At 45.2% G+C, this 64,326-nt stretch overlaps 4 protein-coding genes and 2 pseudogenes across 4 annotated transcripts; 1 reads left to right on the top strand and 5 right to left on the bottom strand.

Annotated features, from left to right (window-relative positions):
- Positions 1–8,471: 8,471 nt before the first annotated feature.
- Positions 8,472–9,434, bottom strand: LOC146341597 (olfactory receptor 14A16-like). Its single transcript, XM_084807563.1, has one exon. The coding sequence runs from the start codon at positions 9,432–9,434 to the stop codon at positions 8,472–8,474; it is 963 nt and encodes a 320-aa protein (XP_084663689.1).
- Positions 9,435–17,752: 8,318 nt separating this feature from the next.
- Positions 17,753–18,706, bottom strand: LOC146341596 (olfactory receptor 14A16-like). The gene has a single exon (XM_084807562.1). The coding sequence runs from the start codon at positions 18,704–18,706 to the stop codon at positions 17,753–17,755; it is 954 nt and encodes a 317-aa protein (XP_084663688.1).
- Positions 18,707–28,427: 9,721 nt separating this feature from the next.
- LOC146341595 (olfactory receptor 14A16-like) lies at positions 28,428–29,358 on the bottom strand (annotated as a pseudogene).
- An 8,093-nt stretch (positions 29,359–37,451) lies between these two features.
- On the bottom strand, positions 37,452–39,174 carry LOC146341594 (olfactory receptor 14A16-like; annotated as a pseudogene).
- Positions 39,175–50,760: 11,586 nt separating this feature from the next.
- Positions 50,761–51,723, bottom strand: LOC146341593 (olfactory receptor 14C36-like). Its single transcript, XM_084807561.1, has one exon. It carries the CDS (start codon positions 51,721–51,723, stop codon positions 50,761–50,763), a length of 963 nt encoding a protein of 320 aa, XP_084663687.1.
- A 7,511-nt stretch (positions 51,724–59,234) lies between these two features.
- On the top strand, positions 59,235–60,215 carry LOC146341592 (olfactory receptor 14A16-like). The gene has a single exon (XM_084807559.1). It carries the CDS (start codon positions 59,235–59,237, stop codon positions 60,213–60,215), a length of 981 nt encoding a protein of 326 aa, XP_084663685.1.
- The last annotated feature ends 4,111 nt before the right edge of the window (positions 60,216–64,326 follow it).

Below are 64,326 nucleotides of genomic sequence, written 5' to 3'. Positions count from 1 at the left end.
ATTTCTCAAGAGAAACTGTTGCGCTGTTCAATCATATCACTAAACATTTTCGTGATTAAAACCAGTGTGGCAGGTTGTGACATCCACCTATCCTTTACCCAGGCTTTTCCCTATTATCTCTTCACACGTAGGATAATAAGCCTAGGGAGTGGAAGGTCACTGCCAAATCAGCTGTACCGACTGACTTAGCTAACCTTATACCCAGCCACAATTAATGCCAAGTGTGCCTTGGCCGCAAATGTAGGGCAGGAGAAGCACGGAGGGAATGATCCCCTCCATGCTTCTCCTGCCCTGCATTGGATAGCCACCTATCCAATAGGCGGCCGCCTATCTCTATAGGATTGCACCTAAAACAGATAAACATAACAAACAGGTGATTTTGTCACACTATTCCCCCTCCCCCATCTTCAAGTGGAGGATGGTACTTGCCTTGCCTACCAAATCTGCAATTTGTGTATGAAAAATGTAGCCTTTATTGGCTACATGGTGAATCTCTGCCTGGAATTCCTGGGGTTTCCACAACCAAAGTTGAAGATGATGATCGTGATTTTTTATGGTCTGCAGCCACATGCATGCTCATTGATTGGTCAGCACAGTGAATTTCTGGCCCCAGATATATGGCTTAACTTTGTCCAGTGTCCACATGACTTCTAGGCACTCCATTTACACAGATGAGTAGTTCTTTTCATGCTCATTCAGCTTGCAGCTGTAGTAGGCTATACGGTGATTGGTGCCTTCCTTTTCATGCATGAATTCAGTCCCAATTCCTGACTCTGATGTGTCAGTTGCCAGAATGAATGGCTGGTCGAAACTGGGTGCAGTTAATATGGGTGCTTTACAGAGTTTGCTTTAACTCGTCAAAGGCTTTCTGACATGGCTCACTCCAGGTCGCTTTATCAGACTTGTGTTTTTAGGTAAGTTCATGCAATGAAGCAGCAGTCTCTCCAAACTAATCTCTGGTAGTACCCAGCCATCCCTAAAAATGCTCTGACTTGTTTCTTTGTGGTGGGAGTTGGCCAGGTCTTAATTGCTTCAACCTTGTTTTCTAGTGGAGTCAAGGTCCTGCTCTTCACTCAGTGGCCCAGATAAATCACTTCCGACCGGCTGCCACACCGCCATTTTCAGTCTGGAGGTGTGTGTTGTTTTTTTTTACAGGGACGTGATAGGCTACATAAAGATTTACCTCGCCTATCATGGCTGGGTTAAAAAAAAAAAAAAAAAAAACACGTGCACAAATGGTGGTGGCTATGGCCGCCGCCATTTGCGTTCCTTATTTTTGGCTGTCTTAGTCTACGTAAATATTTACGTAAACTATTACGGTGAAAACAAAGAGGAACGCAAATAACGTAGCAGGCACTATTTGTGTTCCTTTTTTATTTGCCTTTTTAACCTACGTAAATATTTATGTAGGCTAAAACGGCAAATCAAAAAGGGACGCAAATAGTGCCCTCTACGCTATTTGTATTCCCTTTATTTTTGCCGTAATAGTCTACTTAAATATTTACGTAGACTAAGACAGCGAAAAATAAGGAACACAAATGGAGGCGGCCATAGCCACCCCCATTTGCGTATGCCTTTTTTTTTGTTTTTACCCAGAGCCCTCCGCAGCCGGAAATCCAGCTGTGGACGACTCTGGCCTGGGCTAGGCCTGGCTGGCTGGCTGCTCCGTGGATCCGCCATGGAGCACAGCCGGCCGTCGAGGATTCCGGGGGGGGAGGGACGGAATGCCTCCCCCACCACCATAAACATAATCCGCGGAAAGGTAAGTGACTTTCGTACATACCTACATTGAAGCATAGAGATGATAGAGCATTAGAGAACTAGAGAGTTAGTAAGATAGTGATGATAAAGGTGATAGAGAGACAGAGAGATAATGATGACAAATAGAAATTTTATAACAGGCTACATTTCTACATTTGGCCGTAGGGATGGATGAAAGTCCCTTACCTGATCCCGAAACTTGCTTCGTGGTGGGGGGGAGGCGCTCCGTCCCTCCCCCCAAAATTCTAGCCAGGGGGGGAGGCACCACGTCCCTCCAGCCGCGAAACCTCATCTCCTGCCGGGATGCAAATGGCGGCGGCCATAGCCGCCGCAGTTTGCGTCCCTGTAGTCAGCCGTGATAGGCTACGTAAATGTTTACATAGCCTATCACGGCTGACTTCGGGGGGAAAAAAAGTGCATAGGCAAATGGCGGCGCCCATGGGCGCCGCCATTTGCGTTCCTTATTTTGGCATGTGTAGTCTATGTAAAGATTTACTTAGACTACAGCAAAAATAAGGGGAACGCTATTTGTGTTCCCCTTATTTTCACCGTAGTCTACGTAAATGTTTAGTAGACTACACGTGCCATAATAAGGAACTCAAATGGCGGCGCCCATGGGCGCTGCCATTTGCATATGTGCTTTTTTAAAAAAAAATTCAAAGTCAGCCGTGACAGGCTACATAAACATTTACGTAGCCCATCATGGTGTTTTTTTTAAATCTAGCCATGATATCACGTTTGTTTGTTTGGTTTTTTTACTTGGAAATGGCGGCGGCGGCAGCCGGTCGGAAGACCGGCCACCACAGCCGCCGCCGCCAAACCGCCGCCGAACCGCCACCGGAGCCGCCACCGCCAGGGACATTCGAACAAGGTAAGTCCTGTCCTGGGCGGGTGGGGGGGCAGACTGTTTCTCCACCAATTTTGGGGGGCCGAATGCGCTGGCATTCGGCCTCCCCAAGATTCGTGGAGAATTTCTCTGACATCCCTACATTTGGGACAATCTTTGAGCATTTACTACTTGTAAAATAAAGTCTTTCTCCTTGTGACATGACTGAGAAATAAAACACAGATAATATTTTTTTTTCTTGGTTCTCCATCTACTTTGGTCACTTAAATAATTTTTTTATTGAATTGCGCTTTGTGACCAGAAATCTTATGTTGTGTATATGTTAAGTGTAATGTGAGTTGAAGAATTAATGTGCATGAAAGGCAGCCATCCTGCATATTCAGTAGACATTGTGCAGCATGTGAATATAATCTGTTCATGAAGGGGAGTTGTGCACATTCTCTGGCCATCATGCATAATATCTAAGAGGCCTTGGAAAATGTGCATAACTTGACTGTATTTCACACATTCTCTGGCCATGCGGAATGTTCGTATCTTGACTATATTTTGCACATTTTCTTGTCAATATGCAGGGTTGAAAGACTAATCGAACCCTCTAGTAACTGCTTCCCCCTGAAGTCTCCTTTAGGATAGCTGGCACTCATAACTCCACACCTGAGAAATCTTGAAAAACAGCCCAGTATGCATAGTCTCCACCTGTCTACGAGTCCTGCATATATCTTGACAGTGTTTTGTACGTACTGTTGGCAATTTACATAGTTTCCAAGAATCGCAAGATTTATGGTGATACAGGCCTGAAACTTTCCAAACCACTCTCTTCTTCCCCCACCATCCTCCACTCTCTCTTGTGGCTTTCTTTTGGAAAATGTTAAGAGTTTAGAAGACATAAAAGATGATATAAAAAGCATCATTATCCTTTGTTTACATACTCGTGTCCTTTGTCCTACTATTGTCTCAGCTCACGCAATTTTACAGGTGAGAACCTGTGCACTCCATGAACAATACTGTTTTTCTCTTATCACTTTTAGCACTTGGGGGGTGGGGATAAAGATTACCTATCTTCAATTCCAGACTGTTGGGGTTAGACAGTGCAAATGTCTTGCAGTGAATGCATTTGGTCTTCATGTCTGTATAGGGATGGCGGAGAATTTCTCCCCGAAACTTCGGGGGGCCGAGCGCCAACGTGTTCGGCCCCCCGAACAAGTTTCAGGGAGAAATCCTCCGCACCCCCCCGGCCCCCCGCACCCCCCCCCCGGGACGGGACTTACCTTCCCTGAATGTCCCTCCCGGCGGCGGGTCCGGCTGGCGGTTCGTCCGGTGTTCGAGCGGGGCGGGAGCGGCAGCCGGGCTTTCGACCGGCTGCCGCCCCCGCCATTGCAATGAAAGGGGAAAAAAAAAACCGTCCCCTGATAGGCTACGTGACGATTCACGTAGCCTATCACGGCTAGATTTGCAAAGTCAGCCGTGATAGGCTACGTCAATCGTCACGTAGCCTATCACGGGTGACTTTAAAAAAAAAAAAAAAGTGTGTACGGATAATGGCGGCCCCCATAGGGAGCCGCCATTCCCCTTCCTTATTTGGTCACTGTAGTCTACGTAAATGTTTACGTAGACTACGGTGAAAATAAGGGCAACGCTATTTGCGTTGTCCTTATTTTCGCCGTAGTCTACGTAAACATTTACATAGACTACAGCAACTAAATAAGGAACGCGAATGGCGGCTCCCTATGGGGGCCGCCATTCGCGTATGCGCTTTTTTTTTTTTAAGTCACCCGTGATAGGCTACGTGACGATTCACGTAGCCTATCACGGCTGACTTTCCAGATCTAGCCGTGATAGGCTACGTGAATCGTCACGTAGCCTATCAGGGGACGTTGTTTTTGTTTTTTTTTTACTTTCGTGTTCGCGGCCGGGCGAGGCGGGAAGCCTCCTCCCCGGCCTGAATTTCGGCCGGGCGAGGCGGGAAGCCTCCCCCCCCGGCCTGAATTTCAGCCGGGCGAGGCAGGAAGCCTCCCCCCCCGGCCTGAACTTCGCGGGGGGAGCAGCGAAGCGCTCCCCCCCACCGCGAACAAGCTGCAAGAAAAGGTAAGTGACTTTCGTCCACCCCTATGTCTGTAGATATGTACTCATAAAATCTCATTTATAATTAAAGTTTACTGAATATGTTTTAGTTTTACAACAAAAAAACCACCATCTCTCCCCCACACACATACACACCCATTCGAATCTCTTGTGCTTTAATATATACAGCACATATCAGTCAACATTCACAAACATATTAGGATACAGCTTTGGCAGACGAGATGTGTCATTTTGCATATGTTATAACCTCCCTTCCCTCCCTCTGGCTGTTTATAGTAATAACACAATAACAAAAGTGTATATCAACCTTCCCTAAACTGGAACCCTCTAAATGTGCTTTGGACTTCAAACGAATGAGAGCTCTGAGTAGATAGGTATAGAATTTCAGTGTAAATCTCATATTTAAAAATGCCATTACTTTTACTTCCTTGGCTCCTCCTCAAGAAGAATTTGGGTTTGTGATATTCATTAATGCACCTTTTAGTAGGGATGTATGAAAGTCACTTACCTTTTCGAAGAGTGACATTCATGGTGGGGGGGAGGCGGTCTGTCCCTCCCCCTGAAATTCTCCGCGGCTGGCTCCGCTCCGCAGCAACTCTGCGGAGCCGCCGGCTGGGGCCGCCCGCAGCTGGACATCCGGCTGCTGGGCTGCACAGGGACACAAATGGCGGCTGCCATAGCCACCGCCATTTGCATCTAGGGATGTCAGAGAATTCCGCGACGGATCTCAGTGAAGCCAAATGCCAGTGTATTTGGCCTCCCGAAATCCATCGCAGAATGAAGCCCCCACCCCCCCAACCCACGAAAGGCACGCAGGACGAAGTCCCCACCGCCCCAAACCCACAAAAGACGTGAGAAACCGAGCACTCACCTGCTTCCGTCTGCGCTGCTTTGCAAATGGCGGCCGTCCTGCAGCCGCCATTCGATTCCTCCTCTTCATAGCCATGATAGGCTACGTAAATACTTAAGTAGCCTATCACGGCTAATGCAGGGATGCCATTTGCGTCCCTGCGGAGGCCATGATCAGCTACTTAAGTATTTACGTAATACTTAAGGGAGACTGGATCGCCTCCCCCCCCATCAAGGATTCCGGGGGGAGGGACGGAATGCCTCCCCCCCACTGTCGATTGCCTGGCATGTAGCCAGGTAGGTGCTTCATACATCCCTATTTGTATCCCTGAATTTTGCCGTGATAGGCCTATTACATAGGGATGGACGAAAGTCCCTTACCTGTTCTCGAAGCTTGCTTCACAGTGGGGGGGAGGTGCTTCGGTTCTCCCCCCAAAGTTCAGGCGAGGGGGGGGAGGTGCCCCGCCTCGCCCGGCCAAAATTCAGGCCAGGGGGGAGGCGCCCCATCCCTCGCCGGCGAAATTCAGGCCGGGTAGAAGCGCCCCGTCTACCTGGCCACGAAAAAAAAAGTAAAAAAACAACAACACACACACACACCTGTGATAGGCTACGTAACAATTTACATAGCCTATCACGGCTAGATTTCCAAAGTCAGCCATGATAGGCCATGTAAATCGTCACGTAGCCTATTACGGGTGACTTTGAAAAAAAAAAGCGCTTACGCAAATGGCGGCTCCCATGGGGACCGCCATTTGCGTTCCTTATTTTGACACGTCTAGTCTACGTAAAGATTTACGTAGACTACGGCGAAAATAAGGGCAACACAAATAGCATTCCCTTATTTTCGCCGTAGTCTACGTAAATCTTTATGTAGACTAGGCGTGCCAAAATAAGGAACGCAAATGGCGACACCCATGGGCTGCCGCCATTTGCGTACGTGCTTTTTTTTTCTTTCAAAGTCATCCGTGATAGGCTACGTGACGATTTACATAGCCTATCACGGCTGACTTTGGAAATCTAGCCATGATAGGCTACGTAAATCGTTACGTAGCCTATCACAGGTGTGTGTGGTTTTTTTTTACTTAACTTTTTTTTTTGCAATGGCGGCTGCGGCAGCTGGTCAGGAGACCGGCCGCCGCCCCCGCCCCCGCCGAACCGCCGCCGAACCACCGCCGAACCGCCGCCGGGACCCGCCACCGAGAGGGACATTCGGCCATGGTAAGTCCCATCCTGGGGTGGGGCGGGGGGCCGGCAGAGAATTTCCCCACCAATTTCGGGGGGGCGAATGCATTGGCATTCGGCCTCCCGAAGATTCAGGGAGAAATTCTCCACCATCCCTACTATTACATAGCCTATCACAGCAAAAAAAAAAAAAAAGAATGCAAATGGCGGCGGCCACGGCAGCCACCATTTGCGTTCTTGTTTTTCTCTGTGATATGCTATGTAAATATTTACGTAGACTATTACGCCCCCCCCAAAAAAGAACTCAAATGGCGGCGGCTATGGCGGCTGCCATTTGTGTTCCTTTTTTTTTGCCGGGATAGGCTACGTAAATATTTATGTAGCCTATCACAGCTAGGGATGTACAAATGTCACTTATTTCGCGGATCTGCTTTGTGGTGGGTGGGGAGGCGCCCCGTCCCTCCCCCCGGAATCCTGCCCGGACGTGGCTGCTCCGCGGGGATTCTGCAGAGCCGCCGCTCAGCTCCACTGGCAGCTGGACATCTGGATGCTGGGCAGCAGGGATGCAAATGGCGGCGGCCATAGCCCCCACCATTTGTGTCCCTGTACTTAACTGTGTTAGGTTACGTAAATATTTATGTGGCCTATCACGGCAAAGTTAAAAAAGATGCATACGCAAATGGTGGCGGCTACGGCGGCCGCCATTTGCGTTCGCTATTTTTTGCCATTCTAGCCTACGTAAATATTTACATAGGTTAGAACAGCTAAAAATAGCGAACACAAATGGCGGCTGCCGTAGCCGCCGCCATTTGTGTACGCTGCGCCCAGCCGTGGCCAGCCAGGAGACCAGCCGCCGCCACCGCCGCTGCTGCAACTGCTGCCCCTGCCGCCCCCTTCCACTGCTCCCGCCACCACACCTGCTCCCTCCCGCAGCTGCACCCGCTGCTGCCCCCACCGCCGCCGCCCCTGCCGCCCCCGCCGCTGCCGCCGCTGCCGCCGCCGGGTTGATGTTCAAACCCTCACTTTGATGCAGAGATTTAACATAGCTTCATGAAGGATGGGGAAAGCGATTATAGACAGGATAAGACTTGTCGGCCTCTACCCACAACATTACACTGTGTACACTACAGATCCCTTGCCTTCACACATCTGCCCACTATATACTTCAAAAATTGGGCCTGACAGATGATCAGCACAGTTGTCCTCTTCCTCCATAAGTTAACATGATATCGTTTCCATAATGCCTAGGCCTTACCAGGTGTGTGGCGCCTGCCTGCTCAGTAGTGTCTGAGGTCATGAAGAGCGAACCATACCCCTGCAGTACCTAATGTGAAGTGAAGCTGGGGGAGAGTATAGACAACAAGAAGAAAAGAAAATGAATAAAATTGGGGAGTAGAGGGTGGGGGGAGCCTGATTTGAATGGTACATTCTGCAGTAGGAATGGAACCCTCCATACCGTGTAGTAAGTCCCACTGAACTTAATGGGTCTGCTTCTTAATCAGCAAGTAGTGCATTTCACTATACATGAATTCAAAAATGCCACTGGCCTTTTGATGGAGGAATTGGAGGTCACTATGCTTTTAGCAGAGTAGAGGATACACCACACTCTTTATATACAACATTTATACTGCCATATGAATCTCTCCCCCCGCCTTTCTATCATTCTCTCTCTCTCTTTCTCTCTCTCTCTCTCTCTCACACACACACACACACACACACACACAGATGAATCAAGCCTATAAGCTTCAGTTTATGTATGTAATTCAGATAATGCATTCTTAGAAGAATCCTTCAGATTCAGCATTTTCCAGAGAGCAACTTTGATCTCTTTGTTTCTCAGACTATAGATCAATGGATTCATCATGGGTGGAACCACAGAATATATAACTGAAAATGCCAAACCTAGATCTGATGGGGAATTAGAGCTAGGTAGGAAATAGGCTAAGGTCCCAGTAAATACAAACGTGGAGACCACAATAAGGTGAGGAAGGCAAGTAGAGAAGGCCTTTTGCCTTCCCTGCACAGAGGGCATTCTCAACACTGTAGTGAAGATTTGCACATAAGTTGCTATAATGAAAATGAAGCAGCCTAGAACTATACTAATACTGAACACAAGAACACCAATTTCAACTAGATACAAGTCAGAGCAGGACAGCTTGAGTAACTGGGGGATTTCACAGAAGTACTGATCAACAACAATGGAGCAGAAGGAGATCACAAATGTGCTCCCAGTGTGTATTATTCCATAGAGAAAACCACTGATCCATGCACTGACAACCATTCGCGAACAGGCAATTTTGTTCATTAATGTCTCATACCGTAGTGGGTTACAAATGGCAACATAACGATCATGCGCCATCAATGTAAGAAGGGCAAAATCAGATGATACGAAGAAGAGCAGGAAGAAAACCTGTGCAACACATCCAGAATAAGAAATCAACCTGGTATTCAACAAGGAATTAATCATAGATTTAGGTATGGTTACAGAAATTGAACCAATGTCCAGCATGGCCAGGTTCATCAGGAAAAAGTACATGGGAGTGTGGAGATGATGGTCAAACACTATTGTAAAGATGATGAGAAGATTCCCAGTCACGGTTGCCATGTACAATGTCAGGAATACGAAGAAGTGGATAATTTGCAGGTCTCGAATCTCAGAGAACTCCAACAGCAGAAAGTGAGACATGGAACTTGTGTTAGCTATATTATCCATCATTATAAGTTACATGCTGCCTGAAGGAGGAAGAAAATACAGATATATTAAAATTCACCAAGATCTACTAAGTTCCTTGATTTCAATTCATATACTAATTTGAACTCAAGGAAATGGGTAAACTGGTCCTATTCAGAGACACTACATCAATGAATGAGAAAAGAAAAAGTTACTGAAGCACAATTAGCTCCCCTCTAAGGACTCACAGTGGACAAAGGGCTGTAGCTTCAGTTTCTGCCATTCTCTTTCCTCTCAAGTCTACATTGCTTTGTGGTATATGGAGCATGAAGAGTAGCCTAACACAGATGCCGGTGTGCAGTATTCATACACCACTGAATCTTTCACCTACATTAACACAGAGATGGATTATACGTTTTTGCATCCTTCCAAAAAGCAACAAACACCTGGTTAGGGAATCTATTGGTCAATGTACCTTAGGAATTCTAGTAAAACTAAAAAATAAAACAAGCCCTGCAACAAGCTTGAAGTCATGCCACACCTACTTTAAGGGGCTGGATAGGAGAAGAGGGGTTGCTGAACAATGAACTGGAGGTGCACCTCCCCAAAGTCTTATTTATTTATATATTTTTATTTACAATATTTATATACCTTTCCATATCTAGAACAGATTTTGGAGTGGTGAACTCAAGAAATAAAACAATAAAATAATAAAAAAAGATTAAAATACCACATTACAATATACTTGTTTAAAAAACACAATGCCAATAAAAACTGTAACTGGTCAATTAAGGAATGCCTCCTGCTGTTTTCAGTAGGCACTGGAAAGAACACAGTGGTGGTTCCAGCCTGACCTATAGGGGCAGGGAATTCCAAAGAAAGGGGGCCACCACACTGAAGGCTCTTCTTCTGGTGGACTCCAATCGGGCCATAGGTCCATGTGGGACCACCAGGAGCAAGCCCTCTGATGACTTCACTGACAGTGCAGCTTGGTAAGGGAGAAGGCACTCTCTCAAGTATCCTGGTACCAAGTTGTTTAGGGCTTTGTACACTAGTACTAAAAACTTAAACCTGGCCCAGGAGCGAATAGGCAGCCAGTGCAGTTCCTTCTACAAAGGAGTTACATGATGGAAAGGGACAGCTGCTGTCAACAGCCAAGCTGCTGTGTTCTGCACTAGCTCCAGCTTCCAGAGCAGACTTAAGGGCAGCCCCACATAGAACACATTGCAGTAATCCAGCCTTGAGGTTACTAGCACCTGTACCACTGTGGCCAAGCTATCCCTGTCTAGGAGAGGCCATACTTGGAGAACCAACTGAAGCTGGTAAAGGGCACTCTGAGCTTCCATGGCCACTTGGGCTTCTAGCAACAACGATGGGTCTAGAAGTACTCCCAAACTATGGACCTGATCTTTCAGAGGGAGTGCAACCCCATCCAGAACAGGCAATGTGCCTGTCTCCAGGACTCTGGAATCACTCACCCACAGAGCTTCCATCTTGCCAAGATTCAGTTTTAGTTTATTGGCCTTCATCCAACCCATTACTGAGTTCAGGCACAGGTCCAGTACTTGCACAGCCTCTCCTGATTCACATGTCACAGGAAGATAGAGCTGCATGTCATCAGTGTACTGATGGCAATTGACAATCCCATAATGACTGCTCCCAGCAGCTTTCTATAGATGTTAAATAGCATTAGAGACAATATGATACCCCGCAGAACCCCATAGCTCAACTGCCAAGGGCTCAATGAATGGTCACCCAATGTTACTCTCTGAAATTGACCCCACAGGTAGGACCAGAACCACTATAACACAGTGCCTCTGATACCCATCCCACAGAGTCAATCCAGGAGGATACCATGGTCAATGATATCAAAAGCCAATAAGAGATCAAGCAGAATTAACAGGGTTGCACTCCCCCTGTCCCTCTCTCAATAAAGGTCCTCCGTCAGGGTGACCAAGGCTGATTCAGTCCTGTAACCAGGCTGAAACCCAGATTGAAATGGGTCTAGATAATCTATATCCTCCAAGAGTGCCTGCAGCTGTACCACAACTATCCTTTCCAGAACCTTCCTTTTAAAGGAGCTATTTGCAACTGGTTGGCAGTTGTCTAGTACCATTGGGTCCAGAGTGGGCTTCTTCAGGAGTGGTCACAGTACTGCCTCCTGATGGACAGCAGGGACTGCCCCTTCCCAAAGGGAAGCAGTCACCACACTAGTCATACCCACTTGGCTAGCTTTATTAGCCAGGAAAGGCAAGGATCAAAAGGGCATGTGGTTGGACGCATTGCTGCAAGAACCTTGTCCACGTCATCTTGAACTTTTGCATGGGAGTCTTCCTCAACCTGGTGCCCTCTGGATGTTTTGTACTATAACTCCTATCAGACCCAGCCAGCATGGACAATGGCATGGGATGATGGGAGATGTAGTCCAAAATATCTGGAAGGCACCCTGTTGAGGAGGGCTGATGTATGAAACTGGAAGGGACAGAAGACTGCCTATTTCTGATTTTAAAGAACAACAAACAAGAGACAAACTCATACCCACATTTTGGATATGAGCTGCCCAATTGTTATGAACCATCCAGAGAGCTTCAGCTATTGGGTGGTATAGAAATGAAATAAAATAAATATTTGTCTTGGTTGTTTCATGCAATATATTCAACAAGACACTTCTTTTTTTAAAAAAATGAAGGTGCTGATAGTGGGAGATGCTTGGTATTGATGCTCATGTTTCCTATATAAATTTATTAATATATCCTTAAATTTTAGAATTATGGAGTTCATCCTGCAACCATACTCTGTCTGGCAGATAGATAATGAGTATGGAATGTCTGTCAGATTACTCCAGAGTCTTGGATCCTAAGATCAGTTAACCTAAATAAGTTCATGGAAGGAAAGTTTTTTGCCCCCTTCTCCCTCCTGTAGCCACCTGTGCTTATTTTAGGATACAAGCCAGGAGGTTTAACTAGAACCACACAAGCATTACAAACATAGTTTTCAACAGATTATAAGTGTCATAAGAGTTCACACGTGCGCGCGTGCACACACACATTTTTTTTTAAAATCTTCTTTGAAAATCTTTAACAACAGCACCACACATATTGAATCAATCATAGGATTCCAAGATGCCTGGATGTTTCAACGTTACTGGATTAAATCCAAGGTTGTGCTATTGGAGGTTCACCAGCACAGCAAGACTTGCTCCCTCTGGCCTCTGTTTTGCAGCCCTCTGCACCTGAAAATCTGCTTTGGAGGGTTTCCCAGCCCTCCATGGCAGGCTTTGAGATTAATTTCATGGAGAAAACTCAGCATGATGAACTTAAATATCTCCCCATCGAAAGAAATAAGTAATGAAATGCTTAACACGGCTGAACTGTGGCCACAGTTGCAAGTGTATGCAGCTCCAAATGGCAGGGCTTCTTTTTGTAAAACATGAAGCCGCCCACACAAAACTATCATGGTAATTCCTACACTTCCAAGTATATAAAGAACTTACTGTTTTTATAGATGTTGGAATCTCCAGCTGCACTTTCTTCTGCAGCTATTTTCAAGCATTGTGTGTCTATCCAGCTATCCAGGAAAATTTGTACTATGTTTCTTCTAGTCTTTTTGTTTTGACACTTGTAGAGGTCTGCTTATATTGGCAATAAGAAATGGTCACCAGGGGGCATAGCTTTGTTAATCACTTTTTGTGTTTCTGGAGTTTTGGTCTCAGGAGCTCTAAGTCATTCATTCGTCATCCGATGAACACAGAGAAAAGTTAACTTTCTGCTCTGCACTTCTGCTGATATTATTACCCAGAGACTGGCTCTGACTGACAGAACACTTCTGAGAGCTCAGTCCTTTTCAATCACTCCTTACTTCTTTCTCAGAATGTCTCTGTTTTTTCACAGTGTAATATCTGTGAAATCCATCCTAAATTAATCCATCCTAAAAAACTTGCTGTACCAACTTATAAGATGATCGGAAGCAGCTCTGGGAACAAACCTTTGCAATTGTTTTAAAATCTGGGTGCCAAATTGCTCTTGGCTCAGGCTCCGGCACTTAAAAAAAAATACTCACTACCCTTGAAGCCTTGAGGGATTCTAATTCAGGAGGCATACCACTACTATGCATGTTCCTATGGGTCTTTCTTGGGATTGGACAATACAATAGGAAAGCTATAATTTCAGTGGCAACTGCAGTGAAAACAACTGCATCATATCAGTAGGATATTTCCATTTAAGAACAAAATATTTAGAGCATGTCTGAGAGGGTTCAGCATGTCTTTTGCAAAAGTGTTTGTGGGATGAGAAGGGCCTTAGGATGTACATACCTAGAACCATAGCTTAGATACAAGGCTCCTTCTATTATGATGGGAGGTTAAGGGCTGGCTGCTCAAGAGACTCCAAAGGTGTCTTACACAAGCACAATCAAGTCTGTCTGTCTCTCTTTCTCTCTTAGTATTTATGTCATATGTGAACATGCAATGAATACACATCTGTATCTGTACAGTGGTGAGAAAAAATTACCCTAATGATAATTACAGCAACACCATAGTTTTACCGTGATAGCCTTTGTGAATCAAAACCAGTCCTTTTCTAAATATACAAGAGGGTGTGTATTAACAAAGTCCATGTCTTCTGAAAGACAACAATTTTTACATTAGGCAAACAATGAGTACTTAAAAGTCAGGGTATGTGTAAAAGTAAGTGAACCCCTGGTTGCATCAGCTCAATTAAAGTAAATAATTAGAATAAGGTGTTTAAATAATTAGGTAGATCTTCAGATGAGAGTTTGGGAGGCCCCATCCTATAAAAGGATCAGAAACTTTGTGGGTTTGGCCTACATCATACAGTTCTGTGGAAACATGTCATGATCATGCCATGATCAAAATACATCTCTGATGACCTCAGAAAAGAAGTTATGGCTGCTCATCAGTCTAGAAAGGGTTACAAAACAATTTCTAAGGATTTGGGGCTCCACCAATCCACTCTCAGACAGATTGTCTGCAAATGGAGAAGGTTCAAGACCACAGTCACACTGCCCAGGAGTGGTCATCCTACCAAAATCTCTTCAAGAACAAACAGGTGCATCATCCAGGAAGACCAAAAGAACCCCAGAATAACTGCTAAGGATCTGCAGGCCATTCTTGCCTTGGGTAATGTGACTGTTCATGATCAGGAATGATCAGGAAAAAGAGTGAACAAGAATGGTATTCATGGGGGGATAGCCAGGAGGAAACCAAAGCTCTTGAAAAAGAACTTCGTTGTTCATCTGAAGTTTGCTAAGACCACATAAATGATCTCCAAGACCTCTGGAACAATGTTCTGTGGACAGGCAAGTCAAAGGTAGAACATTTGGGCCTCAATGAGAAATGTTATGTTTGGCAAAAAACAAACACTGAATTTGAACAGAAGAACCATCCCAACTGCCATGCATGGTGGTGGGAATATGATGGTTTGGGCCTGCTTTAATTGACACAACCATGAATTCTGCAGTGTATCAGACGATTCTAGAGGAGAATGTCAGGCCATCCATCTGTGAGTTGAAGCTGATCCAAAAGTGGGTCATGCAACAAGATAATGATCCTGAACATACAGTAGTTCTAGAAAAGAATGGCTGAGGAGAAGTAATTCTGTGTTTTAGAATGGCCTTGGCAAAGTCCAGGCCTAAACCCCATCCGAATGTTGTGGCAGGACCTGAAGCAAGCTGTTCATGCAAGGAAGCCCTCAAATGTCACTAGGTGAAGCAGTTCTATAAGGAGGAATGGGCCCAAATTCCTCAAAACTGATGTGAGAGACTGACCAACAGTTACAGGAAACACTTAATTGAAGTCATTGCTGCTCAAGGGGGTGCCACCAGGTACTGAATCTAAAAGTTCGGAGACTTTTTCACACATGATTATTGAATGCTGAATCAGTTATGGATAAATACATGGTGAAAAAGAATCATGTTTGTGTGTCATTTATTTGATCAGGTTATCTATTGTTCTATATCTAGGATTATGGTGTTTTATTAAGATCTAATAACATTTTACGTTGGAAATATGTGACAATCCTAAGGGGTTCACAAACTTTTTGTTACCACTATAGCAAAGATGGAAAGGTTTATTTAACTCTCCTTGTCCCCATCCATTGCTAAGTAAAACATAGCACAAACTCATCCTTCACAAGTGCCTGCCATTAAGAACTGTTAGGCTGGCACATACAAAAGACAGGGCCTTCTCAGCCATGGCCCCAATTCTGTGGAACTCTTTTCCTATTGATATATGCCTACCACATTCTGTGCAGGTGTTTAGGTCAGCAGGTAAAGCCTTTCTGTCCTATGCTGCTTTCAGCTGAATTTGTAATCAACTAGTATGTTTACAGCAGCTTTGCAAATTATTTTGTATGCTTGCTTCTGTGGCTATTTTGTCTTCTATCTGACCATGCTTGTGTTTGTAAGAGTGCAGACCCCCCCGAAGCACCAAAGAAATACTTTACAAACATGATAAATAAATGACACATAAATATACATATGATCACATCAAGAATGCATTTATTTTATTTTGCTGTGTTTGATTATTGTGCAGAAAACAAGCGAGATCTGAAAGCTCTGGCCAAATGTATGCTCTACTTCCCAACTTATTTTTTTTTAGAAATTCACCATGTGAAATTGGAATGTAAGAGAAGTGAGACACAAGGCTGAAGAAGCCAAGAGAACAAAAAAGGAATTGTATGGAGAAACTCCTCCCATCCCTATTAGGGTGACCACTTCTGCATTATACATCTCACCATAGTGGGGGAGATTTTGATTAGGTGACTTGCTCAGTCCAGGAGCTAACTGTTGATGGGCCACTTCAGTGCCTCTAATCTCCCTTCTTTTATCTTTAAACTGGACTTGGACTGGACAGCCCTTCAAATAGAGGATGCCTTCCAATAGAGGACTGTGCTCTTTAAAGTAGGACAGATGGCCACCCTAATCCCTACCCCTGTTGACTACATCCTACCCCTGTTTTTGCAGCTCCAGACTCTGAGCATAATCCCAGGAGCTTCTTTAAGTCCCATGAGTCACAATATAAGACTAGTAGGGTTGTTCCCCATCTTGGTAAGGACACATCTTACGGAGGCCTGAAATAGATGCCAACTGAGCATGCTTGAGCAAGAACTCAGCCATCACTTCAGGATTAAGGACATGGAATTCATTGCTTTCAATATGCCATCACTGACAGAAAGTTCTTTCCCCTTTTTCATGAGAAACGATCTGTGTTGTCTTGATGGTGCTGGGTTAATGTGACCCAAGCATGACAGGGAGCTAGATATGGGAAAGGCAACTGAATATGTAAATGTAGACAAGAACACAGCAGCAATGGACAGCAGGCATGTTACCTGCCAAACAAATTGTGAATGGTTCACCTGAGGAGCTGGAGGAATGGAAGGAGGCTGACATTGTGCACAGTAAGAATTTCATGTCTGCATAACAAAATATGCCTCTAATGTTTCTTAATACTATCAAAGCACACAGAGAAGCCCTATTAATGTATTCTCTCCTTCCCTCCCTCATGCAATTAATTCTACATGAGGAGGAGGGTAGTGGGGACATCCATACTAGCTCTGCCCCATCCAGCATCGTTCCCATCATCCTCTACCATTTGGAGGGTGACCGTCTGTTCTATTCGTGTAGCCTCCCCCATATGTTTTAGGCCCCATTCAAGCATTCAATTATACGTAGGGATGTCCGTCACTGGGAAATCCGGTTCCCTTTCGGCTTGATAGAGTTCCGCAGCATGTATGACTCCATTTGCATCTGCAAGTCAAGCTGCGGGCTTTTCCCTGAACTCTGTGTACGTTTTTGTGTATTTGGGGGGAGGGGGAGTTTCTGAATTTGTGCGAATTTCTGAGCAATGTACATAATTTGCACAAATTTGCTGTCATTTGCTCAAATTCAGCCATAAATTGCACAAATTGCTCAGAAATTTGTGCTAATTGCAGAACCTTCTCCCCCATCCCCAAATGCACACAATTCCTGGAAAATCTGTGAACTGCCCGATTTGCTGCAGAATGAGTCAGGCGCCACAGTGGGTACCAAAACATAGTCCAGGGGGACAATTTGTCAAATTCCACCCCCCAAAACTGGATTTCTCTGACATCCCTACATATAAGTGTGAGGGTTTAAACAGGGTACATCCTCATGCGCACTAGCCACTATTTCCCTGGCCTTGTTGTGTTGAGTGGTAAGGTCTGAAGAGGTGATCTACCCATGTCCCCTTGAATGCAACTGATCAGGGACCCTGCTATGCTAAAGGAGGCAGAACTAGCATGCTCATCCCCACACACACTCCCAGTCCTTGCATGATAATAATTGTATGTTCAGAGAATGGATGAATAGGACTAGAATGACACTTACAGAAGAAAACTGGAGATCCTATTCATAGAAGACTGTCTGAAACCCAGCAGCTTTGACAGGGCATTTTTAATCTCCTTGTTTCTCATGCTGTAGATTACTGGATTCAGCATAGGGGGGAGCATGGAATATATCATGGTAAATGCCATATCCAGATATGATGGGGTGTCAGAGGTTGGTCGCAAGTAGGCAAAGCTTCCAGTAAATAAAAATGTGGAGAAGACAAGGAGGTGGGGAAGACAAGTTGAGAAGGCCTTTTGCCTTCCCTGCACAGAAGGGATTCTCAGCACTGCAGTGAAAATATGTACATAAGTTACAATGATGAAGATAAACCAGCCTAATCCAAAGCTAACACTCAACACAACAACTCCAATTTCAATTAGGTATAAGTCAGAGCAGGCAAGTTTAAGTAACTGCGGGATTTCACAGAAGAACTGATTGACAACATTGGAGCAGAAAGGAGTTGCAAATGTCCCACTGGTGTGTAACACTCCATAGAGAAGACCAGCCATCCATACAGTAGCAAACATTTGGATGCAGGCTTGCCTGTTCATCACCAACTCATAATGTAATGGTTTGCAAATGGCAACATACCGATCATATGCCATGACTGTGAGGAGGAAGAAATCAGATGATAAAAAGAAGAAAAACAAAAGGACTTGAGCAACACATCCAGAATAAGAAATATGTCTTGTACTCATGAGGGAATTGATCATGGATTTAGGGATAATGACTGAGACAGAGCCAATGTCCTGCATGGCCAGGTTCATCAGAAAGAAGTACATAGGTGTATGAAGGTGGTGGTCAAAACCTATTGCAGAGATGATTAGAAGATTCCCAGTTACAACTGACATATACAACACCAGGAACACAATGAAATGTAGAATCTGCAGTTCCCGGACCTCTGAGAATTCCAGAAGCAGAAATACAGACACTGAGGTGTTGTTGAACATTTTGCACTCAGTGGACTGTTTTACAGTGCCTGCAGAAGGAAACACAAGGACAACTAAACAAATATGGACTGATTTTTTTCTTCTTCTTTTTCTCTCTCTCTTTTTTTTTTAAGTCAGAGCAATTGAAGGTCATGATAATAGTTCCAGATTAGCTGAAAACTCTGTTCACAAATTTTCTCATGAACACACCAACACACACAACACCAAGTCCAGAATTCCACAAATACTCCCCTGTACTGTTCCTTTCGTGGTGATAACCACTAAGGTGGGGTGAAACTAGGAATTGAGTAATCCTATTCTCAATTACGTGGGATCGAGACCCATTGATCTCAATGGGACTTACTTCTGAGTAGGCATGCATAGGATTGCACTCTAAGTAGAACTCTGATGCTTTTTACAACATTCTTAAAATCAGTCTATTAAATCAGAATAAAATTATCTGAAGACAACATTGAAAGGTGCAAAATGACAGGAAAAGGTTCCAGGAGCTTCCTGGCATAGGGAAAGCACCCATCTCCCTTGCAGAAAATCTACAGTAGTTCGATACAGACCAATACATCATCACGCTAAATTCAAAAACAATAATACAAAAAAAGTTTCTTTTCTCTTTTCTTTTCTTTTGCTAGATTAGTATATATTTCCCTCTTTGAAGGTGGTGACTCAGAAAAGAAAATAACTTCTGGTTAGCAAAGGTACCAGGATTAATTTTATAATTGCTATATTCTGCTTTAAATTAAACCAAAGCACCTAAAGATCTCCCAGGATCTAGGCAAAGAGTTCAAGTACACTAAAAAGCTCATGGCTTCACTGTCATAAAGAGGACCAAAAGAAACAAAACAAGATGTTAGTGACTGCACTTCTCCAGATATGTGTACAAACGTGCCTAATTCCTGAGGCATACATTTGTTAAAGGATATTTTAAACTTTGTCAATAGTGTGTCTTTGGCAAGGCTGAACCCAATAATCAACACATACACAGTCTTCTTCAAACAATGAGGAATGTATTAAACACAAGAATGACTTCAAAATGTACAGTCAGTTGGGGGAGGTTAACTTGGTAGAGCATTTATGAATCAAATAAAAGCAAAATGTATGCATAAACATGAGAGGAACCCTCTACAGGTGAAGAGAGGACAGGACTGTGGGGAAATTAGCTTTGTTCTCTTGGTGGTTGAATCTGAGAGTTTTTGAGCTTATACTAGGCTGCAGACATGCATAAACAGTGTGTTCTACAGTAGGGTGGGCTTACGAGTGTGAGAGGGCAATGAGGTGGGGTTTAAGTACATTAGGGTCCCTAAAATTCTTGAAAAGGAAAAAAAAGAGAGAAAGGTTTGGAGTGAGCTTGAGGGAGTGGGGAAGAAAGAAAGGGGTTGAGGGACATTTGTCCTACCAAGAGGTTTCAATAACAAAAGGGGATGGGAGAAGGAGGTTACCTAGAGCTCAGAACTCATTCATGCCAATTAATAGCACTGCTTCACTTCTGCCTCTGAAATTACCATCATCAGCTTGACCAAATCTTCTGGAGGATTTGGACAAGTGAGTTGGGGCATAAAGAGGAAACAAGAGGGACCAAACAGTGGTCTCAGCTGCAATCCGTTCCACTAGTTGATCAGGGTAGGATGCACCAAGTGGCTAGAGCTCTCACCAAATCTAGTTCCAAAAATACATCTAACTCAGCATGCGTGTGCATGCATGCATGCACACAAGCCATTAAAAGGGGGGTGTAGGGTAGAAGGCCACAATCTGTAGAAGAACCTCCGGAAAATAGAATAGGAATTCAAAGATACCTTTCTTGGCCAGTGTGACCCATTCCTGATGAGGGCCTGTTGAAACTCCTAAGTCTCCATGACTGATGGAGACAAAAATGTGCATATTTAAAAAGGGGCTTTTGCAGACTTTTTGCCTATGGCAAGGTGAGGATCTGAGTGACCAGTCTAAGATTAACAGGGCAGAAAGAAAGAAAGAAAGAAAGAAAGAAAGAAAGAAAGAAAGAAAGAAAGAAAGACTCTGATAAATACTGTGGTTAGGGGTTTGCTTTGTCTCCTGTACTGAAGGTCAGTCTTTGAATCACTGAGAGTTATATTTGAACTGGAAACAATATACAAATGCTGTTAGTGTTTTTTTTCTTTCCCCATTCCCACTTTGGTTGGGGAACTAAGAAAAGCAGAAGAACCCCAGCAACTTCTGTGGTCAAGAGATTTTTGGACAGTTCATGAGTGGTTTGGAAGAGGCACATCTTGAGCCGGGGGGGGGGGGGGGAATCAGCTGCCCTCCATGAGTAAGACATGTTGGCTTCACATAGGGATTTTTGGATTTAAGTTGGTTTTGATGAAGTACTGAAACAGATATAATCCGGAGACCTTGTCAACAAATAATAACAACTGTTCTACCAGCTACAACAATTGTAATTAAACACACTATATTGATATTGTACTATCATAATTATACCCATGTCATAACTACATGGTTCCTTTGTTTATCTTGTGTTTTCAGAGCCTTCTTCTTTGGGTTCTCATGCTATCAGAATTGGTCCAGAGGCACTCTGGGAGCAGAGCAGGATTTGGAGGCGCGAGAGACCTACACACATTAATCTGATCTTAGTAGTGCTTTTGCATGTAGTGAGCAGGTGATATAAATGACAGCAAAAGCTTTCTGTGAGGAAGCTTTATTTTGGTAGGAATTATACCACCGACGCACCATATAAAGAAGAGATCCTGAGCACATCCTCTGTTTATCACTAGTTTTGCCTAAAAAAAATAACTCACCATTTCTGTGCATGAATTTCTTTTCAGTCCAGATGCAATGTCTTCTCTACCACTATAGAGTACTGTGCATGTTACAGTCATCTGTGCAGTTTAATTTGTATGGTATCTTTTCTTTTCTTTTTGAGACAATTGGGGGGGGGGAGTTTCTCCACTGGTAAGAAGTAGCTGTCATCATGAAGCAGTGCTAATTTATACATGTTTTGAGCTGCAGGGAAATTATTCCCAGGAGTCTAACATAGGCAATGTAGCAGTAGGGGGCAGGGAAGAGAGGATAATTAACTGTTTTCTCATGTTGGAATCTTCTTTCACCAGCCACATTAGAAAACTGAGTATCTGTCCAGCCACCAATGAAAGGGTATAATAAAAGCTCTTGTACCCTTTTACGTTGAGATAGTCAAAAGGTCTGTCTACACTGACAGTAAGAAGCTATCATCATTGGATGGAGGTTTATTAATACTTTACAGAGGGACTGAAGGACATGTGGCCAATACTAGCTGAGCATCTCATGCAGCTTTTGGTACAGCTTCAGGCCAAGGGAGTAGCAATAGGACTATGTCAGAGCCAAAGAGAGTATCACTAGAGAGCCAGTGTGGTGTAGTGGTGAGAGTGTTGGACTGGGAGCCAGGAGATCTGGGTTCTAGTCCCCACTCAGCTCACTGGGTGGCCTTGGGCCTGCAACAGACTCTCAGCCCAACCTACCTCACAGGGTTGTTGTTGTGAGGATAAAATGGAGAGGAGGAGGATAATGTAAGCTGCCTTGGGTTCCTTGCAAGAGGAAAAAAGGTGGGATATAAATGCAATAAATAAATAAATAAATGTCAGGTTATTTGCAGAGGCTTTCAAGGCAAAAAAACAAAAACAAAAAAAAACAGTGTGGGCAGGGATTTTAGGGTCAGTCAATACAACACATGGTAGGTCCTTGTTAACATTCAAAATCCATTCTTCCCCCTTTCCCCAAGCTGTGCAGTTCAAAGTAGGGACAGATTTCTTTAAGGCTGCTGAAGTCATGGCCTTCTGTGGAGCACTTACGGACCATCCACTGGTCCCTATCTCAAAGGGTACACTGGTCGTGATCCTTGTTGGAGCAGCAATGGCCAGGGATCACACCAAAAACAGTTCACTAAGGTTAATTTGTCCTTAGAGTAGGGATGTTCAAATCCCTTACCTTGTTCTGGTGTGGATCTTCCGCGGTGGCGGGGAGGCGATCCGTCCCTCCCCCTGGAATCTTCCCCGGCCGGCTCCGCTCTGTGGCGAGTCCATGGAGCTGCCGGCCGGGGCCGCCCCCAGCCAGACCTCCGTCCGTTGCTGGGCTGTGGCTGAAAATGGCAGCTGCCGTAGCGGCTGCCATTTGCATCCCTGCGTTAGCCGTGATAGGCTACATATATATTTACATAGCCTATCACGAAAAGAGCAGCGACACAAATGGCATTGTGGCCGCCATTTGCGTCCTTGCTCTTTGCCATGAAAGGTTACGTAATTACTTACGTAGTCTATCACAGCTAACACAGGGAGGGAAATGGCAGCCGCAGACCTGGGCAGCCATCTGCGGCTGCAAAACAGGGGCAGCGGATGGACCGGACGGCCGTCACAAGGTAAGATCCATCCCAGGCAAGTTTTGTGGACTGGTGTGTGGGGGGGAATTGCTCTGTTCCACCACAGACTCCTGGGGGCCGGATTCTAAAGAATCTTTAAAGTCTGTGGCGGAATTCTCTCCCTACCTTAGAGTGATAGAGCAGTTAGTAGGCACAAGAACAAAGGTCACTCAGGTTCAGAGCTAATTAAGAGCTCTGGATGCCTTGAGTACAAACAGGGGTCATGGGGAGGGGGATGTCATCTTGCAGCCAAGTGGAGCTAAATATGTTTCCCTTTAGCCTGGCGTGCGTGTGTGTGTGTGTGTGTGTGTGAGAGAGAGAGAGAGAGAGAGAGAGAGAGGGAGAGGGAGAGGGAGAGGGAGAGGGAGAGGGAGACTAGCATTTTCAGTATGTTCTGTAGTAGTGGTGGTTTCATTCTGTTAGAAACCTAGCCAGATCTGCTCTGTTGTTTTAGACTTCTGGCTGCTGTTTTTGACTTTGTAAAGGTTGCCTATAGAGATGTCCGAAAGTCACTTAGCTTTCCATGGAATTTTTCACGGTGGGGGGAGGTGCTCCGTCCCTCCCCCTGGAATCCTCAATGGGGGGAGGTGATCTTCCCCCCTAGAATCCTGCCCAGATGGTTCCGCTCCGCGGAGCAGCCAGCCAGGGCCATCCACAGCAGGAGTTCCGGCCGCCATTTGTGTCCAGCCAGGCTGCCGTTATAGGCTACGTAAGTATTTATGTAGCCTATCACGACTGGGGGAGGAAAAAAAAAACAGCGTACAAAATGGCTGCGACTATGGCAGCCACCATTTGCATTCCCTATTTTTCACTGTTTTAGCCTACATAAATATTTACTTAGGCTATTAGGGCAAAAAAAAAGGGGGAATGCAAATAGTGTAGTGGGTGCTATTTGCGTTCCTTTTTTTTTTTTGCCGTAATAGCTATAGCTTACGTAAATATTTACGTAGGCTAAAACAGCAAAAAATAGGGAACGCAAATGGCGGCCGCCATAGCCGCCACCATTTACGTATGCTTTTTTTTTTTTTGCTTGGCTGTCGTGATAGGCTATGTAAATACTTATGTAGCCTATCACGGCAAAGACCAGAATGCAAATGGCAGCCACGGCAGCTGGCTGAAAGACCAGCCGCAGCTGCCAGGGCTGCCGCCGGAACCACCGCCATCCGGAACATCCACCCTAGGTAAGCTTCGTCCCGGGGGGAATCTGCGGGGGGGGCAGGGGGGGGCAGGCTGTTCCTCCAAAGGTTTTGGGGGGCCGAATGCCAGTGCATTCGGCCTCACTGAAATCCGTGGCAGAATTCTACGCCATCCCTAGTTGCCAAGCCCTTCACTTTATGTATTAATTTTGCTTTATTCAGCCACTTCTGCTAACACTGTTTTATAGAGGATTGTCCTCTGTTTGAAGAACAGCCCTTGATTTGAAGGACTCTCCAGTCCAAATTAGGGATGTACGAAAGTCACTTACCTTTTTGCAGGAGTGATTCACGGTGGGGGGGAGGCGCTCTGCACCTCTCTCCAAAATCCTAAAACAGCCAGCTTCACTCCATGGCAACTCCATGGAGGCACTGGCTGGGTGCATTCGCAGGTGTCTTGAGCCTGTGGGCACAAATGGTGCCAGCTATGGCAGCCGCCATGTGTGTTCCCTTTTTTGCTGTGATAGGCTACGTAAATATTTACATAGCCTATCACGGCCTAAATTGGGAAGTGAATGGTGGCCACAGATGCGGCCGCCATTCGCAAAGCAGAGCAAATGGCACCAGGTAAGTGCTCCATTTTGCGTGCCTTTCGTGGGGTGGTGGGCAGGGGGGCTTCGTTCTGCCATGGATTTTGGGGGGCAGAATGCACTGGCATTCAGCTTCACTGAGATCCATGGTGGAATTCTCTGACATCCCTAGTCCAAATTCAGTTCAAAGCTAAAGAACCATCAGAAGGAAGAGCAGAGGCCTTGAACTTGCCTGTCAACTATTAGCACTTGGACAGCGGACTGACAGGTACACAGGTTACCTGGTCACAGTCATCCTCACTCTGGTGAGTAGGGATGTTAGAGAATTCCACCATGGACTCCAATGAATCTGGATTCTAAAGAATCTGGCCCCTTGGATGTCCATGACAGAATGAACCACCCACCTCCACCACCCCACGAAGCTTCCCTGGAACGGATCCTACCTGCCACCGGCCGAGTCCAGTCTGTCTGCTGCCATCTGCTGCCGGTCTGTGGAAGAAAATGGCATCTGGCATAGCGGACAACGTTTACGTCCCTTCTCTTTTCCATGATAGGCTATGTAAAGATTTACGTAGCCTATCATGGCAAAAGACCAGGGATGCAAATGGCATCCGCTACGCTGGACGCCATTTGTGTCTGCAGACTGGCAGCGGATGGAAGTCCAGCTGCGGATGGACCTGGCGGCGGCACTGCGGACTCACCGTGGAGTGGAGCCAGCCGGGTAGGATTCCGGGCGGAGGGACAGATCGCCTCCCCCACCACTGCGGACCCCCCCAGCGGACTGGTGAGTGGGTTTCGTACACCCCTACTGGTGAGATATATTGCATTTCTATTTATATTATAGTAATTATTTCTGAGTTTGCATCTATGCATAAATAAACTTGCATGTTCAAATTCTAGGGATGGTGGAGAATTTCTCCACGAATCTCTGGGATGCCGAATGCCAACGCATTCGGCCCCCCAAAATTAGTGGGGAAATTCTCCGCCGCCCCCCCCCAGGATGGTACTTACCGTGGCCGAATGTCCCTATCGGCGGCGGGTCCCGGCAGTGTGTCGGCGGCATTTCGGCGGGGGCGGCGGCCGGTCTCCCGACCAGTTGCTGCCACCGACATTACAAAATAAAAAAGTAAAGTTAAAAAAAACCCCACACCCGTGATAGGCTATGTAATGATTTACTTAGCCTATCATGGCTAGATTTACAAAGTCAGCCATGATAGGCTACGTAAGTCGTCACGTAGCCTATCATGGGTGACTCTGAAAAAAAAAACGCGTATGCAAATGGCGGCGCCCATGGGCCTTTATTTGGACTCCTTATTTGGACAGGGGTAGTCTACATAAAGATTTACGTAGACTACGGCGAAAATAAGGGAACGCTATTTGTGTTGCCCTTATTTTTGCCGTAGTCTACGTAAATCTTTACGTAGACTAGACGTGCCAAAATAAGGAACGCAAATGGCGGCGCCCATGGGCGCCGCCATTTGCGTACATGCTTTTTTTTTTTTTCAAAGTCACCCGTGATAGGCTATGTAACGATTTACAAAGCCTATCACGGCTGACTTTGGAAATCTAGCCGTGATAGGCTACGTAAATCATCACGTAGCCTATCACGGGTGTTTTTGTTTTTGTTTTTACTTTACTTTTTTTTCGCGGCTGGGGAGACGGGGCGCTCCTCCCCGGCCTGAATTTCGGCGGCGAGGGATGGGGCGCCTCCCCCCCCTCGCCTGAACTTCAGGGGGAGAACCGAAGCGCCTCCCCCCCACCGCGAAGCAAGCTTCGAGGACAGGTAAGGGACTTTCGGCCATCCCTATCAAATTCTAAGCAAATCTGTGTTCTCTTCTGTCCTCTTTTTTGGTGATACATCCCCCCCTTTTTGGTGATATGTAGGTGGCTTCCTTATCAAGGGGTGATGGTTTAGGAAGCCATTCAAAAAGTCAACCTTTCCTTCACAGGAATATGGGTGTCCCTCAAGCAGTGGTGTAGTGGAGGCAGGGCTCACAGGGATGCAGCCACAGCACCTTTTCACTAGCAGAGCCTCTGATGCCATGTGTCATCCCCCTCAGAATTCCCTGTTCCCTGTGAGCTTCACTGTGATCCTCACTGTAGCCATGGGGGGAATGAATTTTCCAAGCAACAGTATATTGTTCCATGTTGGAATGCAAAATATTTGGCATGACTTGGTCTGGAATGGGCATTTAAGACCTATTTAGAGGTGTATGAAACCCCACTTACCTGGATCCTCTGGGTTCCGGGGGGGGGGGAGGATGTGTTCCTGCCTGGCTGGCTCCCCTCCACAGCGAGTCTGTGGAGCCGCCAGCCAGTGCGATCCGCAGCGTGGCCTCCATCCACTGCTGGGCTGCTGCAGATGCAAATGGCATCCTGAGTAGGGGACGCCATTTGCGTCCCTACGCTAGGCCATGATAGGCTATGTATATATTTACATAGCCTATCATGGCTAAAGCAGGGATGCAAATGGTGTCCCCTTCGCCATTTGCGTCCCCGCTTTAGCCGTGATAGGCTACGTAAATATATACGTAGCCTATCACATAGCCTATCATGCCGGTGGGGCTGCCACTGGTGCCGGAGGCAGAGCCACTGCCAGTAGGTCTGTTCTGGGGATTTTGGGGGGTGATGGGGGGTTAGTCCGTTCTGCCATGGACTCCTGGGGGGGGGGATTCTAAAGAATTGGGATACTGGGGAAGCCAGTTTGGCAGGAGTGGGGAACCTGTGGCTCTCCATGTGTTGTTGGACTCCAGGTCCCATAAGCCCAAGCTACATGACTAGTGGGGTGAGCTGATAGACAACTCCCATCCAGCAACATCTGGAGGTCCACAGATACCCAGCCCTGCAATGCATTGCTGTGGCTAGAGTGTTGGGCTATGGCTGAGGTTAGTGAGTCCAAATTCCTACATAGCTGTGAAGCTCACTAGGTGAAATTCAGCCAGTTCTTACTTTTCAACTTCACATAGCTCATGGTGTTGTGAGGATACAACAGATATAGCAAGCATGGTCTGAGCTCCTTGGGAGTTAGGGTAGGTATGTTGCAGGCGCTCAGGGGGGTGATGGAGTCTGATGAATTCCCCCTTGCTTGGCCTCCTGGACTGCTCCCTGCTGAGCTGTGCAAGCCCCCAGCACTTACCAGACACATCTGTGAACGCCCAGCACCATCCACTCCCTCAGCGAGTCGCCATTTTATGAAAAAAAGGTGATTCATCTTTTTCCAGAAATCGAATCTTATACAAACAACATTTGTAAAAGAGCCATTTCCACAACATTACAAGTGCAAATGGACCATTTATCCCTGTAATGTTGCATAGATGGACCCCTTACGGCCGCCATTTGTGTAAGATTAGATTTACTGAAAAGAATGAGTTACATTTTTGTGTGGTAAAATGGTGACTCATTGAGAGAGCAGATGGCTGCTGGACCTGCTCAATGGGTGCACAGCTACTCAGAAAGCAGATCTAGGGGGCAGCGACGGCGGTGATTCAGGGAGCGCTTGGAAAACTGGGACAGAGGTGAGTCCATCCATCCATAGATAAGGGTATGACTAAAATGCTTTTATTATTATTATTATTATTAATTAAAATGTCACTGTGCATCAGTGCTGAAGTGAAGCCTAAACCATCTAGACAAGCACGCAATTATACCAGAACATCAGAAAATGTTCTTTGGCTAAATCCAAAGAGTTTTGACAAGGCAGTCTTGATCTCCTTGTTTCTCATACTATAGATCACTGGATTCAGCATGGGGGGAACCATGGAATATATCACAGTGAGTGAATACCAAATCCAGATGTGATGGGGTGTTGGAAGTGGGCCGTAGGTAGGCAAAGAAACCAGTAGATAATAATGTGGAGATGACAATAAGGTGTGGAAGACAAGTTGAGTAGGCCTTTTGCCTTCCTTGCACAGAAGGGATTCTCAGCACAGCAGTGAAAATATGAACGTAAGTTATAATGATGTAGATAAAGCAGACTAACCCAATGATAACACTCAGCACAACAACTCCAATTTCAATTAGGTACAAGTCAGAGCAAGCGAGCTTAAGTAACTGAGGGATTTCACAGAAGAACTGATTGACGACATTGGAGCAAAAAGGGGTTGCAAAGGTACTGCTGGTATGCAGCACTGCATGGAGAAAACCACTGATCCACACACAAGCAAGCATTTGGGTGCAGGCTTGCTTGTTCATCACTGTCTCATATCGTAACGGGTTGCAAATAGCAATATACCGATCATATGCCATGAGTGTGAGAAGGGAGAAATCAGATGATAAAAAGAAGAAAAAGAAGAGGACTTGAGCAACACATCCAGAATAAGAAATACGTCTGACATTTAAGAGGGAATTGACCATAGACTTGGGGATAATGACTGAAACAGAACCGATGTCTTGCATGGCCATGTTCATCAGGAAGAAGTACATGGGGGTGTGAAGGTGATGGTCAAGAGCTATTGGAGAAATGATGAGAAGATTCCCCAGTATAATTGCCATGTACAAAATCAGAAATCCAATGAAGTGTAGAATCTGTAGTTCCTGAACCTCTGAGAATTCCAGGAGAAGAAACTCAGACATTGGTGTTTTGTTGAACAGGTTCCACTCAATCGTCTGTTGCATAGTGCTGTAGAAGGAAGCATAATGAAAAGTATACAAGAATTACTGTCTAGTAAGAATTTCAGTAATTCTTTCTAGTAAGAATTCTAGTAAGAATTTCAGTTGTTATACTTGAGCAAAATGACAATGATGATGATCATGTTTTCAGACTGCTCACTTTTTTCCTGTTTTGTGATTTCACATTACACCCAAAAGTAGAACCATGTTTTATTCCCCCACCCCAGCATACACACAGTAATTCTTTCATGGATGTAACCATAGGAAAAATTAGCAGGGTGCCTTCCGTATCTGGTATGGTGGATTAATATGAGCACAATACATGCCAGACTATCTTGGCCTGAATGTATCGTACCCACATTTAAATGCTGGGGGAAGAGATGTGTTTTATTTAAAAGCTGGAAAAGGTGAAGGAAAGGGATTAAATGGGAATTGTTGTTGATTGCATGAATTTTTTTATACTGGGAAGGGGTAGAAGAAAGTAAGTGTAAAGAATTAACAGTGAGACATATAGTTGCAATGTATCTTACATTAATTTAGTCCAGACTACTCAAATTTATAACAGGATTTTCTCCATACAGAAACAAACAAACGAACAAACTCTCCTTCTGCTTTAGTTTTCACAGGCTAAGGTATTGCGGGTTATTGGTGTCTTGTGCACTGTGGGTACTGATGGATCCTGTGGAATATAGAAGTGGGCAAGATTAGGGAAGAGGCAGGTGGATGGCATATCTGATGCATATCCTTGGGAATACTGAAATCCCATGTAGACCCCTTATACAGGAAGCCCATGTCTAATTGTACGTAGGATCAGGCAGGACACACAGCTGTCAAATTAAATGCTAACTTATCAGAGATTACATGAATGCTTTAAACTTGATCTCAGCCATTAAATGGCCAAAGTGATTACATAAGTAGTAAAAGCATCGGTACAAGAAGACTGAAATAATCTGTCTCATATTAAGAATATGTACCATCATCATCATAAGTCTTATGGTTTACACAATTATAACTGGACAATAATGACTAGTCTAGCAATTAGTTTAGACATGGGAGTTCTGAGGACCTGCCTTTTCCAAAGGTCAATTTGTTCATTTATAAGGAGAGACCTTATTCACATGTACATGTTCTGGGTGCTTCTGTTGAAATGAGTATAAAAGTACAAGATGTCTTTGTGTGTATGTGAGTTCATATGTGTGTCTGGTGGACCAGATATTATTGTTAAGACATCCGATCAGAAAGTTATAAAGGTAGAGATCATTTCTTAAAGTATGCTTGGGGAAAAAATAAACTATTAAAGGAAAAAAATTATCTGGACATGGCACTGGTAGGTGCAAAAGCACAGCAGTCAACCCAAACATGCTCCCTTCCACATGAATTGTACCCAGCTCTCAAAGAAAATTTACAGTGAATTCACATAAACATAAATTATTACAGTAAGGCCAAAGGCAAGAATATTGAAAACCTGAAATATTCCCTGGTGTCATTGCCCCACTCTGAATGATAACTATTTTAGTTGGATTGGGCAAGAAAATAGCTAGTAACATTACCTGAAATATTGTCACGCCATAGATTGCTTTCTGCTCAGACACCTGGAAATATCCTAGCACTCAGATAGACAGCTGAAATGTACTGAACATCTATCCCAGTATACACTTTTTTATTTCAGTTATAACATAAACAAAAAAGAGGGGGGAAACAACAACAACAACAACAACAACAACCAGTGTGGTGTAGTGGTTAGGGTGTTGGCCTAGGAGCCAGGAGATCCAGGTTCTAGTCCCCACTCGGCCATGGAAGCTCACGGGGTGACTTTGGGCCAGTCACAGACGCTCAGCCCAACCTACCTCACAGGGTTGTTGTTGTAAATGGAGAGAAGGATAATGTAACCCACCTTGGGTTCCTTGCAAAAGGGGGAAAAAGGTGGGATATAAATGCAGTGAACAAACAAACAAATAAAATAAACACCAACATAACAAAAACACATTTCCAGGCAATTTCACAGTAACATTTCACAACAGAATTAATTTGAAAAAAGAAGGATTCAGCAATCCTTACACATATACACATTCATATAAGCAGTCCATATATTTAAATTAGCATCCATACAAAATTGATGACTGTGGGATATACTTGCAAATGCAGCAGGAGCAATAAGTTGTTAAAACCATTGGATGATAGGTAGTGGATGTTTCTCTTCCCAAGCTTGTAGTATGAGTCCCTTTGCAACTGTAAGGAGATTTATCCCAGAATGACTGAATTCACTGACATAAAGAGAGGTGAACAAAATTTATCATTTGAGAGAGGAAAAGAAAAGAAACTCATGGGAGATGCTTTATGTGCAAAAGCACTCACCTGTGCAGAGTTCCACATGGCATGGTTTCCTGTTTCAACAATGTACCCTTTTCATGTGGAATAACATTTTGCCTGGAATGACACTGTGCTACTTTGTAACATCAGAAGAAGTACCATAGCTCAGGCACAGAGGCACACACTTTGCTATGTGGAAGGTTCCACATTGAATCCCTAGCATCTCCCGTGAAATATTCAGGGAAAGGTCTCAGCTGAAGAACCTGAGGAGTTGCTGCTACTCAGACAACACTGGGCTAAATGGCCTGACTCATGATAAGGAAGTTTCATATGTCTACTGCTCACATAGAGACCAGCATTGCTTAAGGATCTTTGAAATATGATGCTTGGACACATGGAACCCTGCACAGGTAGCAGCGTTTTGTATGCCAAACACTTAGAAAAACCTGATTTTGCAATTCAAGAGTGGAATTGTATAAATGGAAGAAGATAGTTTCTAGTTTCTACCACCTGAAGATGAGATTTCATTCTTTGAAGGTCACTTTCCCACCAACCATTAAGTTTCATATGTCTACTGCTCACATAGAGACCAGCATTGCTTAAGGATCTTTGAAATATGATGCTTGGACACATGGAACCCTGCACAGGTAGCAGCGTTTTGTATGCCAAACACTTAGAAAAACCTGATTTTGCAATTCAAGAGTGGAATTGTATAAATGGAAGAAGATAGTTTCTAGTTTCTACCACCTGAAGATGAGATTTCATTCTTTGAAGGTCACTTTCCCACCAACCACTAAGTAACACTACCCATTGTAACTTCTGTTGATCTTTTTAACCTATTAGAGCACTCAAAATTATTTTCCAGCTTTACTGATAGAACAACTGTGTTGTTGTTGTTGTTGTTGTTGTTGTTGTTGTTTCCTTTGCTAATTGAAAAGCTGCTTTGTTTTTCTTTGCTTTTGTTCTCAGTCTACCAGAGAACCTGTGTGTTTCTGTTTCATCTATGTTTGGAGACAGATCTGAGTATAGATAGATATAGATATAGATAGATATAGATATAGATATAGGTATAGATATAGATATAGATGATATAGATATAGATATAGATATAGATATAGATATAGATATAGATATAGATGGAGGAATCAACCATGATGTGTTTCTTTCTCCCAGCAGTCCTGGGTGTAACCTGAGATCTACATAATGCCTACGACAGCCTGATCCATTTAAGCCTGCATCTCCTACACTCCATCTTAAGGCTCTGATCGTACAGACTACACATCATGCTTCAATGTCAGCCCCCCCTCCACTCCCCCTCCCGAAAGCTTGCTCACATTTTGTGTCTTTTTTTGGTTGGTCCTAATAAAAGTAGTGCCTGGCCATGAATTTTGGAATTTTAATTATGGACCAAGGTGGCTGGTCATTTTATTTTAAAGATCATACGGTGAATCATTAGTGAGAGAAGTAAGTACCATGGATTATACTAGCAGTGTAAAATCCACTCACTGTATACATCATCCTTAATATATGGGAAGTCTATACACTACCAAAAGCACCAAGAGATGGTACTGGCTTTGAGACTTTCCACTTGGTAGGGTTGCTCGATGCTGTGAGCAGTTTATATAAATTATGTCAATGACCCAAACCTTCCCTGCCATCTATGAAGAGATCTTGAGAACTTTCTCCATCACTTTTCACTTTCACTAAAGTTATATCTATAAATAACTACTTACAATTTTTTTGTTTATGGAATTCAGCTCCAGTCCGGATGCAATATCTTCTCTGGCATTTTAGAGCATTTTGGAACAAGGAAAAAGCCCATCTATCTAGTTAGTAAGCCATTGTCACCATGTGGCAGTGGTTTATTTATACATGCTCTGTGCTTCTGGAGACTTATTCTCAGGAGCCCAATACAATAGCACTAGTAGCATACATGGAAAATTAAATCCCTGGTCTGTACTTCTAATACAATTAACCTAGATTGGGTCAATGTAGGCACAACAGAATACAGAGAACATGTGAGAGTTAAGTCCCTCTTTTTTGCTAGTAGGTAAATATTTAAATATGATCAATGTTTTTCATGTAGGGACATGCTGTATGACTTGCTGTGCAAGCATTTGAGTTATGTAATACTGTCCCCTCAAAATCCTGAAAGGCTGTGTGAATAAGAACTCCAAAAGCATGGGGGCTGATGTGCTGTACACATCACACATTACTATTACATTATTGCTGCTGCTATTATTGTGGAGTGGGCCACACTGTCACTATGAGAACAGGATTTTCAGCCTGGGTAGATGTCTGAACCTGGCAACAAAGACCAGGTTTTGTAGCTTTGGTGAACAGTATTGATGTACTATGACATTTTATCATCACCAGTGTTCATATGGATGGTTCAGGACATAGATAATAGTGAAGATGAAACTCCCAACATTCCTCCATTTGCGTCCCTGTGGAGGCTGTGATAGGCTACGTAAATATTCACATAGCCTATCACAGCAAAAAAAGGGAACGCAAATGGCGGCCACCATAGCCACTGCCATTTGCGCCCCTGGTTTTTTTCCGTGATAGGCTACATAAATATTTACGTAGCCTATCATGGCAAAAAAACAGGAACGCAAATGGCAGCCACCATAGCCGCCGCCATTTGCATCCGCAGCCTCCGCATGCCTGCGAATGCACCTGGCTGGTGGCTCCGTGGAGCTGCCATGGAGCGGAGCCGGCCAGGTTAGGATTTTGGGGGGAGGTGCAGAGCGCCTCCACACCCCCCCGTGAATCACCCCCTTCGAAAAGGTAAGTGACTTTCTCACTAATGGGAAGAGCCCCAAATATCAGATGAAGGAACCTTCTGCAAGTGGAGCCCTTCCTCTCATGGAAGACAGATCCTGGATCCAACCCATTGAAATTAACTCAGTGTTGTACTTTTTAATTTAGCTGTGATGTGGCCCAGCCCATTCAAGTCAATGGGATATTTTTTATCCCACAAGTAAAGCATTCCGAAAGTAGGGAAAGGGTACCAGGGAACTGTCAACAGAGACAAATGTGCGGTAACTTGGAGGCTGAGAACATCACTGTGCCTGACAGGTTGGTCACTGATGAAGAGAGGGAGGGAAGTGAAAACAGGATGCTGCTGCAATCCTTTGTACAAGTAATCAGAAGTAAGCCTTTCTTAAGAGAGAAGGTCATATCTTTTCATTTACACAAATGTACCCAGATTTGGTTTTGATCTTTGTGAACCGCCCAGAGAGCTTCAGCTATTAGGTGGTATACAAATGAAATCAATCAATCAATCAATCAATCAGTGTGCTTCCATTCTGTAAGCTGGAAATAATGCAAGGCTATTGTATCAGTATTGTGCGGATGCTAAGACTTGAATGATCTGTGGTAAAATGCTTGAAAGAGATTCTGGTGAATGAGAAGCTCATATTTGTAGGATGGGCCATCTGTATCTTAGAGGCACTGTTAGAAAGAAAAAGAAAAAACCCTTAGTTTTGGCTGTTACTGTTAAGATTCTGGTGAATGAGAAGCTCATATTTGTAGGATGGGCCATCTGTATCCTAGAAGCACTGTTAGAAAGAAAAAAGAAAAAACCCTTAGTTTTGGCTGTTACTGTTAAGATTCTGGTGAATGAGAAGCTCATATTTGTAGGATGGGCCATCTGTATCTTAGAGGCACTGTTAGAAAAAAATAGCCCCTTAGTTTTGGCTGTTACTGTTAAGATCACTGGTTGTAGAGAGGCTCTTTGTCTCCACTTTGTTTTACGCTGAAATAAATAATTTAAGTTAATTCCTGTGACACTGTCTATTCTGAGTGGAAGCTAGAGTACACTACTAAATCTCTGTCACAACAGGATCCTGAGCACCAAATACTGGCCAAATGTCCAATGACTGATGTAAGCAACAAACATACAAAGGTCAACCCACAGGAGGATTCCACTAGCAATACAGTAAGGCCTCATGTGCAGTGCAGCAAGACTCTAGCAATACAGTAAGACAGACCTGGACAATGTGGGTTATCTTTGCTGGTCCCAGGTACTCCATCCTCCCGTTCTGGATTTGGGCCTGAAAGATCAAGGAAAAGTGTGAGTTCATCGAGGGTAACTTGGAAGCACTGCACAACATCATCATTGATCATGGGGCTTGTCAGTTAAGGCCTCAGTATTATCTTCCCACTTTCTGCTTTTGTGGAGCTGGAGTCAACATGAGAAAGCCTGAACGTGGGAGTTCAACTGGCAATTTTTTGTTTGTTTGTTTATTTAAAATCACTGAATTTGCAGCAGTTACATCTGAAATGTATTAAGGATGATCATATTGTGGATTGCCATGGACACAACAATGTGAAAAAATACTAAGCTCCAATGTGGACCACAGACCCACACAGAGATTTAGGTGGTTTCCAAGTATCCTATACCTTGCCGGGCAAGTGCTAACAGGGTGGGAGTAGTGATGGAGGTGATTTTTGCCTCTCCATCCTATTTTTTCCCCTCTGGATGGGCTTCAGTCTAAAAGGAGTCAACTGTATAAAGGAGTCACACTGCTTAGAGATGAGCCAGGGCTGGACAGCCCACAGGATACTGTGGATCCCAAGTTCTCCTTTCCCCTCCCCACCAACTGGAACACACCATTTTCATCTTCCCAAAGTCTGTTTTGGAACCTCAGGAAACAACCACCATTGTTCTTTCCCTGCTGGCTGCAAGGCAGCAGGGTGGGTGGGAAGGATCAGAATCCAAAGCCCCCCTCCTGAGATCATAGAAGTGTCTATGGCCTCAGGAGCAGGACTCTGAAAAATCCTGTGGTCCCTAGGAAAACATCCCAGGGACCATAGAAGTGCTCTCTTACTTGCATTTTTAAACTTACTTTATTTTACTTGTATTAGTACTAGTCTTAGGTTACTGAGGTAGGCAGTGTGGCAGGAGTGGACAACTTGTGGCCCTCCAGATGTTGTTGGAATCCAAGTCTCAGAAGCTGAACCAATGGGCAATGGGAAGTGATTATTGGTGTTGTAGTCCAATGACATCTACAGGGGGACAGGTTCCCCAGCACCACAGTGTGGTGTTGTGGCTGGAGTGCTGGGCTAGGACTAGGGTTGTTGTTGTTGTTCAGTCGTTAAGTCATGTCCGACTCTTCGTGACCCCATGGACCATAGCACGCCAGGCCTTCCTGTCCTCTGCTCTCTCCTGGAGTGTGCTCAAATTCATATTCATTGCATCGCTGATGCTATCTAGCCATCTCATCCTCTGCTGTCCCCTTCTCCTTTTGCCTTCAATCTTTCCCAGCATCAGGGTCTTTTCCAGGGACTTTTCTCTTTGCATTCGGTGGCCAAAGCATTTGAGCTTCAGCTTCAGTATCTGTCCTTCCAATGAGCAGTCAGGGTTGATTTCCTTTAGGATGGACTGATTTGACCTCCTTGCAGTCCAGGGCACTCGTAAGAGTCTTCTCCAGCACCACAGTTCGAAGCCATCAATTCTTCAGCGCTCAGCCTTCCTTACAGATAGTCCAGCTCCCACAGCCAAACATTACTATTGGGAAAAAAATTCCCATTCATAAAGCTCATTGAGTGAAATTGGACCAGTTACTACTCTGACACCTAACCTACCTTGTGGTGTTGTAAGGATAAAATGGGTATGACAAGAGTGCTCTGAGCTCCTTGGAAGAAAGGCTAGGATTAAAATGTAATAAATGAATAAAAATGTCACTTTTAGCATGCATCAACACTAAGGTGGAGGCTAAAGCATCTGGATAAGCTCACAGTTATAAAAGAATCCTGGAGAATGTTCTTTGGTTAAATCCAAAGAGTTTTGACAAGGCAGTCTTGATCTCCTTGTTTCTCATACTACAGATCACTGGATTCAACATGGGGGGGAACCATGGAATATATCACAGTGAACGCCAAATCCAGATGTGATGGGGTGTTGGAAGTGGGCCGTAGATAGGCAAAGAATCCAGTAAATAATAATGTGGAGATGACAATGAGGTGAGGAAGACAAGTTGAGTAGGGTTTTTGCCTTCCCTGCAAAGAAGGGATTCTCAGCACTGCAGTGAAAATATGAACGTAAGTTATAATGATGTAGCTAAAGCAGCCTAACCCAATCATAGCACTCGAGAAAACAACTCCAATTTCAATTAGGTACAAGTCAGAGCAAGCGAGCTTAAGTAACTGAGGGATTTCACAGAAGAACTGATTGACAACTAGGGTTGGCGGAGAATTTCTCCCCGAAACTTCGGGGGGCCGAGCGCCAATGTGTTCGGCCCCCCGAACAAGGTTCGGGGAGAAATTCTCTGCACCCCCTGCCCCCCGCACCCCCCCCCGGGACGGGACTTACCTTTGGCGAATGTCCCTCCCGGCGGCGGGTCCGGCCGGCGGTTCGTCGGGTCTTCGTCAGGGGCGGGGGTGGCAGCCGATCTTTTGACCGGCTGCCGCCACTGCCATTCCAATAAAAGAAAGAAAAAAAAAGCCCCTGTGATAGGCTACGTGACGATTAACGTAGCCTATCATGGCTACGTTATAGCGTTATAGCATTATAGCAACGTTATAGCGTTGCCCTTATTTTCGCCGTAGTCTACGTAAAGATTTACGTAGACTACAGCGACCAAATAAGGAACGCGAATGGCGGCTTCCTATGGGGGCCGCCATTTGCGTACGCGCTTTTTTTTCTTTTTTTTTAAAGTCACCCATGATAGGCTATGTGACGATTTATGTAGCCTATCACGGCTGACTTTGCAGATCTAGCCGTGATAGGCTACGTTAATCGTCACGTAGCCTATCACGGGGGCGTGTTTTTTTTTTTTTAACTGTTTAGTTTGCGGCCGGGTGAGGCGAGGTGCCTCCTCCCTGGCCTGAATTTCAGCCGGGCGAGGCAGGAAGCCTCCCCCCCCGGCCTGAACTTCGCGGGGGGAGCAGCGAAGCGCCTCCCCCCCACCGCGAAAAGCTTCGAGGACAGGTAAGGGACTTTCGTGCACCCCTATTGACAACATTGGAGCAAAAAGGGGTTGCAAAGGTACTGCTGGTATGCAGCACTGCATGGAGAAAACCACTGATCCACACACAAGCAAGCATTTGGATGCAGGCTTGTTTATTCATCACCATCTCATATTGTAATGGGTTGCAAATGGCAACATACCGATCGTATGCCATGAGTGTGAGGAGGAAGAAATCAGATACAAAGAAGAAAAAGAAGAGGACTTGAGCAACACATCCAGAATAAGAAATGTGCCTGGTATTTAAGAGGGAATTGACCATTGATTTGGGGATAATGACTGAAACAGAACCGATGTCTTGCATGGCGAAGTTCATCAGGAGGAAGTACATTGATGTGTGAAGGCGGTGGTCAAGAACTATTGCAGAAATGATGAGAAGATCCCCCAACATAATTTCTACATACAACACCAGGAACCCAATGAAGTGCAGAATCTGTAATTCTTGAACCTCTGAGAATTCCAGGAGGAAAAATTCAGACATTGGGGTTTTATTGGACAATTTCCACTCAGTAGTCTGTTGCATAGCGGCTGTAGAAGGAAACATAAGGAAAAGTATACGCAAATTATTTTCTGCTCTAATAACAATTTCATGAGCAGTGGTTCAGCTGGATGTCAATACTGATGATCATCTTTTCAGTCTGCTCATGTTGTTCCTGTTCTGTGATTTCATATATTTACAAAACAAACCTACAAAAAGGCTAATCCCAAACCTGACACCACATTTTATCCCCCCACCCCGCTCCGTAGCTATGCTGCTGTTTTCATGGATGTAACCACAGAAAAGGGCATAGTGGCCCTTCCTTATTTTATATTAGTATGAGCACAATACATGCAAGACCATCTTGGCTGGAATGTATCACAGAACCATAGAATCATAGGGCTGTAAGGGGCCTACAAGACCATCAGGCCAAACCTCCTGCTCAGTGCAGGAAGCCTGATTCCCAGGCGGTCTCCCATCCAAGTACTAACCAGGGCTGACCCTGCTTAGCCATATTTAAACACTGGTAGAAGTGTGTTTTATTTAAAAGCTGGAACAGGGGAAGTACAACAGGTTAAATAGGTATTTCATTGGGATAGGGTAGAAGAAGGTAGGAATGAAGAATTAACAGCGAGTCATATAGCTGGGATGTATCCAAATTTAATTTATTCTAGACTACTCTAATTTAAGACAGGATTATCTCCATATAGAAATAAATAAATACAAAACTCTCCTTCTGCTTTATTTTGCAGGCTAAGGTGTTAGGGATTATTGATGCCTTCTGCATTATTGATCCCGTGGAACAGGCAAGTGGGCAGGTTTTGGGATGAGGCAGGTGGGTGACATATCTGATGCATATCCAAGCATTCCTTGGGAATACTGAAGTCTGGTGTACAACCTTCATAATTCAGTTCAATTTATTGCTTATTAACCACAGGCCATACATATACAAAAACATAATAAAATGCCCTTCTTAGACAGAAAGTGACACCAAAATAAGAAATATTAAGGAGTGTGATTATGAAAAGGCTCATCAAAATGTTTCATGGGGGGCTATTAAAACATCTCACAAAGTCTAGACAATGCTTATTAACTTATCATAGTATATTAGCGGGCTTAATCTTCCATGCCAGTCAATAGTTCTTTGTTTCTCCCAAGTCTGTTGGACAAACATGGCATCTGTCACCCCATTGAGTGCCAGGGCTGATTCAGCTGATCAGGCTGGCTGGGTGGATGTCCCCTTCCTCTCTCACTGCTCCATGTGTGTCCTTCCCAAAACTGTGGGCTCAGTGGTAGAGGACAACCATCCCAGATAGACCGAGTGTACCGGTCTTCAGTCAAAGGCATACGATAGCTCCCCTCCCCTATTAGAATCTCCAAACAAGGTCTCAAGGTCTGTCTGTGAGAACCCTCATAGAGGAAGCCATATTAACTAGGATCAAGCAAGACACAGATATGCCAAATTAAAGGCTTGTCGGAGATTACATGGATTCTTAAAGCTTGAGCTTAGCCATTAAATGGTCAAGGTGATGATAAAACATCGGAATAAGAGAGCTGAATTAATCCGTCTCATATTAAGAATATGCACCGTCATAAGCCTCATGGTTTACAATAATTGAACAATAATGCCTAATCTAGTAATTGCTTTGGACATGGGAGTTCTGAGGAGCTGTCCTATCCAATCAGTTTATTCATTTATATGGAGGAGACTTATACACATGCAAATATCATTACAGCAAATGCAAAAACAAGAATATTGAAAATCTGAAATATTGCAAGATAATTCCTTTTCTCACTTTGAATGATAAGTATTTTTAGTTGAATTAGGCAAGAAAATAACTAATGACCTTTTAACTGCGTTATTCCCAGCCACATGAAAATATCCCAGCAATTAAACAGATAGCTGTACTGAAAGCTAAGATTTATTCCAGTTTGATTGTATTCACTGACGTAAAGAGAGGTAAAAAAATGAATCATTTGGGAGAAGAAAAAGGGAAGATATGCTTGGTGTGGAAAAACAACAACAACAACAACACATTCACTGATTCACAATTCCTTGTGACATACTGTGAGCAATTTACATTCATTCCCACAACTTCCCAAATCCTCATTGTCACAAGGATGGATAGATAGGTGAGAGAGAAAGAGAGAGAGAGAGAGGCAGACAGACAGACAGACAGACAGACAGACAGAACATATTAAGGAATATTGAGAAAGTCCTGTATCACTTTCCACAATTCTGTAGTTATGTGTATAAATAACTTACAGTTTCTGTCTTCATATACATGGATTACAGCTCCAGATGCCATGTCTTCCTCAGCAGTCATTACTGCAATTTAACACCCTACTCTTTCCTTCTCAAGACAATGAAAAGGTCTGTCTATATTGGTAGTAAGTACTTGTTACCATGTGGTAGTGGTTTCTTTATACATGTTTTGTGTTCCTGGAGACTTATTCTCAAGTGCCTAGTGCAACAGTACTAGAAGCATACAGGAAAAAAATTAACTGCCTGGTTTGTACTTCTCCTACCAGAATTAGCCTATGTTGGCTCAATGTAGATACATGGGAATGACAGAGAACTTTTAGAGCTAAGATCCACTTTGACACTAGTATATAGCCAATGATCACAAAACCTGCCAGTTTAAGATCAGAGTTAAGCTAGGGAATACAGCTATAAGCACCACACCCTCGGTCATTAGCAGCAGTATTACTCTCAGTCCTGCTGTATCATAGGACATTCCCATCTCCACTGCATCATCTATCCTGCCAGCTACTGATATAAATAACAGACTGGCATGGGTCATCTCACAGGAGGATTCCTCTAGCAACTCATATGCTTCATAAGGCAATAGGACCAGGACAACATGGGGCATCTTTGCTGGTGGCATGCCATCCTCCCCTTCTGGATTTGGCCCTCATAGACCAAAGAAAAAATGTGGGTGCATGGAGGTGAAGTTGTAAGCAAGCACAATTTGTGGCATTGCACAACATCATCACTGATCATGGATAGAGATGGGAGAACAAGCGATGTTCAAGATTGCCAGGACTCTCTGAACATTGTCTCATCACTCGTCTTGTGCCTGATTCCTGTTTGTGATTGCTGCTTGCTCTGTGCAACTGGGAAACTTGGGCAAACACAAATCAAGCAGTGATCAAATGGGAGATTTGCACAAGTTTCCCCAAATGTGTGCAAATTTCCTAATGCATCCAACTTTCCTTCATAGTGTAAAGTGGGGCTGATTCAGTCCATGGAGGAAATGTGTGTAAATCGAACTGGGAACCAGGAATGAGACAGACACATGCACATGTTCAACAATTTGCAACAATTTGAGAATATTTTTGGCAGAGACATGTGCTGGCGTTCACGTTCAGAGCTTTGAATGAGGCTTGCTCACATGTTTTGTGAGCAAAACTGAAATTCTCCTAAATCCCTAATCATGGGGCAGATGTTAAGACATCAGCCTTAGCTTCCAATTTCCTGAGATTTGGAGATTGACCCAACAACTCTTATCCTGTAGTGTGTGTGTGTGTGGGGGGGGGTATCATTGTTTAAAACATTTTTCAATAATCTTTTCTATTAAATGAAATTAAATAATTGCAAACCAAAACAGCTTGGGGCCAGGTTATTTAAAGGATTGCCTCCTCCCATATGTGCCTGCCCGCAGACCTTAAGATCATCCTCAGTGGTCCTTCTCCGTGAGCCCCTGCCAAAGGAAGTGAGGCAGGTGGCTACTAGGAGGAGGGCCTTTTCTGCTGTGGCACCCTGGCGGTGGAATGAGCTCCCTAGTGATGCTTGCCTGGCACCTACATTGCATTCTTTCCAATGCCAAGTGAAGACCTTTTAACTTTCCCAGGCATTTTAGCATTTCAGCTTTCTAGACTTTTAGCTTTGCTGTTTTAAATCTGTATTTTAAATCACTGCAATGCTGATAGGTTTTATTCTGGTTTTAGTCTGGTTGTATAGTTATACTGTGGTTTTAATGTTTTATATATTTTATATTGTCTTATTGTGTGCTCTTTGGTTTTAATTTTTGTGATCTGCCCAGAGAACTTCGGCTGTTGGGCGGTATAGAAATAAAACGAAATGAATGAATGAATGAATGAATAAATTGCAGTGCTAAAACAGGGGATGGGTGACCTTTTCATCTCTGAGGGCTGCATGTGGCACTGGGTGGTGAGGTGCTGTGTGTTTGTACACATGCACATCCATCCTCATGAATGCACACAACACACACATGAACACACACACACACACACACACACACAGGGTTAGGATTGTTGGGGGAGCAGAAAGATGCAGGCTCCCACCCCTAACAACCCCGATCAGGATTACTGCTTCTTCTCCACCACCCTTAGCAGTACAAAAGTTGTGATACCACCTGCTTTCAGGCCACTCAAGCCTCCCCATCATTGAAGCAACCCCAGTCAAGACTGCCGTCCCAATTGCTGTGCCAGAAAAGCAGTGTTGTCCTCACAGCCTGGCTGGAAAATGGGTGGGGCTCATCACAGAGAGACACATGTAGCCCATGGGATGCTGGTTGCCCGTCCTTGATCTAAGGTGTTACTTACTGTAATCATGCTGGAAATCTGAGCTCTTGGGATGTCTTTCCTTTGGAAAAGGAGTTTCTTAACAAACAAGTTATCCCTTGTCATGAGAAATAAGGAGGAATGGGCTAAAGAATTGGAATACCACTCCACCCCCCACCCCCACCACTATAGTAGTATAATGTGAGACTGTTGAGCTCTGGGGCTAGATATCTTCCAACTCACATAGTGCTGAACTTCAGCAGTTCTGTGGTATGGTGATGCTTGATGTGTTAGCTTTCTCCCTTGTCATCCAGCACCCCACCCCACCCTGCCACATGGTGACTTCTCATTGGGAGATTTCTACACCTCTGTTGGAAGTCCTTGGGCTTTCTCAAGAACCTTGAGCCTAGCTGTTAACCCAGCAAGAGTGGGCCTGTTTCATCATTGGAGAAGGAAGAAATCATTGGAGGAGGGCATTTTTCTGGGGGGTTTAGTACCTTGCCCTTCCCTTCTGCCTCACATTGTCCCTTCTTGGATCTCATTGCCCTGATTGCCCATGCTGGGTCCAAGTTAGAAGAGGTGAGAGACCTTGTGGGTACAGTTAGCCCAAATGAACCTGGGAGAAACCTGCCCAAAAATATTGGCCACTGAATCAGGACTTAGATACAATGCAGGAAAAGAATAAGGTCTTAGTGTTGGGGGGATGAGTGGGTACCTGAAGGCCTGGCCAATGCAATAACTACCTTCATGGTAGGGATGGCAGAGAATTCCACCACGGATCACGGTGAGTCTCAGTGAGTCTCGGTGAGTCTCGGTGAGTCACGGATCTCACCACGGATCCTGAATGCCAGTGCATACAGCCCCCCGAAATCTGTGGCGGAATGGCCTGCCACCCCCCACCCCCCGAGGATCCCCCCTGGGATGAGACTTACCTGGGGTGGATCATCTGGGCGGTGGTGGCGGCGGCTGCAGCGGCTGCAGCGGCGGCGGCTGGTCTTCTGACCGGCCGCCGCCATTTCCAGGCTTGTAAAAAAAAAAAAAGACGTGATAGGCTACGTAAAGATTTACGTAGCCTATCATGGCTAGGTTTAAAAACAAACAAACAACCACTACGTGATAGGCTACCTAAATCTTTACGCAGTCTATGGCTGGGTGGGTTTTAAAAAAACAAACACCGCGTACGCAAATGGCGGTGGCTATGGCCACCGCCATTTGCGTTCCTTATTTTTGCTGTCTTAATCTACATAAATATTTACGTAGACTCTGCCGGCGAAAATCAAGGGGAACGCAAATAGCGTAGTGGGCGCTATTTGCATCCCTTTATGATTCGCCGATTTAGCCTATGTAAAGATTTATGTAGGCTAAAACGGGGAATCAAAAAGGGACGCAAATAGTGCCCGCTACGCTATTTGCGTTCCCCTTTATTTTCGCAGTCATAGTCTACATAAATATTTACGTACATTAAGATGGCAAAATTAAGGAACGCAAATGGTGGCGGCCGTAGCCGCCGCCATTTGCGTACATGGTTGTTTTTGTTTTTGTTTTTATCCAGAGCCCTCCGCGGCCAGAAATCCAGCTGTGGACGGCTCTGGCCTGGCTGGGCCTGGCCGGCTGCTCCACGGAGCTGCCGCGGAGCACAGCCAGCTGCAGAGGATTCCGAGGGGAGGAATGGAGCACTTCCCTCCCATCGAGGATTCTGGGGGGAGGGACGGAACGCCTCCCCCCCACCATCAACATAATCCGTGAAAGGTAAGTGGCTTTCGTACATCCCTACTTCAGGGTCCTACTGCTGCAGTGGTTGATAGCCCAGGCAGATGCACTCATGGCGTTCTGCAGTTGCCAGAGTCCTGGCTGTATGCTGCCTCCCTGCACCAAGCCTTTGATCACTAATGCCTCATGCAGCCCAGTGGCCTCAGCTGATAGGCTACCTGCAGCTCATCTGCATTGCCAGAGAGCAAAGGCTGTTGCTAAACCAGAGTTAATTCATCCAGATGCCACAAACAACTCTGTGAAAATCTGAAGAGGATTGAGTGAGGGAGGAATTGGCTTACAGGTAGGGATGTCAGAGAATTTCACCACGAATCTCAAGGAGGCCGAATGCCAGTGCATTCGGCCCCCCGAAATCAGTGGAGAAATGGTCTGCCCCCCCGCCCCCCACACCGGGACGGGACTTACCTTGGGCGAATCCTCCTGGCGGCAGTGGCTGCAGCAGCGGTTCGGCGGCAGTTCGGCAGTGGCTGCGGTGGCCGGTCTTCCGACCGGCTGCCACTGCCGCCATTTCCAGTATAACAAACAAACAAAACGTGATAGGCTATGTAAAGATTTACGTAGCCTATCACGGCTAGATTTTTTAAAAAATACCGTGATGGGCTATGTAAATGTTTAAGTAGCCTATCACGGCTGATTTAAAAGAAAAGAAAAAAACGCGTGTACGCAAATGGCGGCGCCCATGGGCGCCGCCATTTGCGTTCCTTATTTTGACACATCTTAGTCTACATAAACATTTATGTAGACTACGGCGAAAATAAGGGGAACGCAAATAGCGTAGCGTCTACGCTATTTGTGTTCCCCTTATTTTCGCCGTCTTAGTCTACGTAAATGTTTACGTAGACTAAGTCATGTCAAAATAAGGAACGCAAATGTTGGCGCCCATGGGAGCCACCATTTGCATATGCACATTTTTTTTCTTTTAAATCAGCTGTGATAGGCTACATAAACATTTACGTAGCCTATCACGGCCGACTGCAGGGACGCAAACGGCGGCTATGGCCGCCGCCATTCGCGGACCTGGCCGGCCGGGATTCGGGGGGGAGGGACGAAGCGCCTCCCCCCCAGCCAGAATTTCAGGGGGGAGGGATGGAGTGCCTCCCCCCCAGCCAGAATTTTTTGGGGGATGGACAGAGCACCTCCCCCTGGCCAGAATTTCGGTGGGAGGGACGGAGAGCCTTCCCCCCACCTCAAATCAATTTTGTTAAAAGGTAAGTCACTTTCGTACATCCCTACTTACAGGACCTTGCTGTCCTCACCCGAAGCAGGGTCTATACAGTGAAGCAAGTGCATCACTATTTTTCATGCAAAAATGCAGGCATGCCCCCCTCCTCCCAATCCAGACCAGGACCACAACAGGGGGAAAGGATTAAAGGATTCCTACCCCCAATGCTAGGGTCATGATCTGGATTGGGCCCCCTACAGTAAAAAGAACAAAATGCATATCTGCTTGTCATGTCTGAACCATAATATCTGTTTTAGCCCTTGGTCCTCATGAGTGTTTCACAAAATATTTTCTTCCTTTCCAGGGTATGGATGGACCCCTCAATTGTCTGTGGTTTGCTCTGATTCACTGCCCTCTTAAAAAGCTTCAGTCTATCCTTCATATTTAGGATTTTTTTTAAAAAAAGATTAGATCAGGGATGGGGAATGTGTGGCCCTCCAGATGTTGCAGGATTGCATCTCACCCTCACCATTAGCTATGCTGGCTGAGGCTGATGGGAATTGCAGTCCAACAACATCTGAAGGCCCACCCATTCCCCACCTCTCTGTTAGATGCTACCCCATTCCAAGTGTTGAAAGTTGGAACTTTGAACACAGCAAGGTGGTTCAGGAGGAGGAAACAATTTGTTGCAATGACTGAACTCCATGCCCAGAAGACATGATTTCTCACCAAACAAACGAGTGACAATGCACAGATTTTTCTGGGCATATTTTCAAATGTGTGTGTCTCTGTGTGTGTGTTAAATCTTGATTGTTCCATCTGCTGTGGCCATGGTAAGGCCGGGTTCACTTTATCCCACCTTTGTTAGTTGACAAAACCCTCAAAGAGGATTACAGACAGGAAGAGCTCTTTGGGCAGGTTACATGTCTGAAAACTGACAAAGCTCAGTAAGAGCAGGCCTAAGAAATAAGAAGTCTAAGGGACAGACAGTCCAAGAGCTGGTTGGATGGTTGGAGTTGGACAGTGGACAATGTATTAGATAGAGCAGTGTAAAAAATGGTTAGCTGAGGCAATGGTCTGAGGAAAACGAGGGCAGAAAAGACAGGGATAATAGAACTGGAGGAAGTAATGGAACTGCTAAATAGAAGGCTCCATGGACAAGAGGTGGTCTGCTAGAACAGAAGGGGTCAATCAACAAGAGTACTGCTGAACTGGAGAATTTTTGTCCTGAATTTTGTGTGAGTGTGGGGGTGGGGTAGTATGGACATAACCATAAGATACACAGTGGGTGTGGAGGTTTTTGCCATCTTGGCCTCCAACTGGCTTACATCTTTCTCCCCAAATGTTACATTATCATTCTAAGAGCTTATCTCAGTTCAAATTATGTGTATATATATATATATATATATATATATATATATATATATATACACACACACACACATACATACACATTCTTATAGAAAACAAACAAACAAACAAACAAACAACATGGTTATTAACCATGATTCTAAATCATGAGAGCAAGTGTGGTGGCATGGTTAGAGTGTTGGACTGGGAGCCAGGAGATCCTGGTTCTAGGTCCCCATTCAGCTATGGAAGCTCACTGGTTGACATTGGGCCAGTCACAGACTCTAAGCCCAACCTACCTCACAGGGCTGTTGCGAGAATAAAATGGAGAGGAGGAAGATTATGTACACCACTGTGGGTACCTTGGAGGAAAAAAAAGGTGGGAAAGAAATGCAATAAATAAAAAAAAATAAAAACAATAATCTTGTAGCTTTGGTTGTTCTTCTGGGTATTACCCATTTCCCTGTGAAATTTATTTGTAGTTTAGGCAGTGCAATATATCTGTAAATTAACATTTACTCATTACTTTGAATTTAGGATAGTTGGCTGGAAGAATCATGTCACAGATGTCTCTTGAATTGAAGGTTGAGCTGTTGAAGGATGGTTCTGTGAATAGAAGTCAGTGAGATGACCAGAACTCTTGCTTATGAGGAAAATTTCCCAAAGTGCCACGACTATTACAAAAACCTCAGAGACTGTGCAAACATAATCATGCCACTTCAGAGTGCTGCTGAGGAGAGTCCATCAAGGCTTTTTTTCTATCAAAAAGGCAGCAGTTCCTCATACACACTTATTTTATTTATTTTTTATTTTTATTTTTATTTAATTTTATTTACAATATTTATATACCACTCCACATCAAAAGATTTTGGAGTGGTGAGCAACAAAGATAAAAGAATTAAACACCATGTTAAAACAATGAAACCATTTTAAAAGAAAGAAACACATTCTGAATTGAATACTTCGTAGCCTGTCACTCAGGGAAGGCCTCTCAAAATAACAATGTCTTCAGGAGGCGCCGAAAGCAACACAACATTGGCGCCTGTCTGACCTCCGAAGGCACACTGAAGCCTTTGGGTCATTTATGCTGGGGGGGGGCATTTATAATGGCCCACCAGCAGCTTGAAAAAATCTCCTGATTTTGTAGCTTGGCAGGGCTCAAAAAAGGGGCACTTGACAAAACACAATGCATGACTCATGGACCACATTCACCTTGATACCGCGTAAGACATACAGGAAGGTTTAGAATGGAAACACTAGGGATGTCAGAGAATTCCGCCATGGATCTCGGTCAGGCCGAATGGTGTCCGTGGTGGAACGAAGCCCCCCCCCCATGAAAGGTGCGTGGAACGGAGCACTTACCTGCTGCCATCCATGCTGACTTGAGAATGGTGGCCGCGTCTGCGGCCGCCATTCGCTTCCTCATCATAGCCGTGATAGGCTATGTAAATAATTACGTAGCCTATCACGACTAATGCAGGGACGCCATTTTCATCCCTGCGGAGGCCATGATAGGCTACGTAAGTATTTATGTAGCCTATCACGGCAAGCCAAAAAAAAAAACAGCGTATGCAAATGGCGGTGGCTACGGCAGCCGCCATTTGCGTTCCCTTTTTTTCGCCGTTTTAGCCTACATAAATATTTACATAGGCTATTATGGCAAAAAAAAAAAAAAGAGGAACGCAAATGGCGTAGTGGGCGCTATTTGTGTTCCTTTCCCCCCCCGCCATAATAGCCTATGTAAATATTTACGTAGGCTAAAACGGCGGGGGGAAAAGGAATGCAAATGGCGCCCACTATGCCAATTGCGTTCCCCTTTTTTTTCGCTGTAATAGCCTACGTAAATCTTTACGTAGGCTAAAACAGTGAAAAAAAGGGAACGCAAATCCATAGCCACTGCCATTTGCATCCGCTGTTGTTGTTTTTTTGCTTGCCGTGGTAGGCTACATAAATATTTACGACGCCTATCATGGCAAAATACAGGGACGCAAACGGCGGCGGCTATGGCAGCTACCATTTGCATCCCTGCAGGCTGCCCAGCGGCCAGATGTCCGGCTGCAGGCGGCCCCGGCCAGCAGCTCCGCAGAATCTCCACAAAGAGGAGCCAGGCAGACAGAATTTTGGGGGGAGGGACAGACCGCCTCCCCCCCACCTTCAAAAAGGTAAGTGACTTTTGTAAATCCCTAGGAAACACACATTACTGGACTAACAGGCATTTTCCAAATCACATCTGATCTGCTGCCTCATTGACTCAAAGCAGTGTCAGGAGAAGGTAGCTTCATAAAGAGATGTGAGTGAGAAGATGGGTGCCTGTGCATTTTCCTGCTCACTACGTTCCCTGCAAATCCTCCTAAGCTGCTTTATCCTGAGTTGGGATTTCTTTTTCTTTAGCCAGGAGAGCAAGGTCAGCAGGCAAAAAAGAAATCAGGCTCCAGCTCCTGTTCCAACTGGACCATTCCCTCCCCACTCCAGGGAATCTACCACTGACTTACTGTGGGAAGTTCCTGATAATATTCTTTTTGAATATATTGTTTATTGTGGTTTATTTACATATATTTTTATGTAGCTTGCAGACTGCCTTGGAAGAATTTGTATCTTGAAAGGCAGGATATAAATAATAGCAATTAAGGAATAAATGCTGCTCTTTAGAAACACACACAATCTGACTATTTATTATAGTGGTCAACCAGCATGGCGGTTTGTGGTTAGGCAGAAAGGCAAGCTAGAAATATTTTAGATAAAGAAATCAGTAATCATAATATCTATTTCCATTGGTGTCTCTTTTATGAAGAGTCCTATGTCTTAGAAGAGGCTTTTGAGGACAACATTTGAAATTCAAACCTTTTCTTTGACATTTTCCACACAGCCCCTTGGATCTCTTTGTTTCTCAGGCTATAAATGATGGGATTCATTAGTAGTGGCAAGGCTGCATACAAAACAGCAGCCAACAAATCCAGAGATGGTGAGGACAAGGCTTTTGGTCTCATATACGAAAACATAACAGTACTTATAAACAATGAAAAGACGGTCAGATGAGGGGTGCAGGTGGAGAAGGCTTTATACCTTCCCTGAGCTGACTGAATCTTGAACACCGCAGAGAAGATGTAACTATAGGAAACCAATACGAGCAAAAAGCAAAACAAACCCACACAAAACACACTGAAAAAGGTGAAGCTCTCATTGGCCTCTGTATTAGTGCAAGATATCCTTAGCAACTGAGGGATATCGCAGAAATATTGTTCGATAACATTAGACTGGCAGAAATGTAATCTAAATGTGTTCACAGTGTGCACCACGGCATTGACTACACTGCAGAGCAAAGAAGCAGCTGCCATCTGGAGACAGGCGTTCCAGTTCATTATCAGTTGGTATTGTAGAGGATGGCAGATCGCTACATAGCAGTCGTAAGCCATGACAGTGAGAAAGGACAGCTCAGCCCCTGCAAATGTGACAACCAAGAAAACCTGGGTGACACAACCAGAGAATGAAATCAAATTGTCATTTATCAATGAATCAGCCATGGATTTGGGCACAGTGGTAGAAATGTAGCAGGCATCTATGGAGGAGAGGATAGCCAGGAAAAAATACATGGGTGTATGAAGATGATGAATCCGGACTACAGTTATGATGATGAGGAAGTTTCCCATCAAGGTTGCTAAATAAAGGGAGAGGAACACCACAAAATGTAAAAGCTGCAGCTCTCGAATGTCAGAAAACCCCAGAAGGATGAATTCTTTCACAGATGTTTGGTTTACCATTTCTTTATTTGGAAAAGAACTGGGGGAGAAAGGCAAAGATGTTGTCAAGAAAAGGAGCATTTTACACATGTGTGCATCATCCTTGTGCTGGTTGCAGCATATGCTGCGAATAAACTCACACAGTTAACATAATCCTAGCTTTCTGCTTATCAATCTGAAATGTGAAACACAGAAATATATTTGCAAATATATAGTGGGGAACCATGACCTTAAACAGCTGACCTGACTTGTCCTGGCATTCTCCCCTACATGGTTTATATGTATAGGTGGTGAAGCATGAGTGAATCAGCCATACAACTGGAACAATACAAAAAAACAACAACAGTCCATTGTTATGGCTTCATTTTTTTCTAGAAATGAAGCAAGGATAAGTTTCTAATTAAATATCAGAACTGAAACACTAGCATAAAGTATAAGGTTGAGTCCAGTGGTGTGTGTCCTACAATGGAATGGCATCTGTCAGTGGAACAGGTCCCCCTCCCCCTATAGCTTTCCAAAATCCTGCTCTGGAAGGGTGAGGGGACCTCCAGAGCAGATTTGGTAGTGCACAGGGGGCTGTCGTGGGGAAGACAGGAAGCAGAAGTTCTGTTGTGCAAGCAGATCTACTCATGCAATGTTGGTTATAATTCACAGAGATGAATGAACACCGCCTACCACATTCAACTTTGAAAAATCTACAGGTTTTCAAAGGCCATTAATGAAATCAGGACACCAATAGATGCATCTTGGCTATTTGTTTCTTCATTTCATTGTTTCCTGATAACTGGTTGTGTGTTTTGTTTGTCTGTTTTTGGACATTCATTTATTTTGTACTAAGATTTTAATGAACTTGCTATAAATAAAACAGAAGAAAATACCTTTCCAATATTAACTCACCTCTTCTCTCATTTTATCTTCAGAGTGCGTTTGGCAGTAAGAACATAAAGAATGTATGTAACAATGTCAAGGAGATTAACCCACTTCTGCTTCTGTTTGGATTTCAGGGATCTGTTCTCCAGAAATATGTTATATAGCAGCAGCGACACATGGGGGCAGGTGGAGGGAACATTGCTTGAATAACAAGGACATATTCACACGTGGCCTGGCCACTCCAAGGATCTTCCAGGTCCTTTGTCATAGGGCTTCATCACATGGAGCTTTTATCCTGAGATTGAGATTGCTCCTTCATGGATGTTTGTGAGCTCTTTCCATGATGCTGTGATCCTGCCGTGACCCTCCTGCACTCAATGCCCTTTGTTCCGTTTTTAAATAGATCGCAGATCATGAGCTCTCGAATTACCCCGTTGTGCTCCACTTCAGTTTCCTCCGTGAAAAGAGTTAAAGTGGCAAGAAGAGGAGCGAGACCAATGAAGGATAATGGAAGACTCAGAGACGGGGAGAAGGAGGGGGGAAGCACATGTAAAAGGCGGAAGGGGCGGCGGGGGTGGCAGCGGAAGGGGCGGCAGCAGGGGCGGCAGGTGTGGTGGCGGCAGAAGGTGCAGCAGCGGGGGGCGGCAGGTGCAGCAGTGGCAGCGCGGATGTGGGGGCGGCGGCACGGCAGCAACACTGCGGCGGCGGCAGGCACAGTGGCGGCAGCGGCGGGGGCGGCGGCGGCAGTGGCAGCGGCTGGTCTCCTGTCCGGCCGCGGCTGGGCGCAGCGTACGCAAATTGCGGCAGCTACGGTGGCCACCATTTGCATTTGCTATTTTTAGCCATTCTAGCCTACGTAAATATTTATGTAGGCTAGAACGGCGAAAAATAGCGAACGCAAATGGCGGCAGCCATAGCCACCGCCATTTGCATACACATTTTTTTTTTACTTTGCCATGATAGGCGACATAAATATTTACGTAGCCTATCACAGTTAAGTACAGGGATGCAAATGGCGGCGGCTACAGCCGCCGCCATTTGCGTCCCTGCAGGCTGTCCAGATGTCTGGCTATGGGTGGCCGGAGCCAGCCAGGCAGGATTCCAGGGGGGAGGGATGGAGCACCTCCCCCCACATTGAGGATTCCGGGGGGAGGGACGGAGCACCTCTCCCCCCCCCCAGAGGAAACAGAACGGAACGGAAGGTACATATTCTGTCCATCCCTACCAGTGCTATCATATAAGCTGCAAGTTCAAACAGCAATTCCATTTTCTTTCAGGGATGGCATCTGAGATTGCTTCAAAGAAAAATGGAAGCCTTTAGCTGCTGCCATCTTAATTCCCCATGGGTTCCTCTGTGGTAAAAATGTAACCTGATGCCATTCTATGTGACTTAAGCAGGCGTAGCATTGTACAAGCTGCGCATGCCTAGAATGAGTGAGCAGTAACCCTAAGATAAGGTAGCTAGGCAAACTGCTGGCAACCAATCAGAAGCAACACGTTAACTAAGAAATGCAAGCTAGGTGATAAAACTGTAGCATGGGCAAGGCCCTTTGGTCGACTTTGCTTTGAGCCTTGACGTTCCTCTGTTGAATTGTTTGTCGAGTTGGACCCAGCCTGAGTGTGACTATCCTCGCAAATTGGACTAGCCTCCAGGGGGCAAAACTAGCATTTTGTGCAACACCTCTGGGCAGGTTATTTTCCCTTTGTGACTAGCCCTGCCCACCCATGGCAGCCATTTTATGGTTGTGCGCAGGACAGTTTCTCAAATTTCCCATGTGCCCATGAGCTGAAAAGTTTTCCTACCCCAGATTAAAACATGTACATGCACATCTGAGAAATGCACGTAGCTGATTTTGCACAGTTTTCAGTTCAGTTGTTGAACCCATTTTTGAAATTATTATATTGTGGAATGACCAGAAAAATATGGATTTCTGACCGCAAATTGTGTCTGGTTCCACATTCACTTCCAGTAGGAGTGCATCAAGTGCATTCATTAAAAAATTAAAAAATTAAAAATTCTTGACTGAGCATATTTCTCACCCATCCCTACATTCTTTACCCTACAAGAGCCTTGCAGAGTCTGTGTCTGGTGATTAGTGTCCCTGGTTTATTTGCCTTCTGCCCTTTTGCTTTCTCAAAGGCCTTGATCCTTGCTATAATGATAGCCACAACCTGTTTCTCAGAGCCTTTCTACACAAGACATTTATTGTATGCTCATGGTTCCTCACTCATGAGAGTTTCTGGGTGCTTTATATGATGTTGTCACCCTTCAGGGCCTTTCCGGTCATTTGGAACCATTTAAACATGTTTTCTTTCCCTTCTAATGAGGAAAGTCTGGTAAATCCAAAAATGGAGGCACAAAACCCTAGTGTATACTATTTGCCCAATTTGCTAGAATTCTGCTATATTCTGCTATATATTCAGCACCACCTAGTGGTTATGTTATGGAACATATAAAAAGGCAAAGAAAGAAAAAACTCTGGGGGGGTGGGGATGTGGATGTGGATGTGTCAATCCTAATCCCACAAAGAATCTGGAAGGAGAAGCCTTCCAGAAAAGAGGTAAAGAGGTGGGTTAAAAGAAAAGCCCACATTTGAAGAGGACAACTCTGAGAGGGAACAGTTGGGGTGTGTGTGTGTGTGTGTGTGTGTGTGAGAGAGAGAGAGAGAGAGAGAGATTTTATAGTGCCCTCTCACATATTTGAATTGTCAGTTTTCATAGTTCTCTTTCTCTCTGCCCTGTTCTTCCTTCCTTTCACTTTCAGGCATCTGTCAAGCCTGTTTCCATCACTCTCCGCTGCACTTTGTGCTGGGCCTTATCTAGGGATGTACGAAACTCACTTACCTTTTCGTGGAATTTTTCGCAGTGGGGGGAGGCGCTCCATCCCTCCCCCCAGAATCCTCGATGGGGGGGGAGGCGATCAGGTCCTCCCCCCCAGAATCCTGCCTGGCCGGCTCCGCTCCATGGCAGCTCCGTGGAGCAGCTGGCCAGGGCTGTCCACAGCCGGACTTCCGGCCATGTATAGGCTGCTGCCATAGTGGCCACCATTTGCATCCTTCCAGGCTGGGCAAAAAAAAATCTAAAATATGTAAATACTCACGTAGCCTATTACGGCTGGGGGGAAAAAAACCGTGTATGCAAATGGCAGAGGCTACAGAGGGCGCCATTTGCATTCCCTATTTTTCGCCGTTCTAGCCTATGTAAATATTTACGTAGGCTATTACAGCGAAAAATAGGGGAATGCAAATAGTGTAGTGGGCGCTATTTGCGTTCCTTTTTTCCCCACAGTAACAGCTTATGTAAATATTTACGTAGGCTAGAACAGTAAAAAAAAAAAAAAAGGAATGCAAATCGTGCCCACTACGCTATTTGCGTTCCCCTTTTTTTTCGCCGTAATAGCCTACGTAAATATTTACGTAGGCTAGAATGGTGAAAAATAGGGAATGCAAATGGCGGCCGCCGTAGCTGCCGCCATTTGCGTACGTGGTGTTTTTTTGTTTGCCCAGCCGTGCTGTAGCCACCGCCATTTGTGTACGCAGTTTTTTTTTTGGGGGGGGGTTGCTTGGCTTGGCTTGCCTTGATAGACTAAATAAATATTTATGTACCCAAACACTGACAGGCTTTGCTGGTCATATTAGCCAGAAGACAGCCCAGATAGTTAATTTATTTTCTCTACATGTCTGCTGCTGAGATCTGATGGAATCCTGGGAGAGCAAATCTCTAGGAACACAAAATTTATTAATAAATCTCCTCCCAGCACTGACAAATTCATACTGCCTTTGTAGATACAAGAGGATGAGTACTTCAGTAAAATGGCATGGCTGTCTAGACACCTGCACCGTCATCTAACATCTCTGGAGGAGAAAGTGCATCTGAAGTTGAGAGAAATCTGTGAAGAAAAAAAAAAGTAAGCTACTTAAAACTTTCTCATCATTTGAGGAGTATCCCAATTGTTCTCACAATGGAAATTAGGAATATACCCATCTCTCCTCTCTCTTATATTTTCTTTTCTGCATATAGTCACTCTTTTGTCTATGTTGATAAACCAGGAATAAATCAGAGCACTTCAGTTTATCTGAGCTCTCTATTTGGATGCTGGAATATTTTCATTATTTGCACACAAATTTGTGAACTGCAACATAGATTTAAGCAATCAGTTGCATACTTTCCTATGTAGACCCACAATCAGCATCAAGACCTGCCCTGTAATACAATTTAGGCTGCAATCCTATACCCACTTACTTATGAATAAGTCCTACTGAACTCAGTGTGGCTTAAATCTGATTAGAAATGTATGGGATCACACCGTTAATTTAAATGGGACATTTAAAGAAAATGTGGAGATTCCTTCTTGAGCACAACATCTAAGGGACTTTAAGGAAAGCCAAAAGTGTTCTGATAGGAGAATTTCAGGGAGAGGGAATTTTCGCATCACTAGCAAATATTCTCTGAAATGGTGGACTAATATACTGGATGTGTTTGAATGACTTCGCTGGTGCTTATTCAGTTTTAACCTAGCTGGTCATTATGTCACACATGTTATAAAATTATATGTTTCTTAGTTACTTCTGTACGGATCCTACAAGTACCACTTTCACTATGTTTAAACTTCCCACCTTCTCATCCTTCATTCTTCTTTGGCTGTTCTTCTGTAACCATTCCTTGATCATTTCTGTGCAACCATTGTGCCTTCTTCCAAACCCTTTTCTCTGGTTGAAGAAAGGCAACCATTGTAGACACTGGGTGCTGCTGCCTTACTGGATGCTGAATGGGTCCATCTGGCTCATTATCACCAACACTGACTGGCAGCAGTCCTCCAGGTTTCAGGCAGTGACAATTCCCAGCCCTACCTGGAGATGCCTGGAATAGAACATGGGACTTTTGCTTTCAGGGCATGTATTCTGCCTGTGAACTAAAGCCCTTCCCCAACCCTATATGCAGAAGAAGTAAGTCACATACTCAGTACTAACTGTCAAGTGTTGAAATTATTTTACCTGATCATAAATCAACTGAAACAAAGGAGAAGTAAAATCCACCCCACCACTTGACAGGATGTTAAAGCTCACTTGTTTTCAAATACACATTGTGGAGAGTTAGCCCATGGCAATGGCCATCTAGTAAGTGATCATCTCGATTTACTTAACCTAATCCTTAAATTCACTCCATCATCTACTGTATTTTATAAAACTAGCAGAATATCTGTCATCTTGACAGTATATTTGAGATATGAAATTGGGATTGAGGGAGCGGGTGAAAGCCTTTTTGGGAGAAATAAGTAGTTGTGCAGTTCTTAAAATCTTCAGCATGAAAACGTCGGTAACATGCACGCACACACAGTCACACACCACTTGCACACACACCACAGGCACCAACACTCATGCAAACAAACCCATACAACTCATCCACTGCCCCCCCCATGGACACATACTCAGATGCACATGCATGTCTGCACCCAATTTACACCCTCCCCACATCTCAGCATGCAGGGACAGGGAGGTTTAAACCACCACTTCCTGTCTGTTGAGGTCACACCTCTCCACCACCAATCAGTTGGTCGGGGGCGGGGGAGGTATGTGATGTCAATCACACTCCTGACAGGAGCCCAGTCCTTCTGGAAAACAGGGTGTGGGGGGATGACTCTCCTCGTGCATCCTGATTCCCAGCATCTTCACCAGTTGTGCGGCAAACAGGGTGTGTGAGGAGAGTCACCTCTGTGTGCCCTGTGTCTTAGCACAACTGTGGCAGCAGCAGCAATGGCGAAAGAGGAGGAGAATTGGGAGGTGGATCTGGGAGACGGGGCATCCTCCACAGCAGGCTGCACAGGCAGCCTCTGGACAGCTGGTTGCCCAGCCCTGCTCAATTCCATCGTATGCACAGTGTGAAATATAAGAGGAAAGCATGAGCTATTGGTAAGGTTGTGTGGTGCACCAATCTACAGAACTCTTGCTGGTGTTATAGAATGTTTCTGTCTCTCTGCCTCTGCCTCTGCCTCTGCCTGCCTGTCTCTCTCTCTTCCTCTGTTTGTTTTGCTTTCCTCAAATATTTTGTGGAAGGAGGAAATTCCAAACTTGATTCTAAGTTTTACTTCTGCCAAAAATCTGATGGCAATACACATTGTTGCAAAGGTGAGATGTGAGCAAGGCTGATACTAAGGGTTATTTCCTTTGTTGATTGCTGGAGATCATTTGTTTCTTAGAAGTGGTTTATAAATGAAAAAGATCTCTCTGACTAATGTGAGTAACATTCTTGTTTCTAACATGTTATGATACGGCCTTTCCCCGCATCACAATTGAGATGACACAATGATTAGGGCAGCATGAATATGAATGGGTAGTGATGGAGACTTGGCAGTGAGGTTGGAAAAAAAAAACACTCTTGGGACTACATAAGGCTCCAGTTTAAGGCTCCTTCAGGATGGGATGTTTGGGGGTTAATTTATTTCACATTTCAAGCTTTCATTGTCTCAATGACATCCACACACAGTAATGACTCTGCAAGCATCATCATCACCCTCATCAATAACAACAATAATAATACTGCTGTTACTACTAGCAGCAGCAGAATCTAAGCTTAAATTAAATACCCAAATACTGAAGCTCCACTTGGCACATGGTTAAGCTCTCCTTTGAACAACTGCCCCTCTGCTTCCTTCCACAGGCAACATGCTTCTTAAGGAGCAGAATCCAATTAACCAGTCTTCTCTGGCAGAGTTTCTTCTCATGGAATTCTCCCATGTTCAGGAACTGCAGATCCTACACTTCATTATGTTCCTGGTATTGTACCTGGTCGCTGTAACAGGGAACCTGCTCATCATCTCTGCAGTAGCTGCTGACCACCACTTGCACACCCCCATGTACTTCTTTCTCATGAACTTGGCCATGCAGGACCTTGGCCAAGTTTCAGTCATTATCCCCAAAGCTATGATCAATTCTCTCTTGAATACCAGACACATTTCTTATTCTGGATGTGTTGCTCAGGTCCTCCTGTTCCTCTTTTTTTTAGCATCTGATTTCTCTCTACTCACAGTCATGGCTTATGATCGGTATGTTGCCATTTGTAACCCATTACAATATGAGAAGCTGATGAATAAACAAGCCTGCATTCTAATGGTTACTACTGTTTGGATCATCAGCTTTTTCTATGGAGTGTTACATGCTGGAAGCACCTTTGCGTCGCCCTTTTGCTCCAACGTTGTGAATCAGTTCTTCTGTGAAATCCCACAGTTACTTAAACTTGTCTGTTCTGACTTGTACCTGTTTGAAACTGGAGTTCTTCTTTTAAGTGCTGTCATTGGATTGTGCTGCTTTATTTTCATTGCTGTGACTTACGTGCGCATCTTCGTGGCAGTGCTGAGAATCCCCTCTGTGCGGGGAAGGCAAAAAGCGTTCTCAACTTGTCTTCCCCACCTCATTGTTGTCTCCATATTTGTATCCACTGGATGTTTTGCTTACCTCAAACCCACCTCCAATTCCCCTTCCCAACTGGGCTTGGCATTTACTATGGCATATTCCATGGTCCCACCTTTGATGAATCCAGTAATCTACAGCATGAGGAACAAGGAGATAAAACATGCTCTGTCAAAGATATTCGGTTTGAGATACTCTTCTAGAAATGCCTTCTCCATTCTTGTTCTGCAAAGGTGAATTTTGGGTATAAATATAATCATGCTGAAATCCTATGGCCCCTGGGAGGATGCTCCATGACCATAGGATGTTTTGGATCTCCCCTTTCATGGAAAGAGAGAGAGAGAGAGAGAGAGGTCCTTGCCTCCTCCAGCATTAATGACCTTCTAGGGTGGTCCTGTACCAGACTGCATCTTTTGACCTCTTTAGGGGTGTACGAAACCCCGCTTACCTGGCTCCGCCAGGTTCCACAGGTGGGGGGAGGTGATCCATTCCTCCCCCCAGAATCCTCAATGGGGGGGAGGTGATCCGTTCCTCCCCCCTGGAATCCTGCCCGGCCGGCTCCGCTCCTATCATGGCTCCTGCTTTAGCCATGGTAGGCTATGTAAATATTTACATAGCCTATCATGGGCTACCATAGGGATGCAAATGGTGTCCCCTACTCAGGACACCATTTGCATCCGCACCAGCCTGGCAGCAGCCGGAGCTGCCGCCACCGCCACTGCTGGAGCAGAAGTCGCAGCCGGAGCCGCAGCCAGGTAGGATCCGTTTCATGGGCTTTCGTGGGGTGGAGGGGTGAGGGGCTCCATTCTGCCACGGATTCTGGGGGCCCGAATTCACTGGAATTCGCCCCCCGGGATCCGTGGCAGAATTCTCTAACATCCCTACCTCTACTGGGGGTAGGCCCATTTGGGGGGTAGCTCCAGTGCTCTAGAACTTTCTACCAAGGTGTGCATATTCAGCCTCCTCCCTGCTGTCTTTTTTTGGGGGGGTATGTGTGTGTGTGTGTGTGTGTGTGTGTGTGGTGGGGGATACAGCCAAGACTGCTCTGTTTTTCAGAACGCCTGTGGTGTTTGATGCTGGATGCTCTTGTTCTGTTTGTTGTTCTGGTTCAGTTGCTGCTTTTGGAGATTATTTTATCATTTTATTGATTTATTATTGGATGTTCTAAATATTGTTTAGTTTTGTGAAGTCCAATGGAATTTAATGATCACTGGAATAAAAAATGACTTCTAATAAAAATAGAATGAGAGGGAGCCCTGCCTCCCTTCTTGGCATTTCACTGCAGCCATGGCACCTTACATTGTGACAGTGCAGGCATAGTGGTGTAAATATCCAGAACAGGGATGTGCAAGCACACCGCAGCTCGGGTTCTCCAGGCACCTGCTGAAGTGCCTCCCCTACTTGACTCTCCCCCTTGGACCCACTCTCGCACCAGCTCATGCCCTCCCAGACTCCCAGACTCAACGCAATCCTGTCTGGTGAGCACCCACCATTTTCTCACCTTTTTTTCAGCCCCAAAGCAGAGTTTTGAAAATACACATGTGTAAATGTGTGCAGTTTGGGGGCCGGGAAAATGTACTAGCTCAATATGCACCTATTAAGCTTTCCCAGCCCTAAACTGCACATATTTAAATATGCACATTTTCAAAATCCCCTTTTTTTGCAGAGAGAGAGAAAAAAGGCCAGGAAAATGGTGGGCACTCACCGGATGGGATCTCAGTGATCCCGGGAGGGGGCAAGCAGGGGCAAGCGAGGACAGTGGCTCTGCAGGCACAGTCTGGGGGTTGTGTCTGGGGATGTATGAAAGTCACGTACCTTTTCGAAGGGTGACATTCGTGGGGGGGGAGGAACTCTGTCCCTCCCCCCGAGATTCTGGCCGGGGGGGGGAGGCACTCCATCCCTCCACCCTGAATCCTGGCCGGCCGGCTCCACTCTGCAGGGATTCTGTGGAGCTGCCGGCCGGCTCCGCCAGCAGCCGGACATCCAGCCGCTGGCTAGCAGGGACGCAAATGGCAGCGGCTGTAGCTGCCTCCGTTTGCATCCCTGCAGTCAGCCGTGATAGGCTACATAAATGTTTACATAGCCTATCACAGCTGATTTAACAGAAAAAAAAATGTGCGTACGAAAATAGTGTAGACGCTACGCTATTTGCGTTCCCCTTATTTTCTCCGTCTTAGTCTATGTAAATGTTTATGTAGACTAAGATGTGCCAAAATAAGGATCGCAAATGCCGGTGCCCATGGGCGCCGCCATTTGCGTATGCATGTTTTTTTTTTCTTTTAAATCAGCCGTGATAGGCTACGTAAACATTTACGTAGCCTATCTTGGTGTTTTTTAAAAATCTAGCCATGATAGGCTACGTAAACATTTACGTAGCCTATCACGGTGTTTTTTAAAAATCTAGCCATGATAGTCTACGTAAACCTTTTACTTAGCCTATCACTTTTGTTTATTTGTTTGTTTTTAACTGGAAATGGTGGCGGCGGCAGCCGGTCAGAAGACCGGCTGCCGCCTCACTGCCGCCGGAGCCGCCGCCACCACCAGGAAGGCCGCCCAAGGTAAGTCCCGTCCCAGGGGGGCGGGGGGGCAGACCATTCTGCCACCGATTTCGGGGGGTCGAATGCGCTGGCATTTGTCCTCCCCGAGATTCGTGGCTGAATTCTCTGACATCCCTAGTTGTGTCCAGGGTGGCTGATGGACTCTCAGACCCAATCGGGCACCCGCAACATCCCTAATCCAGAATGGTATTGCTTGATTGGTTGTGAGAGAGTCATCTGCTTTGCCTACTCTGTCCTACTGAGATTGCCGGCTGCAATGACTTGGCCTAGTCAAGGGAACTTTGGCTCACTGGATGTCACAACTAATAGGCATAGTGAGGACATCCCATGGGACTAATTGGGGCAGCACAGGGTAGGCAAATAGTTTTCTGTTCAGAAAAGTAGCACGGGGGCAGCAGTGAATAGTTCTCACCTCCACCGAAGCATCCACATCAGTGAAGCCTGCTTATGCATGCTGCCATAATGCTGAGAACCATGTCAGCAGATACGAGTACAGAGGGATGGCTGGGGCTGGGACAAGGGTCAACATTAGAGGAGCTGCTAGGGATGTATAAATCCCTTACCTGGCTCCGTTCTGGGGCATTAGTGGGGGGGGAGGTGCTCCATCCATCCCCCCAGAATCCTCCCCAGTTGGCTCCACTCCACAGCGACTCTGCAGAACCGCCGGCCAGGGCCGGCCGCAACCGGACTTCTGGCCGCTGCCGGGCTGCTGTGGCTGCAAATGGTGGCTGCTATGCCGGCCTCCATTTGCATGGCTGCCTTTGCCATGATAGGCTATGTAAGTATTTACGTAGTCTATCACAGGAAAGGCAGCCATGCAAATGTCGGCCGCTACGATGGCCGCCATTTGCGGCTGCAGCAGCCCGACAGTGGCCGCTGCCACATCTGCCGCCAAGTAGGCTCCATCCTGGGGGGATTCCACAGGGTGGCAGGGGGATTGCTCCGTTCCGCCATGGACTCCGGGGAGCCAGATTCTAAAGAATCCCGCCTCACTGGAGTCCATGGCGGAAATCTCCACCATCCCTAGGAGCTGCCTAGCGATGTACAAATGTCACTTACCTTTTCATAGCTTTGATTCACAGTGGGGAGGAGGCGCTCCATCCCTCCCTCCGGAATCATCCCTGGGGCGGCTCTGCGCCACGGCGGCTCCACAGAGCCGCTGGCCAGGGCCATCCACAGCTGGAGTTCCGGCCACGGCCGGCTGCTGTGGCCACAAATGGCGGCTGCCATAGCGGCTGCCATTTGCGTCCTGCCAGGCTGCCGTGATAGGCTACGTAAAAACTTACGTAGCCTATCACGGCAGTTTGGCAGGACGCAAATGTAGGATGTAGCCTATCACAGTAAAGACAGCTATGCAAATGGCATAGTGGCTGCCATTTGCGTGGCTGCCTTTACTGTGATAGGCTATGTAAATACTTACGTAGCCTATCATGGCAGTCTGGCAGGATGCAAATGGCAGCCACTATGGTGGCCGCCATTTGCGGATGCAGCAGCCGGCTGAGAGACCAGCTTCCACCGCCGCCAGAGCTGCCATCGGAGCTGCTGCCGCTGGAACATCTGCCCCAGGTAGGCTTTTTCCCTGGGGGGATTCCGCGGGGTGGTGGGGGTGGGAGGCCGTTCCGTCACAGCTTTCGGGGCAGTGAAATCCGTGGCAGAATTCTCCACCATCCCTAGAGCTCTGCTGCTCCTTTACCATTGCAAGTATGTGTGCATCCTCTGAGCCCAGTTCCCCTCCTTTATCTCATCAATTCGTACAGCTCCTATTTTACATTACTATCACAGCGAATAAT

This window comes from Heloderma suspectum, chromosome 6 (assembly GCF_057233095.1).
Source record: "Heloderma suspectum isolate Gila_16-S chromosome 6, 16-S_ref, whole genome shotgun sequence".
NCBI classification, from domain to species: domain Eukaryota; kingdom Metazoa; phylum Chordata; class Lepidosauria; order Squamata; family Helodermatidae; genus Heloderma; species Heloderma suspectum.
Note: the sequence above shows the minus strand (reverse complement) of the source record. Positions and strands in the feature narration are given on the sequence as shown.

Bases quoted from the DNA above. Each gene is read 5' to 3' on its own strand.
- LOC146341597 (XM_084807563.1), bottom strand. From the start codon at position 9,434: ATGGATAATATAGCTAACACAAGTTCCATGTCTCACTTTCTGCTGTTG.
- LOC146341596 (XM_084807562.1), bottom strand. From the start codon at position 18,706: ATGTTCAACAACACCTCAGTGTCTGTATTTCTGCTTCTGGAATTCTCA.
- LOC146341593 (XM_084807561.1), bottom strand. From the start codon at position 51,723: ATGGTAAACCAAACATCTGTGAAAGAATTCATCCTTCTGGGGTTTTCT.
- LOC146341592 (XM_084807559.1), top strand. From the start codon at position 59,235: ATGCTTCTTAAGGAGCAGAATCCAATTAACCAGTCTTCTCTGGCAGAG.